The 68,725-nt window shown below is 37.2% G+C and overlaps 10 protein-coding genes and 1 pseudogene across 14 annotated transcripts; 9 read left to right on the top strand and 2 right to left on the bottom strand.

Moving 5' to 3' along the window:
* The first annotated feature begins 5,504 nt into the window (after positions 1 to 5,504).
* LOC137725516 (protein E6-like) lies at positions 5,505 to 6,814 on the top strand. The gene has a single exon (XM_068464230.1). The coding sequence runs from the start codon at positions 5,576 to 5,578 to the stop codon at positions 6,596 to 6,598; it is 1,023 nt and encodes a 340-aa protein (XP_068320331.1). The 5' UTR covers positions 5,505 to 5,575; the 3' UTR covers positions 6,599 to 6,814.
* A 5,240-nt stretch (positions 6,815 to 12,054) lies between these two features.
* Positions 12,055 to 13,810, top strand: LOC137726993 (uncharacterized). The gene is made up of 3 exons (XM_068465946.1): positions 12,055 to 12,393; positions 13,082 to 13,240; positions 13,332 to 13,810. Exons 1-3 carry the CDS (start codon positions 12,382 to 12,384, stop codon positions 13,602 to 13,604), a joined length of 444 nt encoding a protein of 147 aa, XP_068322047.1. The 5' UTR covers positions 12,055 to 12,381; the 3' UTR covers positions 13,605 to 13,810.
* Positions 13,811 to 14,325: 515 nt separating this feature from the next.
* LOC137725870 (protein NUCLEAR FUSION DEFECTIVE 6, mitochondrial-like) lies at positions 14,326 to 16,972 on the top strand. Of its 5 annotated transcripts, none has more exons than XR_011067549.1 (4): positions 14,326 to 14,527; positions 14,631 to 14,752; positions 15,885 to 15,956; positions 16,701 to 16,972. XR_011067549.1 is itself a non-coding variant. In XM_068464695.1 (4 exons), the coding sequence occupies exons 1-3, from the start codon at positions 14,370 to 14,372 to the stop codon at positions 15,347 to 15,349; spliced, it is 288 nt and encodes a 95-aa protein (XP_068320796.1). In that variant the 5' UTR covers positions 14,326 to 14,369; the 3' UTR covers positions 15,350 to 15,393; positions 15,516 to 15,725. The 5 variants fall into 5 exon arrangements, 3 of the variants coding, with proteins under 3 accessions (XP_068320796.1, XP_068320797.1, XP_068320795.1); XR_011067550.1 differs by lacking the exon at positions 16,701 to 16,972 and adding an exon at positions 16,448 to 16,526; XM_068464695.1 differs by lacking the exons at positions 15,885 to 15,956; positions 16,701 to 16,972 and adding exons at positions 15,342 to 15,393; positions 15,516 to 15,725.
* A 1,304-nt stretch (positions 16,973 to 18,276) lies between these two features.
* Positions 18,277 to 21,565, top strand: LOC137725611 (protein DEHYDRATION-INDUCED 19-like). Its single transcript, XM_068464359.1, has 5 exons — positions 18,277 to 18,628; positions 18,741 to 18,880; positions 19,886 to 19,963; positions 20,064 to 20,350; positions 21,116 to 21,565. The coding sequence occupies exons 1-5, from the start codon at positions 18,544 to 18,546 to the stop codon at positions 21,222 to 21,224; spliced, it is 699 nt and encodes a 232-aa protein (XP_068320460.1). The 5' UTR covers positions 18,277 to 18,543; the 3' UTR covers positions 21,225 to 21,565.
* Positions 21,566 to 21,864: 299 nt separating this feature from the next.
* Positions 21,865 to 24,505, top strand: LOC137722393 (pentatricopeptide repeat-containing protein At3g57430, chloroplastic-like; annotated as a pseudogene).
* Positions 24,506 to 24,691: 186 nt separating this feature from the next.
* Positions 24,692 to 28,106, bottom strand: LOC137725813 (MACPF domain-containing protein NSL1-like). Its single transcript, XM_068464608.1, has 7 exons — positions 27,621 to 28,106; positions 27,097 to 27,335; positions 26,607 to 26,802; positions 26,375 to 26,455; positions 26,083 to 26,266; positions 25,840 to 26,006; positions 24,692 to 25,544 (listed from the first exon to the last, which is right to left on the bottom strand). The coding sequence occupies exons 1-7, from the start codon at positions 27,873 to 27,875 to the stop codon at positions 24,855 to 24,857; spliced, it is 1,812 nt and encodes a 603-aa protein (XP_068320709.1). The 5' UTR covers positions 27,876 to 28,106; the 3' UTR covers positions 24,692 to 24,854.
* Positions 28,107 to 38,786: 10,680 nt separating this feature from the next.
* Positions 38,787 to 39,923, top strand: LOC137726206 (ethylene-responsive transcription factor 11-like). Its single transcript, XM_068465094.1, has one exon. The coding sequence runs from the start codon at positions 38,892 to 38,894 to the stop codon at positions 39,648 to 39,650; it is 759 nt and encodes a 252-aa protein (XP_068321195.1). The 5' UTR covers positions 38,787 to 38,891; the 3' UTR covers positions 39,651 to 39,923.
* Positions 39,924 to 45,198: 5,275 nt separating this feature from the next.
* Positions 45,199 to 47,668, top strand: LOC137725950 (protein yippee-like At5g53940). Its single transcript, XM_068464796.1, has 5 exons — positions 45,199 to 45,429; positions 46,442 to 46,485; positions 46,799 to 46,907; positions 47,218 to 47,273; positions 47,347 to 47,668. Exons 1-5 carry the CDS (start codon positions 45,334 to 45,336, stop codon positions 47,423 to 47,425), a joined length of 384 nt encoding a protein of 127 aa, XP_068320897.1. The 5' UTR covers positions 45,199 to 45,333; the 3' UTR covers positions 47,426 to 47,668.
* A 9,472-nt stretch (positions 47,669 to 57,140) lies between these two features.
* LOC137726181 (ethylene-responsive transcription factor 12-like) lies at positions 57,141 to 58,032 on the bottom strand. Its single transcript, XM_068465063.1, has one exon. The coding sequence runs from the start codon at positions 57,897 to 57,899 to the stop codon at positions 57,363 to 57,365; it is 537 nt and encodes a 178-aa protein (XP_068321164.1). The 5' UTR covers positions 57,900 to 58,032; the 3' UTR covers positions 57,141 to 57,362.
* Positions 58,033 to 61,814: 3,782 nt separating this feature from the next.
* Positions 61,815 to 68,139, top strand: LOC137722356 (uncharacterized). Its single transcript, XM_068461344.1, has 5 exons — positions 61,815 to 62,202; positions 62,714 to 62,945; positions 63,114 to 63,334; positions 63,416 to 64,983; positions 65,093 to 68,139. Exons 1-4 carry the CDS (start codon positions 61,815 to 61,817, stop codon positions 63,697 to 63,699), a joined length of 1,125 nt encoding a protein of 374 aa, XP_068317445.1. The 3' UTR covers positions 63,700 to 64,983; positions 65,093 to 68,139.
* Positions 63,838 to 65,122, top strand: LOC137722333 (protein FRIGIDA-ESSENTIAL 1-like). The gene is made up of 2 exons (XM_068461309.1): positions 63,838 to 64,983; positions 65,093 to 65,122. Exons 1-2 carry the CDS (start codon positions 63,838 to 63,840, stop codon positions 65,120 to 65,122), a joined length of 1,176 nt encoding a protein of 391 aa, XP_068317410.1.
* Positions 68,140 to 68,725: the final 586 nt, after the last annotated feature.

Raw genomic sequence — 68,725 nt, 5'->3', positions numbered from 1 at the left:
CCTGTAAGATTAATTTAAACAAGGGACGTGTAAGCTTGTAGCTCACGTGGTTAATAGCATTTACTTTTGCGCCATCGTATTGTGATTAAGGAGGGTGTAGTCAAACTAAGATTTTAAAGGATTTTAAAAATGATTGATTTGATAGGATTTAAGAGGATTAAAAACTCTTACAAAATTCATATGAATTTTTAAAGAATTTGAATGGATTGTGGTGGAAGGATTTGAAATCCTAGAGGGTGAGGTTGGATTCTTTTTCGTCTTCGTTATATATACTTTTGGCTCTCAAATCCCACAAAATCCACAACTTATTGAAATCATCCAAAATCTTAATTTTTTTTAATACACTTGGATTTGGATGGATTTTAAAATCCTTTAAAATCTTTTAATTGACTACACCTAGATTTTAAAGGATTCTAAAATCTTTTAATTAACTACACCTAGATTTGAATGAATTTCAAAATCCTTTAAAATCTTTTAATTGACTACACTAGGATTTTAAAATTGACTACACCCTAAGTATGAGATAGTAGAAGGATAAGCACCAGAACAATGGAGGTCACCACATGGGAGCAAAAATTGAATGCCCTAACCCACAACCTAAGCAACCCAACAACTGCGCCATCTCTCCACTCCCAGCTCTTCATCGCCACCCAAAATCTCCTTCTACTTCAACCGTGGCTACCTTCCCATCCACCTCCAATTTGCCCTCTCTCTCTCTTTCTCAAACCTGAGAAGGGCTCCCCCAGATCTCCTGGAGGTCCAAGTGCCCTTACCACCAGCCCCCGCCATTGGTTCTTGCAAAGGGTGGAGAGGAAGCTCAGTGGCGAGGACCGGAGGATACAGAGGTTTAGGAAGAGGATGAGGAGAAAACGATTTGGCAGTGCCAGTGGTGTGAATCCTGTGCTTCGTATTTTGGCTCCCAATATGTTGCTGTTTTCTCTTTTGCTTTGGAAACCTTATCGGCAAGATAATACTAGGAAAACAAAATTTGTAGGCTAAATTTTGAAAATTAAAGAATAAGAAAATTGATGATTGATTTATTACTTAAATATTAATAAATGTGCTCATTCCTATTGGTGTCACATCATTTAATTTACAAATTTAATCTCTGTAACATTACCCTATTTGAAAAGTCATGGAAATTTAATATTAGGAACTTTGGTGCCACATTACACCTTCACTCAAGACACATAATGATCACTGCATTTCGAGCCCACCGACTTGCGCCTGTGTAGGATCCGAAGAGTTTTTTCTTGTGACTGAGAGCGGACAAGTGAAATGGCCCGAAAGTCCCCACTCAAGAATCTGTCATATAAGTGGTTTTTGTTAAGGGAATTGTTATTAACACTTTAAAAATCTCATTCTATACTTCAAATTTTCTATATTAGGAAAGAAAAATGCACTTGTGAGGAGGGTAAAATGAGAATTTTGGAGTGCCAATAACACTTTCCTTTGTTAATCTTATCTTAATAATATATCTGGGTTTCTGGAAAATCTGTGTTTTAAAAATGTTTCTGGGATGCATAAAAGAATGTATTTGAACTAGCTTAGCTTTCAGCTGAAATTAGTAGTCTTTACAGATATATATTGTTTATTTTGAGTGATTAGCTCTTCCCACTTACCTTACAAAACTCAACTCTGCAAGAAAAATTAAATGAAAGGGACAACAAGAAAACAGTCAAAGAAAAAAACAATGACCGGTGCTATCCGTTATAAAAGAGATGTGTAGATAGTACCATTCAAAAAAACAGTAAGTAGGAATGGAAAACCTTACTAATTACCGGTTGTATATCTGTTGCCTTTATCTCTCTTTTTACATAATGTTAATAAAAATGAAAAAGATAAACAACACAACATACAACTGATTGCAAGACACATTCTATCTAAAAATACACGTTGAGACAAGAGACATAAGAAATGAGAGTGATAAACACAAAAAATATACAACTGATTGCCAAACAAATTAATGTCGACAAGGCACACTTTGAAAGACGAAAACTATGCTCCCGCTAATCGCGCAACAGATTTCATTTAATTCAAGAAAAAGAAAAAGGAAAGTGAACTCAATATAAAAGAAAAAGAAAAGGAATTTGGGTGCTTTTTCAAACACAACCGTTGACAAAAGCATCTTCCATTGTTTAATTATATTCCTCTGAGTCCAAGGAATGCTGGTAGTTGAGGAAGAAGGATAACCCTAATTTTCTTTCCATTAAAAAGCGATCCCGAGCAAACAAGGTTTTTTATTTTATGAGAGTACATTAAAAAGCGATCCCGAGTAAACAAGGTTTTCAAACAAGGTTTTTTATTTTATGAGGGTACATTAAAAAGTGATCCCGAACAAACAAGGTTTTTTATTTTATGAGAATAAGAAAGAAACGTCTATCGTACGCAGAACTCTAGTTTCGCTTTCATTGAGAAAGGAAGAGGGAGGAAGAGAGAGAGATGGCTGAGTGGGCCGCATTTGCATCAATCAGTTGATTCAATCTGTAACTGCTATAACCAAACATTGAATTGAAGACCTAACTCTCGGATGGCTACTCACATTAGTTGGCACAGACCACTTACCACATGCAAAACTTCAATACCAAATACCAACGCCATTGTAGGTCACTAGCTACTAAGACTCTTCAATATTTATGAAAATCTTGATGTGAAATTTGGGTCATTTTCTTTCTTGCTTGTGTGGATAAGTTGAGAGCGGCTATCTTGTGATTTGGCTCGGCCAAATACCAAGGCCAATTAGGTTTAGGTTTTCAATCGGTGTTAGGAAAAGGAGAAAAGGAATGAGCACAAGTTATTTTCCATAAGAATTGAGAAACAGGTTTTCTTTGTAATCCCAATCGGTTTAGGATTAGGAAATAAGTTAGTTTTCGTTAATCTGAAAGGATTTAGAAATTCTATACTTGTAAGGCATGTAACCATCGATCTATGTACTATACATAGGCTTGTTAGGGGCTGCTTATTCACACGAACAACATAGAAAATATAAGGGTAGATAGCCAAGAGTTCTTTATCCAAAGCAAGGTTTTGGGTTTTCAATAAGTTCTTGTAACTAAGTTGTTATTCTTCATAGTGCAAGTGATTTCTTAAGAGAGAACACGAGGAGTAGGCAAAGTTTGCCGAACCTAACTAAATTCTTTATGTTTTGTGGGGCATGTTTACTTTATTGTTCATATATTTGTATAGCATCATCTTATAAGTTTGTATAACGTCAGAGACAATCGATAAACAAGATCAACTAAGAAGGATTAAAATCTATTAGATATACACTTATGTGCCTTTCCCGCTCCTAATGTAATATGAGTCTATCCCCATTGCAAATGTCTGTCTCCGTCAACCAATTACTTAAGGTAATCTAAGTATGCAGGCAATTACATAAAACCAACTTGCATAATGTGAAATCATCTATAAGTTAATTAAAGACAATGTTGTGTGAGATTTTTTCACCACTTGAGGTTGCTTTTTCAAAGGTTTTATTTACTGTTTTTTTTCTGTCTTTATTTTCTGGTAGGAAGGTGCTAAATAGGCTTTTGCTTTTACAAAATCAACACCAATGATAGCATGTACCTCTTCTTTTTCTTCCTTCCTTTCTTTTGGCTTTTGTGAAATGGTCTAGGGTTTTTGGTGGTGCGTATACAGATACAATCAACACGAAGCTTCCTTTAACCGTCCACCCTTTTCCTTTGAAATTAGAGAGTTTTAACGAAAAGTCCACAGTAGCGTTCATTTTAACGAAAAATAACATTTTTACATTAAAAAGTCAATCCTAGTACTATTCACTTTACCCTTTATTTTGTCCTTATCATTAAAACTTAATATTTTCAAATACTTTTCATTAATTTTCTTTTGAAATTATGACCTTAAAAAATAAATAAAATGTGACAGATGGAATTGAAGAAGATATAATGAACCACAAAAACTTCACCATCATCTTTATTTTTTTCACTTTTTGTCTGGTGACAATTTAATAATTTAGTAGTTGGGATCTAAATATTAGCAGATGAGATTGTTGGTCACTATTTTTGGACCATATAAAAATGAGATTGTTATGAACTATCTCTATCTCTAATTTCATTTGAGTTTTGTATTTATGCAACTTAAATATTCCAACTAACACAAGAAAAATCCACTTAAAACAAAGTTAAATTACAAAAACCAATATGATAGTATCGCAAATCAATTATGCATTGTCACGTTAATTCAAGTCTAGCAAATAGACGATACAAACAGGATGACATGGAGCACCGTGATGCGACAATCTACTCTAATACATCAAGAAAGTTGAGGTTCCACCATAAAACTAATTGCTAATATAGGGAGTAACCCAACTTATATATAAGCTCATGCAAAGTCTCTCCTCCTATCAACGTGAGATTCATTCTCAACATTACACATGTATGTATGTACGTGATTGACTAAGGATAGTGTTAGTCACACACCCATTTTTACCTCTCACACACTTTTTTTATTTCTTGACGATTGATCTTCTTCAATTCATGCTCCAACGCCCGAAAATTAAAAATGATGTGTGAAAAGTAAAAATCGGCGTGTGGATAAAATCACCTTTAACTAAAGATACCGTTCCAGTTGCATCCACCGTCTAGGTTAGAACATGAATCATTAACTCCACAATCCAGCATAATTACACGGCCACGTCAATGATGTCTATGGTGTCGATCATGCTTCTCCTCTGGCACCATTTAGATTTTATTTCCAAATTATCCTTTGTCATATTTCCAATTTATTTTTCCCCTCAGCCTTCGCCTTGGGGAACATCATGAGCACCCTCAATTAAAGTTCACATTCCCTTATCAATTGTGTTAGATGGGTTCTTGTTGTCCTCATTCATCTTATATCATATTTTTGGTAATCAATGGTCATAACTCATAAGCATAATTCTATTAGCAAGTGCTTATTACACACCTTATAAACTTCGATGGAGCTGCTCTACGAGTACAATTCTTATATTAGCATTGATTTGGTAAATATTTTTGTGAGAAGTGTTTTACAAATAAAACGAAAACGTGGATTATCAAAATGACTAAACACTTATTGATTAACCTAAAATCATGTGTGTATTGTTGCAGTTGGATTAACCTAAACAATACCAATGGTTGGATTAACCTAAAAGCATGTGTGTGTGTGTGTGTGTTTTAAGGATAAAATACAAAACTTATTAACTGGAAAAGAAACAAAGTGCTCAATATTGTTGAAGTTGCATACCAAATTGGGGACCACAAACCATCACTCATCCTCCACCCCATTTGCACCTAATAAGTTGAAAAAATTGGTTGAGAAACAAGAAATAGTTCCTCTGTATCAGAGATTTTTTTAGTGTGCTGGAACACGGTTTAATATACTAAGTGTTATAATAGAAATGGTTGGATACTTGAAAAAAATTTTCAACCACTTAAATTACAACATTTGACGTATCAGATCGTGTTCTCGACACTGAAAATTTTTCTCTCTCTCTATATAAACAATGCATTGCCCCCTAGCTCTCCCTCCACTATAACACTCCCACTCTTCACACCTCACAATTCAGAGCAGCTGCCTCCCACAACAATTGCCACTTATGGCTCCTCCTCCTCCCAAATTCTTCTCTCTCCTCTTCCTCCTCTCTCTCCTCCTCTTCTCTCTCCAAGCTCAAGCCAGAGAGAGCCAATTCTTTAGCAAAGTTGCCAGTTCTAACAACAACAATGTGAAGGAATCAGAGCTCACAAAAACAGAGACTCCAAAAACAGAGTCTCCAGAAACAGAGCTCCTAAAAACAGAGTCCCCAGTTTTCAAGCAAGAGCAAGAGAAAGAGCCAACTTTCATTCCAGAGACTCAAAACGGATACGGCCTCTACGGCCACGAGTCCGGCCAGCTGCCTCCCTCCACCTCATCCAACGGTGGACCCTACACCACAACCAACGGTGCACCCTACAAATACACACCCAACAACAACAACAACCTGCCCTATACGGCCGAGGCAGAGAAGCAGCACAATACAAAGTACCCCGACAGATACAACAACCACTACAATCCCAACAAAAACAACTACTACTACAACGGGAACAACTTTGAGGCCAACCCTAATGGCCTCAGTGACACGAGGTTCGCTCAGAGCAGCTACACCACCACCACTGCCACCCCCAACAACTACCAGAGCAACAACAACAACTTTGAGGCCAATCACAATGGCCTGAGAGACACAAGGTTCGCTCAGAGCAGCTACACTAACACCCCCAGCAACTACCAGAACAACAACAACTTTGAGGCCAATCCTAATGGTCTGAGCGACACGAGGTTCGCTCAGAGCAGCTACACCGCCACCCCAAACAACTACCAGAACAACAACTACTACAATGTTGAGAAGCAGGGAATGAGTGACACTAGGTTTTTGGAGAACGGCAAGTACTACTACGACTCGAGAAGCGAGAGCAACTACAACCAGAACCAGTACGGAAACTCTAGGGTGGCGGACTCAAAAAATTGGTACAACAACAGGGGCAGTTACGGCAACGGAAATGCGAACCAGAACACCTATAACTCCATGGAAGAGTACCAGAATGAGGAGGAGTTCCAAGAGAGTGAAGATCAGTTCGTGCCATGAGACTTGTTTTGAGTAGTACCACTTTGCTGTGTTTTGATATATATATTTATGGTAATATGTTTTCATCGAAAAGAACATGATTGAAGATAGATTATTGTCTCTGTTTCTGCATAACAATGCTTCAGCGTTCATGCTTTGAAAAAGCTTAAGTTTGTGGACTATGAAAGAGTCAAGAAAATGTATATCAGCTTCTCCCTACAAGGTATTTTGTTTCAACGCCTTGATTTGCCAATTTGGTTGGTCTTTTATTGTAAAAGAGTTGGTTATGCAGGTGATTAAGTTATAACAATATTAGTATTAGAGTAATTAATAGTGGACTGCTAATCCGTCTCTTTGAAAGCTTAACGATGATTGAATTATTAGTTCATTCACCTAATCCCCTTGGCTAAGCTTGAGGCTTAGGATCCTAGCACGCTCATGATATGGTGAAAGAAAAAGGAGACTCAAGGTTGCTTTGAATATTTCAATGGAGTTAGTTGGTAAAAAGGGTAATTAGTTGGTAAAAAGAGTAATTAGTTGATAAAAAGAGCATAATAGCATTCAAAGTGCTTCAACCTTTTGACCAAAAACTTTATCTTTTTTCCCCTTCGGATATTTTATTTACTTTAAAAAGTTTTGTCGCAACGAAAATGTTGTTCTTTTAAGGTCGAAATATCATAGATTTAAATTGTAAAAATAACATATTTATCAAAGAAAAATAAAACTATGTACGATAAATGTTCTCCTCCCTCCCCCGACCCTTCTAAAGCTCGGTGCCAGGCTTTGGGTCGCCCTTTGGAAAAGTATCATACACGCCAGGAAAACCCTCACTCTTCATATACAAATGTAGACACAATTATAGCTTGTCACACAACCCATGTTATGTTGATAATGCGAAGCCCAGTCAGAATTTTTTCACAAAGACGGGGGAACAAAAACCAAACCCCGCAAAAGAAACTATGCCAACAAAGTCATGAAAAATGATAGCTAGGGAGGCTTGAAAAATTTCTAGAATAAGCTGCAGACGCAGAGGAAGAGACATGATCACACCAATGGAAGCCAGCATGATCAACTCCATAATTAGATAAGGAATCAACAACCTAAAGAAAGCATTTTAGTTAATAATTTTGAGTTTAATGTTCACATTTTTACGATGCCATTAGAGTCGGCTATTCAAATTTTGAACCGGTGTTATAAATATATATATTTTTTTTCTAAGTTTGAAACATACACAATCCATTAATCACAATATGCCACCAAAATTTGAGTAAACAGAGCAATCTGTTTTATCTAACTATCTTCCTCTCACGTCCAACCATCTTACTCAAATTTTGAGTAACAAAGGATGAGTCTTGGGGCAATGGAAATGTTGCTCTTTTGTGATCGAAAGGTCATGGGTCTGAGCCATGAAACCAGCCTCTTTCAAAGATAAGATTGCGTACAATAGACGTTCTATCTGACTTTCACAAGCGAAAAGCCTTATTGACCTGAGATCGTCCTATCACGTCCATCCATCCAACCAATGCATGCATATTAATAAGCAGTTACATCAGTTATGAACTAACTCACTTGATTGGGGGACCATTTATAGAGTATGCCGTTGATCTAGGAGATGAAATTATTTTGCAGTTTGGCCATCCAAATTGCGGAAAACTTGTTCAAGTTTTAAAGCTTCATCATCTACCTATTCAAGAGAGAAAAGCTAGACAAAATCAGGACACTTTAAAATCTCTACCAAAATTTTAATAGAATTATTATCAGCACTCTAAATAAATTATTATGTGTTAAAAACATAGCTAAAAAAAAACTGCATTTTAAAAACTGTTCAATAACTATTTCAGAATGTTAATAACATCTCCCGTGTTTCTAACAATCTTTCCCATCCATGCAAGAAATGCATGCAAGTGGCATTTATATATTATAAACTAACCCAATCAATGGGGGACCAAATAGGGGTAGCAGCTCTCTCTACTACCAAAAGCAATTTGACAAATTTGGTGATGTGCCTTTATTTATGGATATGGATGCCCACTTCACCAAATTGTACCACTATATGATTCAAATTATAGTATATAACTGCATTTCCAGTGCCACTGTACTCTGCAGTAATGACGAGGGAGAATGTGGGAAGGAAGGAGCATGTAATAGTAGGACTAATAATCACAGCCACCCACTACTCTCTCTCTCTCTCTCTCTCTCTCTCTCTCTCTCTCTCTCTCTCTCTCTCTCTCTCTCTCTCTCTCTCTCTCTCTCTCTCTCTCTCTCTCTCTCTCTCTCTCTCTCTCTCTCTCAAATTAATTATTATTTTTATCTCTCTTTTCACATAACCTTCACGTTAGGCAAGAAAATTAATTATTATGTTTATTTCTCTTTTCACATAATCTTCACGTTAAGCAAGAAAATAGACACAATAGTATACACATCATTCGACACATGGACGAGGCAACATATGCTCATTGGGGGCAATTGTCCTCACTCAAATCTTTTTGCCATGAAAAATACTTCAACTAAAACTGTAAATTACCTATTTATTCAAAAATGATGTCTCAATCCAAATACTTAACTGAAAATACCCTCTCACGTTCTATACTTTTATTACCTTCTTACCCTTCATAGCCGTGTAATTTTTTTCATTAGTTAATGGTTTATAATTTTACCGTTCTAAACACCAGTTACCCAAACTCATGTTGTTGGACAATAAATTAATAGCATTGGATCAAAAATTCAATTTATTTTCATCATTCGAAATTGCCCCTACGAAAAAAAATGTTTCTAACTCCGTCCATGCTTTGACGTGCAAGTTTCTCTCCAAGTGTAGGTCTTGGACTTCAATTTTAATTCCCTCCAATATTAAAGTGTGAAACAGACTTGGATTGGATCCAATTTGACTACCAAACCCTCTATGTTTGTGTGATATTTTGAAGGCTGAAAAACTTTTCTTATGGTCAATGTCTAAACCCAAGGATGGATTTGAGGTTAGAGGTTCACCATATGAAGATCAAGAAAAATAAGCCCATAATCTATTGGGTTGCTCACATGGCTCTCTCATAAAATACCTAATATGGGCCTAACTTTTTTGATTCACAAGCCCAAAGAAACACTAAACAATCCATTATGTAGCCCACTATGAACACTTTGACCTTTCAACAAGAAAATGAAACATTTCTATTTGACATATCCACTCTGCACAACTTCATCGTGTATGCAGTGTCCATCAACAGTTGAGAATTGCTCAATATATGATATACGGTTCGCAAATTTTGCACGCTTAATAAGCGAATGTGATCCATCATTTTCTTCGTTCATAAATAAAGTATACCCTACATCATAATAAATATTACAATCAATTATGTTTACGTTTATCATTCTAATTGTTAATCACAATGAATCACACATGCTTCAACGAATAAAATCAACTCACGTGTGCTTGCGACTTTGACGTTAGCACTAGTGATAAATTATGATGGAGAAGTGCCGTGTGGGTTGGGATGTATATGACATAGGAGGGAATTGGTGGTGTCGGCACCCAAATTCCTAGAGGGGAAGTCACTTGGTTGGCACTTGGGGTTTGGCTGGTACTGTTGCTAGCGACCAAACCAATACTTTTTTATGCGTGCCTCTGTTTGCCACGTTTGGGAAACTTGATTCTGACATTTTTGTCCCTATCTGACCTACCAATGTAATCATTCCTCATCACCATTGGCTTCATCATTCACTTCTGTTCCCTCGACTCTCAACTCTCATCTCAAGTTTCTCGTTAGCAGTTATCAGATTTGTTTGAAAGTGCTTTTAGAATTATTAGAATCAACGAAATAACTAAAAGTGTTTATGATAATATTTGGTTGTAGGCAACAAAAGCCATCATATTTGTTTGAAAATGCTTCCTCAAAAGCATTTAATTTAATAAATTGTCTAATGAATGATCATACTCACATAAAAAACGCTCAAATAAGCCTTTTACCGCTCGAAATTTATCTTTCCTCTCGAGGCTTTGAAATGTGCCCATGTCAACAAGTGATTTCTTGGTGTCTACTAATGAATCTCTCCTTCTAATGTACGTGCAGTGATTTTTTAATGAATAATAATGGACACGAAATACTTTGTATTTTTTTTTCTTATCAAACTAAAAGAAATGGATGCAACATAGAGGTTTTTCTGGAAGTCACCCATCTTAATACTAATCTAGTCCGAACTTACTTAATTTTGAAGTTCTTATGGAATGATCGCATTCACATCCGTTCAAAGTTTCATTTCCTCATGTTGTTGAAACAAGTAATCATCTTGAAGTGCAAGTAGGGCATGCCTCCTGAAATCCAAGGACATGAAATCATTGCAAAATATAGCAAAAAAGGGTAAGAAGTGAATGAGTTTAGCAACCCAGATACTGAATCCACTAAAAGACACAACCCGAATTACCATTCCCGGTAATTGGTCAACAGTAGTGGGGTTGTAGTTAAAAGAGACGGATGAAAGAATGCAGCTGCAGGCCTTAAATTTCGAGTCACTGCAGGTTACTGAAGAACACAGCTAAGCTGAGCTTGTCCTCATACAATTTACGGTGCCTGTTTTGATCTGCAGTTTTCACCTTTTACAAATGCATTGGATACAGATTGAACTCAATGTACTGTTTAAGTAGACGATTACAGGCTTTACGGCTTCATACATAACCACATTTCAAGTACAACCCTTGTCCCGCCACCAGCAAGACGGTAAGTGAGAAGTTTTAGGTTTAATTCACTTGTATGACAAGTTCGATACCTAATTATTATGGCTGACCTATCACTGTTCATGATCAGTCCTCCAACTATCCAACCTGTTAGAAAGTTCTTGGAAATGTCCCACAACTTTATGCAGATGCAGATGCAGATCCAAATTCCAATCATGCATTACACTAGGGTTCTGGGTTCAATTTCTTTGATCTTTTGCTGTCGCTCGTAAAAAACATGAAATTTTTTTTGTTTCTGTCAAATTATTTGTGCAGAAATGTGCACTTGATATTCGATTGATCACGATTAACTATCAGATTAAGGTTAACATGTCATGATCAATACTGTTGATTCCGACTTACGGATATATAATTTCCAACCAAAAAGAGCTGCAACATCACCTATCTCTTCTGTTGCTTAATCCATTTGTAGTTGGCTTTTGGAAAGGATAGCAGAGATTGTTCAACAGCTTCAACCTCCAAATGTAATTACCTTAATAATTAAATTTTCTCATGTCTAAATGGAGCCACCTAACCATTTGATTTGCACATGGTTTTGGAACGTTCAAATTCAATTCCTGCACGGCTGCACCAAAACCAGACCAACACATTTATGAACACAATATTTACTCAAAACATGGGATTATGTGGCAAAGATAAGATTTTAAATTATTGTATTTGGTTAGTTGTTAAAACTTATGCGTGAGCAGTCAAGTGACACTTGGTCTTCACTTGGTGGGATGAGGTCTAAGTTGCCGTCTACTGTGACTTGTTGTGAGTGTATTAACGGCTCGTTGTAAAAGTATCTTTGTAAATATCGTATAGTTTGTCAAAAAAAAAAACAAGATTATTAGTGGTTAAACCACGGTTGATATTTAGGACAGGTTGAGGTTGTGTGAATTTGCAGCTATATTTAAAGGGTTGAACTAGACATGGAGGTGGGACCGGAGCTCATTTAATCACCTGATGTATTTTTGAAGGAAGTACATGAAAACAAGCCTTGTTTTCTTCATAACGTTTTCTTTCATCAGTGTGGGGATTCTCCTGTGAATACATAGTCTTCTCCTTTCTTCTTCCTGCTCGGGCTGTTCTTTAAGCCATGGTTACAGAGGTAAGTAAACATTCTGCCTTAAGAACTTACAATTCTCCGGATGTCGAAGTGTGTATTTGTTTGTTAATGCTTTTATCAAGTTTGTTTCTTCTCTTTTAACCCGCAAGTTTGTTTCTTCTGTGCTTCTTGGTTCAGCGTATGAATAGGATTATAGGATGAGAACTTAACTCAGTTTGCGTATGCAGATGTGGGTTAGGCTAGTTGGTCAGGACAGTGCGCCTAAGTCCTTGTACCTAAGTTCGAATCTTAAGAAAGCAGAACTAGAAGCATGCATGCTTGTTCTGTATGAGTTAAATATCAGGAGGAGGAGGAGGAGGAAGTTAAATTAAAAGTATATTTTTAGGACTGCTTTACTTTTCCATTAATCTAATTCTAATCCTGCTTAGATATTGAGAAATTGGTTGAGCTGCAGACATAGATAGCAGGTAGACCTAAACAATGCAACTACTTTATTGGTCAAATCCCTATTGAATATTAATCAATCAACTAATAGGGTTTAATTTTACTAATAGGGATCCAATATTACTCTTGATGGTTCCCTCTCTTCCACCTAATCCCTGTATTTTCATGCACAATCCATCTTTTTGTTACAAACATGTTTAGGATTTGAGTCAAAAACATGCATTTTTTGTTGCATTTCTTTATGTAAACACGCGATCTGCTAAACGTTGAGTTGTTAAATCCCCAGGATCTTGAAATGCACCATGGATGGCCCCTGGGGCTTGAGATCATGAACATGAGACTTAGAGTGGTGGAGAGCTTACCAGCTGCAGTTGTAGAACACCGGTCCTCGCACGTTCGCTCCACCAGTTTCACCTCCTTTTCGTCCTCCAACCTTGACACCGAGGTAAATCCTACCTTTGTTTCAATTGCTTTGATTCCCACATTGCCAAATTGTTCCCTTCTCATGGAATGTGATTGTCTACTTTCCCAACTAGTCCTCAGCATCCTTCTTCCAAGACCACAGCATGTCACTAGGCCGACTAATTGGGATTCGAACGGGTGATAGAGGACGGTTGTACTTCCCCAATTCCATCCGCTTCGAAGAGCATGACAGGATTTCGATCAAGGGTTCGCAGTCTGAGGTCTCTAAGAGACGTCGAGTAGACATGTCTCGGCGTATCTGCATACCGCTGCTGCTTGGTGCTCTGGTAAAGATCAGCAGGAGCAAGAGCAAGCCTAAGAAGGCAATGTTTGATGCCAGAGGCTAAGTGCATTTTGTACACTTCCATACAAAGGGAAATAAACTTCACTTCCATTCCTTGGTATTGTGTCACATTTCTCTAGTCATTTGTGTACCGAGAACTGAGTTATTCATTGTGAATCCAGATTTTTATCACAGTTGATGTGTTGATTGAGAGCCCGAAATTGCTTGGACACTTTGTTTGGAATTGAATCAAACCATGCATTTTGTCAATTTTTGAAACGAGATTTTGCATTTCACACAATGTATTGCATTTCGCTTGTTGTGCTTGGTCACTTTGCTTCAAAATTTAAAAGTTATGAATCGGAAATATACTTAACTACTTGAGCTACAAGCTAAATACTGTCACTATTTGAAGTTCAAGATTTTATTTTTGACAAATTGATATTCTATTTTAAACTACTTTAGTTTATAGACATGAAGATTCGAACTTGAATGCAAAAGGACGAACACATTGCCTTAACGAACCATTTTTGTGAAGTTTTGATTTAACCGAACAAGATGGTTAAATTTTATAATTTTGAATATAAACACAAAGAAGTAGAAGAATTGTAAAGTAATTGTGTAGTTAAGAACGGGAATGGAGATTCCAAGCCGTTAGATCTTGACCGAAAAATCACCGCCATCTACTTCGTCCACCAATCATCGTATGCCACGCCCTCAATCATAGGAGTAGACATACACGCGAAACACACCAGAACGCTCCTCTAAAGTCCCAAAACCTTCTTCCTACTCATCCTAAAACCGCAAAACCATCAGCCATCCCACAACCATGTCCTCCTTCGCCGCCGCCAGGTCCGTCCTCCGCTCCTCTGCGGCGCGAACCACCGTGCCCTCGAGGCTTGCCTCCGCCGCCAGACCCAAGCCAGCCTCCTCAACATTTCGCATCCCCAAACCAACCCAAAGCCTCTCCGCTCCTCGCATTTTCAGGTAAATCGAACACTCATCAAACCCTAGATTTCATCACTTTCAATATTAATTATTTTTATCAATTTCAATTTTATTTTAAAATGTGTGCTTTGTTGCTTTGAAGGTCGCCCGTGGAGTTGAGCTGCTGCGTGGAGACGATGCTTCCGTACCACACAGCCACAGCCTCTGCATTGCTCACTTCGATGCTCTCCGTCTCTCAGCGCTCCTATGGTTGGACCTCCGAAGGTATTCCCTCTTTGTCTTTCGAGTTTTCGTTTCATGATTCGTGATGGGTGTTTGCTGAATTGATTATTTGTGGCATTGGATTTGGAAATTGCTTATCGGCTTAATTACTTGTTTCGTGTTCAATTTGTGTTCTTTGTGAGTACATTATAAGTTGTTCTGTTTCGAATGTTTTAGTCAATAGGCAATCTGATTTGTCATAAGCAAGGCTTTTAATTGAAGGGACAAAATTTTTGCATTGTAGTTTATCTGTGTATTGATCGATGATTGCTCGTTTATCTTCGGAAATTCGAGAACTGTGCTTTTAATTCCAGAGTATTTGCTATATTGTTCCTGAAGTGAAATTGGGGTTCTTTTAGTGATTCGTTACTTGTCATCTAGATTAGAATTCTAAGGAATGCAGGTCATTTAGCATTACTTCAAGTCTATCATTTAACTATTTTGATTTCAACTTTTTTTTTGCATAAGTTATTACGGTGCATTAAGAAGTGGGCATCTTTACTTGCTCAAAAGTTTTCACATTTTGGCTACAATGACGGCCTAATTGTTTTAAATTCTTCAATTTTCTTTCCTTTTTTCTTTGTCTGAGAAGGGGGGTGATGTTAGATGATCATGGATGGAAGTATTGCCAGGACTTGAAATCAGTGAGACAATCTTTTGCCTATTTTGCTCCAAAATTTCATCCTTTTCTTTTGGTCTATCCCATCTTTCTCTCTCTCTCCCCGTCTTGTGCAATGAAAGAATGCATATGCTTTTGCTTTTGTAGGGCAAGACAAGACTAGATGAGGATCAAGCATCAGATATGGAGTGACTTGGATTTATTTTTGTTGTCGACTTCTCTTAAGTAGACTAGATAAGAAGACTAATGGTCTACAACTATTTTTGTTGGCTTTTATATGTAAAATTGGGTTTTCCTCCAATATAACAGTTGTATCTCTTGCACAAATGTGCTATATAAAAAATTTGCATTCACTGACGATGAATAAATCACTGATGTTTTTATGCTGATACGAACCATGAAACCTTGAATGGCAATGAAAACTCTAGCTGAACTACTTTCTTTGTTGTTTGTTATTCATGTCAGTGTAGACGTATAAGGATAGAATAATAACACTGATTTGTTGTATTCACTCAGATTGCAATGATGATGTATGATGAATATCAGAGGGTTCGAGCAAAGTTTTATGTACTTGCGCTCTAAGACAAGGTGGTGAATAGAACTCTTAAATTTCTTGATGTAAAGGGAACCAAAAATTAAATATCGGTGCTTCCTAATGATTTTTTTTTTTTTTTTTTTGTTTAAAGTCTTTTATCTATTTGTACTGTGATGATGATGATGAAAAATGACGACAATGTGAGTGTTTCCTCATTAATTAGGTCAAGAATTGCACTTTTGTACATTTCGGTTTCACTTCACCTGATGGTTTCATTGATTTTTTTAACCATAACTGTATAAATCATATATCTACTCTTTACTTTTGGTGTCAAATTTCAAGGGTGATGGTTGTAATAGATTCTTCTACTTGCCGAAATCTGTTAATAGCATAATCATATCATGCTTCGACTTCGATTCTGATGCATATTGACAACTCTGGACCTAGAACATTAATTGTCTTCTTCCCACCGCCTTGGCCATCTGTTTCCAAATACTTCATAAGCTGCTTCACTTCTTTTGACTATGCCTGTTTCTTTGTTTAGGGCTGTGATGAATGATGATTTCTCATTAGCTGACTTCAAAATTTGGCTCAGAGACTTACCATGTTGCGCTTCTGTTTGCTTTGCTTATGAAGTTTAAGTTGTGAGCCTAATTGTTTACTTAGAAACGAATGTCTAAATTCCTACTTTTGTCCAATCGCGCACTACGTTTTCATCTGAACTGCAAATTATGTTAAAATGGCTGCAAATTTCTCAGTCTTCATAAAATTTACATTTTTCTTTTCTTTCGTTGTAGATGGATGATTGTTATCTGTTGGAATGCGGTGCATCGGTCGTAGTTTTCATGGATTTCAATGGACTTTGTAGGACTGGCTTGAGACTTGAGGCATGCTTCATCCTAGTTTAATCCACAGAGTTGTATTTGTTCTACAATCATTCACCAAGTAGGTGCCATAATGATGATTTTTTTTATTTTTATGATTCAATTTCCCTTCTTGACATCTCGATCATAACGAGGTTGAGGGCAAACATGTTGATGCAATTTCCAATCTCCGGTCTTGTTGATTTGTTTCGCGTTTTATTCAAGAGATAAGCCAATTTAACATTTCCTTTTTGGAGTTGCGGAGACCTCTAGGGTGGACCATGTGTAGAGCAGCCGGACCACGTAAGATGTCTGACTGCTCGCACAAATAGAGCCGCTTACGTTTTGGTGGTTCTATAAACTTACTAATCTAATTTGGTTTTAGAGTTGTCCTAGTCGACAACTCTATCGAAGTTTCTGTCCCTGAACTGTTTCAACCCCCTAAACAATCTTACCGTGAACGGTAAAGCAGGGTAGTTTGTATTAATTATATTTCACGTCACGCAGTGGTCGGACTTGGAGAAAGGTGACCAAGTCGTCGAACCTGCTTAGTCCTTGTAGGGTAAGAAGTTTGACTTTATGGAGCGCCCAAATTGCTAATTGACCAATATTTTCAAAGATAATCTCAAGGGCGGTAGAATGCAGTTTGACCGTTTATTGATTTGTTTAGAAGTGTTTTTAAAATGACTAAAATGATTAGAGGTCTGCTGTCCTTAAATTGGTGTTTTTAAATCACGAAAACCAGTTATAACGCTGTTAAGTTTGGGGTTAAAGTTAAGGACATATGTCAAAATGTTAGAAAAGAGACACTAATTTAGGGACTGCAGACCTTTGGCCAACTAAAAGCTCTTGTAGTGAAAATATTTTTAGAATCATTTTTTAAGGAAAATGCAAGTGAATTTAAAAAAAAAACATAAAATACTTTCTACAAGAAACATATAACTAGTATTTTTAATTATTTTAAAAACAGGTTCAAAATAAAGACTCCCAATTAACGGGCATACGAAGAAAACATAACCTTTTGCAAAATATACACGACGACGAGAATCCGACATCTTTTCGCATTTGCTTTACCGCCGACTCCGACGCTCAGTGCTGACCACAAAAATTCCCACAATTAATTACCCTTAATTAATATTTAAACCTGAAAAAAATGATTAAAGATGTAAACATGGTCAGCACTCAGCAGTCTCCGTCCAACGTCTGTAGAAATTTTTTATTATGACAAAAACACGAATAATGTATCATGTATTTTTATGTAACTAGTAAAAAAGTTTATTTTTTAAACTATTAACTTTTCAAAACATATATCTATAATAACATATAATAAATCATCACATATACGGATGACACTGAAAATTTCCTCTAATGTCTGATGCTTCCTCATGGAGTCATTCTTACGAAAAAGTCAAATTATCCACAACTTATTATTTATTTATTTATCTGCTTTCAGACTCTCAATATATCTAAATATTTTAGCTTTTATATAAATATATATATATATATAAGCCTTCTATATATATGTGCTTCCAGCTTTCTTCCTCCTCAAATCTCTCTCCGTCTCTCATTCTCTCTTGGTATTTTGGTGCAGAGATCAAACTTCAATAATATTTCACAGAAAGAGAAACCAAGTCAAGTAATTCACAAATCAAACATGTTCTAAAAATTTGTACTTTTTCTATCAGAAATTTGAAATTTAAAATCAATCAAAGAGCTTAGCTTTAGCACCTGATCGAATCGAATCGAACAGATTTGAGTCGAGTCGAATCCGTCTTCAATGGACTCCGAGTTCTGGACCTCCCGCCTCGCCGCCGCCAAACGCCAGTACACGATGCAGCACCACCACCAGAGCTCCCACTTCGGTCCGTACGCCCCTCTTCCTCCTCTGTTCTTGTTTTTCATTTCTGATCTCTATTTACTATTTCTTTTTCTTTTTTTTTTTGTTAATTCTGTGGAAAATTTTAAAAATTATAGATCGGTTAAGCATCGATGATTTCGAGGTAGAAGACGAGGTCCGACCCGACTTCCCGTGCCCGTATTGCTACGAGGACTTCGACATCGCGTCCTTGTGTTCCCACCTCGAGGACGAGCACTCCTGCGAATCTAAAGTCACCGTACGTTCTTACTTATTGTCTCTTTTTTTTTTTGTTCGATTTAGTTTTTGTCGCATCAAGTTTTATGATTTGGTTCCTCCGGAGGACATGGCTATGATCTTTGTCTTTTGTGTCGGCCAAATGTTATTACCCAATTTGGAATTCTGTGATTGACTTTTCGATTCATCAAACGTGGCATGTAACTACATAACTGCTAAAATATCGTACCGTTTTCCTTTTTGGGAAATAAAGAAGAAAGAGAGGGCTATGAGTTCACCAAATTATCGTTCTTTTTTACCTGAAATGTTTGAAAGGATTCATACCATGGTGAAATGAATTGAATTTTGTTTTTGTTTTCGGTTAATTGCACGAGGAGTAAATACAACCAAAAATTTCCGAAATCAGCTAAATCGGGTGCATCTTGTATGCAAGCATATGATTCATGTTTTAGATGAGGAACATGTGACATAAATGATTTTCGCACTCTCTTTTTGTCACTCTGCACCGCTATCCTTTTTTTCCTTCACTTTGCATTGATAAATCGAAGGAGAATCAGGGGATATAAATAAAGGGAGGAGTGGCGAATGAGAAAACAGCGGTGGTGGAAATCCCTTGATGAAATATTTGATAGACCCTTCCATAGACTGAAATTTGTGTGACGTATTTTGTATAAGAGGGCTAAAGTAGTTGATTGTTGCTTGCTTTTCTTCATAAGACTGAAACAAATGCATTTCCGGGTTTGTAAAACGCGTAGGGAAATAGGAAATCCATTCTAACTGTTGTTGATGCTCGAGCAATCTCAAATATTTTGCGGCAAGTAAAACATGGATTGTCTTTGTAATATAAGTTGCAAAATTTATCAACCGGACTGTATTGCATACTTGTAACTTTCGCCCCTTATTTCTTATCCCTGAAATTGATGGCAGATGAGACTAACTGGTTTTGTGGTTTTCATCTATATTTTATTTTTTACTTCAGTCGATATTTCATGCAAGAAAGACGTGTTTTTACTTTCTTCTTTTGCAGATTTGTCCCATTTGCTCCGTTAAAGTTTCACGGGATATGTTAAGTCATATCACACTGCAGCATGGACACTTGTTCAAGATATCCTTTAAACTGGAAAATTTAGTAACTTGGAATTCTTGATAACATATCTATGTACAAAAGCTTGATTGCCCTTTTAGTTTCCTTGACTGAATACCACTTGCAGAGACGTCGCAGATTGCGTAGAGTTGCTATTCCCAACACTCAGGCACTGTCTCTCCTTGGCCGGGATCTTCGTGAGGCTCATCTCCAGGTGCTTCTAGGGAGCGGTGGATATCGATCAGAAAATGCTAATGTGTCTAATGCAGCGGCAACCGATCCATTCTTGTCATCACTTATTTTGAATTTCCCCGCTTCAGGAGCAGATGAAATTTCAAAATCTGTGGTAACCACTACTGAGGACACTTCTGCAAAGAATGCGGTGCCATCACATATTTGGAAATCAAGGTACTGTTTCATGTTTATCACAAACTGGTTTTAATTGACATCATCTTTCAATAGCCATTTAATTGTTCGAATATGGTGCATGACATGGTTCTCGTCGTCACACTACTGTTTGAATGCTGATTATCACCTAGTTGCTACCTTCCAATGTATAGCGTAAGTTTATTATTTCATGTACGTGGTTATTTCTTTCTTCCTAAAACTCGTTCTGCATGATATGAGTGCATCAAAATTATAGGTAGATAAAATCACCAACCTTGGTTGTACAGTATTGCCAACTTTTGTTTGGGTGGGTAGGGTGTTCAAGCCTCTTCAAGGTGTAAATATTAGTGACCAAGGTAGTGCCAAGTCGACGCCTTGGTTTGAGTTTTGTGTGTTAATACAGGGATTCTCCTTCTGATGCAAGCAAATATTCTACTTTAAACGAATCTAAACTTTGGGGAGGGGGATTGAACTTGGGTGCATATGGGGTAGCACATTTGCTCTACAGTCTAGACAAAGCGACTACGCCCACGTATGCTGGGGTTCATGATTAGTGTAACCAAATCACTCAATTTATGTGCATTTCTTAGTTCACCTAAAGGTGTAAACAATGATAATGAATCAGGGGTTAATGTAATCAGAACTGTTGATGGTGAAGAGGATTATCCGATGATGCCCATCTTTCCGGATTATTGCATGTGCAAGGGCCTATAATGCTGTTCTTTGAATCTGAAATATCTCTCTCTTCTCTCTTTCTCCGTTTCTCTCTGTCTCTCTCTTTTGCAGTTTTGATCCTTCCTTGAGTTATGAAGAGCGGGAGAAAAGGATTCGACAAGCTACTGGAAGAGCTGGTTTCGTGCAAGATCTGTTCCTCTCAACACTGTTAGGTGACTGATTGGAGACAGTAAGTTTTATCTACGATAATAAAAATGATCAGTTATTCAAAATCTTGTTAGGGGGCACGTATCGGGCGGGTTTCTAATGGTTTTACCTTCTTAAACAACCGAATATGTGCCTCGAATGAGATTAGCTATGAGTTTTTGATCAGAATAACCTATCTTTATCTTTAGCACCTTTTCTTCGAGAATGTAATGCGTTCCGAAGTCACGTTCGTTGTTTTAGTTAATGGAGAAGATTAATTTATGATAGTTTTCGGCTTTGTACATATAAACGGGTGAATGTTAAGTTTTCAGCAGATCAATTCAATCCTAATGAACAATGAAGCTTTTCAATTCATTCTGTTGTTGAATTTAATATCATTGTTCCCGATATGTTCTTTTGGCCGGAAGATTTGTGAACAAAGCTACATAAGGGATGAAACAACGTTAGATGTGGATTATTAACCGGCTAATTTTTGTTGGTCAGATAGGTGACGTGGTCGATTAGATTATTGGTTGGGATAGAGAAATGGATAACACAAAAGGATGATGACTTTGGCATGCAAAATCCGATTAAAAATCATGAGTTATATCACATGATTCTTTATGAAAAAGTATTTAGAATTCACAAGATTTTTCTGTTGACATTTTGGAAAATATGGTAAATCATTTGGGAACAACCTCCAAACATCCCTTCATTTCAGCACTGAAGCAAAAACCCTAAACCCTAATTTCACCCCCACTTCTGTATCCTACTATAAGCTTTTGGGAACAACCTCCAAAGCTCCGAATCTGTTGCTGTGGGCAGGGAAATCCATGCCCACATGATCGGATTCGGAAATGTCGGTTGGCACGCCCGGAAACTGGTTGACGAAAGTCCTGAACCAGATTTGGTTTCTTGGTCTGCTTTGATATCTGGGTATGCCCAAAATGGGCTTGGAAAAGAGTCCCTTTCGGCGTTTTTTGAGATGCACTCGTTGGTAGTTTTAAGTGCAATGAGTTTACATTTCCGAGCGTTCTCAAGGTGTGCTCTATTACTAGAGATTTGGGACTCGGAAAGCAGGTTCACGCGGTTGCAAATACTTTGGTTGTAATGTATGCAAAGTGCGGGGAGTTTGGAGATTCTAGGAGGCTGTCTGATGCCATTCCAGAACGGAACGTTGTTTCGTGGAATGCATTGTTTTCGTGTTATGTGCAGAGTGATTTTCATGGAGAAGCAATGGATTTGTTTCAGGAAATGGTTCTAAGCGGAGTAAGACCTAACGAGTACAGTCTATCTAGTATAATAAACGCATGCACTGGGCTCGGGGATGGCAGCCGCGGAAGCAAAATTCATGGATATATGGTAAAGCTTGGGTACCAATCCGACCCATTCTCAGGAAATGCGCTTGTTGACATGTATGCAAAAGTCAAAAGTCTTGAAGATGCAGTAAGAGTTTTTGAGAAAATCGCACAGCCCGATATTGTTTCCTGGAATGCTGTTATTGCTGGCTGTGTTCTTCACAGGTACCATGATCGGGCTCTAAAATTTTTTAGGCAAATGAAAGGGTCAGGAATCCGTCCAAATATGTTCACATTGTCAAGTGCACTGAAAGCCTGTGCCGGCCTGGGGTCCAAGAAATTGGGTAAGCAGTTGCACTCTTTCTTGATAAAGATGGATACGGAATCAGATTCATTTGTCAATGTTGGACTGATAGATATGTATTGCAAGTGTGAGATGATGAGCAATGCAACGGTTCTTTTTGATATGGTGCCGAAGAAGGACATGATTGCATGGAATGCTGTGATCTCAGGACATTCACAGAATGGGGAAGATATATAAGCCGTATTCCTCCAAACCACGGCGAGCGTGCAGGCCATTGACGTTTGTGAAAATGTTCATTCACTTTCTGTCAAAATAGGTTTTGAGTCGGATATGTCTGTTATAAATAGCCTTCTTGATACATATGGAAAATGCGGCAGAGTAGAAGAAGCGGCAAGAATTTTTAAAGAATGCCCAATTGAGGATGTGGTGGCTTTGACATCGATGATCACAGCCTATTCGCAATATGAACAAGGAGAAGAAGCTCTAAAACTCTACTTGCAAATGCTGGAGAGGGAAAACAAACCCAATTCATTTGTATGCAGCTCTCTTCTGAATGCTTGTGCAAATTTGTCTGCATACGAGCAAGGGAAACAGATCCACGTTCACATTCTCAAGTTTGGATTCATGTCCGATGCTTTTGCAGGGAACTCTCTTGCTAACATGTATGCAAAATGTGGAAGCGTAGAAGATGCAGATCGTGCTTTCACTGAGGTACCTGAGAGAGGAATAGTTTCATGGTCTGCAATGATTGGAGGACTCACTCAACACGGGCATGGAAGAGAGGCCCTCAACTTATTCACTCAGATGCTCAAGGATGGTGTTTCCACCAATCATATTACTTTAGTAAGTGTCCTCTGTGCCTACAATCACGCAGGTTTGGTAATGGAAGCCAAAAAGTATTTTGAGTCCATGACAGAGATGTCTGGAGTTGTGCTTGCATGATTGATCTCCTTGGCAGAGCAGGGAAGATAAATGAGGCAACGGAGCTTGTCAACACACAATGCCATTTCAAGCGAACGCTTCTGTTTGGGGGGCACTTCTTGGTGCTGCGAGAATCCATAAAAATGTTCAGCTTGGCCAGCGCGCTGCTGAAATGCTCTTAGTTCTTGAGCCCGAGAAACCTGGTACTCACGTACTTCTTGCAAACATTTACGCATCAGCAGGCATGTGGGGTAATGTGGGGAAATGAGAAAACTTATGAAAGATGGCCAGGTAAAGAAGGAACCTGGGATGAGTTGGATTGAGGTCAGAGACCGGGTACATACATTTATAGTAGGAGATAGAAGCCATTCAAGAAGTGATGAAGTTTATGCGAAACTCGATGAACTTTTCGACCTAATGTACAAAGCCGGCTATGTTCCAAGGTGGAGATGGACCTCCATGACGTGGAACAAGGCGAAAAGCAGCGGCTTCTGTGCTACCACAGCGAGAAGCTTGCAGTGGCTTTCGCGTTGATTGCCACTCCGCCGGGAGCTCCCGTCAGGGTGAAGAAGAATCTTAGAGTATGTGTGGACTGCCATGCAGCGCTAAAGTTCGTCTGTAAGATTGTTTCGAGGGAGATTATTGTGAGGGACGTCAACAGATTCCATCATTTCAAAGATGGTTCATACTCTTGGGGGGATTATTGGTGATTTTTGTGGAATTATGTTACAATTTTGTATGCCTATTAAAGTGTAATTTTTAATAAATTAGTTGATATTATTTTTTATTTGAAAAAAAAAGTTTATTCTTAAAAACCTTAAAACTAAAGCATTCAACAAGAACGCCACTATGACAGTATCACAAATCAATCATGTAATGCAAGTGAGAAAGTTAAAAATGGCGCTAATATATTAACTTGTAGTACCGACAAAGTGGCATCACAGATATCGGTAAATTTATCTCATACGGTAACCATGATGGAGGAAAAATAGTTATTTAATTCTCACAAAAGAATCACATTGGCAAATCAGTTTGGATTTGAACCATACGGAATCAAGTTCCAAATCAATTTTAAGAATGGATAATTTACAAGGTATAACATTTACAACAAAAGTATGTGTTCCTTCCCCATTTTGGTTTCTTACAACATCGTAGAATCCTCTGACATTATTGTCAATAACGAATACTTCACTCTCACTGAGATTCGCCCACCCTCTACACACAGCTTGGCTCCGGTGACCACCCAATATCCTGGCGAGTCCTCGGGACCTCTTAACATTTCCTTGGTATCAACAAACGTCGCCATTTTTGGTGCCTTGCTTGGTAAAGGTGGCCCTCTGGGGTAAACTGCTGAATTCAAATCCACTTTTATTGGCGTCACAGGCGGATTCAATGCAGTACTGAACCTTGTGCTGATCAAGGTCGAGATGAATCCTGATTTTCGAGAAGAGCTTGAGGGTCCTTCCCACTCTGATCTACGGAGTTTTGCAGATGCCACTGTTGAAAATCCAAGCCTCAGGAACAAAACTTTCCTCATTCCGACAGACTTGGCTTCAAACCATGCCTTCGTCACAATTGAAGCGGAATCATCAATACAGGCCCCATTGTACTGTACTGGGGCAGTGCATACATGTGAAAATATGCTCCACTTGACAGGTTCAAAGTAGCGTCGTTCCTCTGGCTCATCAATTGGATCATAACTGTGATCGTCTGAGAGTTGGAGATTATTGGGAAGAGTAGAAAGGTGCTGGAGATGGATTGCCAGATGGTCACTTTTCTTACCTTCAAGATACAAACGCATTCCTGTCACTGGTCGATTTCCAGTATCAACCTGAAAATTGTAAAATTAGAAACCACAATCCAAAGGCGATAGCTTGAGTAATAGGATCAATGAAAATGTGAACAATTTTCCAGCACATTTCAACTCATTTCATGTTTTGCGAATCGAGGTAAAGAATAGTGCATCTTTCAACTCATCGACACAACAATTTTCCAGTTTTAAGGAATTTCTTAAAGAGTTCATCGCTTGATAAAACATATAAAATTAAAAGTCTTCAAAGAACAAGGAATTCCCAACATGCTATCAGCAGCTACTCTGTCAATATTTTACATCACAAGATATTTACCTTCATAGTGTTAACGTATAGCTTTGGGCCCATAAAGGTGAACTGAAGTGATGGGGATACTTGTTTTCTGTGCCTGAGACCGAGAGGCAGATCGCCATACACTGGAGCCCATTGACGTGGTAACTGAAATTCCAAAAATTGATGGAGTTCCTCTATTGGCGGTTTGTCTGCAAAGTTTATCATAGAAACATGAGTGTTTTCAAACTTTTTTATGGGAGAATAATTTAGCTACTGGGATCGTACATCTAAGGTAGAGATTCACTGCATGACTTAGAAATCCAATTCCTTGGACACCACCCAACAGAGAGGTTATGGGCACGAAGGACATCGATATGACATTAGGTGACTCTGATACGGTTGAAAGCCACTTGTTATGACTTTGACCACTATCAACACCTCCCCTTCGAACACAAACAGTAACTGTACCCTGCATTATTGAAAAATATAGATATCTTCATCCATCCAATGCAGGTTGATTGTTTCACATTCAATGAATTTGTGAAACAAGTGCTAAAATGGACACCAAAAGGCTTACATCATTCCTTTGTGTGATGATAGGTGACCTTATTAAGGGTGCATACGTTCTTCGAACATCCCAGTGCATAGAATCGTCATGCTGAAACAACGAACATAAAGTTAAAATTAAAATAAGTCACTTCATCAATTTCCACAACTTCCACTTTCATAATTTCGTACCAAGATAAAACAGAAGCGCATAAGATTCTAAGAAAAAGAGGCAAGGATATACAATTCAAAATTCGGCCTACCTTCGTTTTTCCTGATAAATCATTGGACTCCGATCCAGTTCCATCCTCAGAAAACCTCTCGTCCGCTAATTGCTTTAACAATTCCTGCACTTCTGTGGGATGAAGATTTGAATTGTGTAACTGCTTTATGTGAACTACATCCTTTCCACCCATCCTCACCCCAACAACAATATGAGTACCGTATTTGTCAATGAACCTGGAATTCAAATTCTTAAACATCAGCGCAGAGTGGCACAGAACTGTTGTACAAACCTTAGCTGGAAAATCTACATAAATAACTGTCCAGCAAAGGGAACGATATACATTCTGCTTTTACACGTCTATGGTATTTAATTTGTATATAGTTTCAAGTGCCTAACTCAACAAAACTTTTATGTGCATTCAACAATGGAAGAATATGTGAAAGAGCATTAACACGCAAAAATTCAGCAGAAGCCATCACTAAAGGTATTGGAGAATTGAGCTATCCGATAAAGAAATGAAATCTTACGCAGCAAGGGCAGCAGGGTCCCATGTAGAGGGCACTTCCTGTCTCACATGCTCGGCTAGCTTTACATGGGATCTCGCTAGCTCAATGTTATACAGAGTTATCAACCAACCATCAAAAGCAAGAGCTTTTACGGGAGCTGCATCCTTCTGCCAGCAGCCAGTGAATCCAAACATAGCATTAAACACACCGGACGGAATTTTGCCCGATAGAGACAGCTCCTTGTTGCAGTGCTCTGACATCTGGGAATACAAACAATGCAGAGATTGTTAGCAGAAAACAAAGCCTTTGGCTGTCTCGTTTTGTGCCTCCCATACCTCTTATTCTGCTTCTGGTTTCGTGTTGAACGAAATTCTACCGTTGCTATTATAAAAATTTAAAATTTAAATTCTAAAAAATCGATCTTCTCCAATTCTTCATCACCAACCAGTCACAAAACCAACCACAATCAAAACCCAGAAACCACTTCGCGCCAAAAAAACGAAAAGCAGACGAATTTCCTTTCCCAAGAAAGGAAAAAACAGTACCTGATTAAACGAAACGACGTCGGAGCGCAACCTGGTGCGTTCGCCTTTATCGCACCTGATGGAGGTGGAGACGTCGGGCACGACGGGCCCGCCAGGGACGACGAGGTCGCGGGTCCGGGTCGGGTCAAGGTCGACGAGCATGGGCTTGCACGCGGTGAGCCGGATGTCGTTGCAGAGATCGTACCCGGACCCAATCATCGCGACGGCCTTCTGGGCGGCGGATTGGGGGTCGGGGCGAGGCGCATTGAGAGCCATCGATTTGGGAGCAAACCCAATCGGACGGCGAAGAAGTGGGTGGATACAGGGATCGAGGTTTGGGGAGTGTTGAAGAGTTCTGATAGATTGAGGCGACGACCCATTGGAGTCTCCGGTTTTGAGGTTTCAACGATGTGAGAGAAAGAGACTCAGACAAAGTTGATTTCTTTGTTTAATTTAATTAAAAAATTAAACCAAATTAACAACTAATTAATCAAAAAAGTTTGGATATTTGCATTGATTGCTGAAAGCGATTCTCCGCCTTGGATGGGTTTTGCGGAGGAGGCCTGGATTTTGAATTGGGAGGACTCCGCCGGAAAGACGCAAGTGGGAACGCAGATACTTGGAAGGCGGCTGGGGTTGGCGGCTTCTTCCTCCTCATTTCGCGTGGCGCCACGCGTCGACGTCTCTGCTTTCGTGCATTGTTGTTTTACCTTTTTGTCCGTGGGTATTCCCTACGGCGTCGACCAAGAAAAATGAGTTGTTTGTATACTGAATTGGGCTGGACTTTCAAGTGATAACTGATCCTTTCCACTAGGTTTCCATTTTTACATGACAATATATAACTATCGAATTCGGGATTTCGAGTGTAAGAGTGAATACATAATTACGAACTTTTCATATATTGCTGACTAATTTATATTTGATGCTACAACTCATAGCCATCTTTAAGATATCGGGGGCCTTGGGTGCGAAATTTATAAAATGGCCCCGTCTGAAAATAGTTTGCCAAAAAAAGTAGGACAATGTATGGACGTTAGAAAACATTAACTTAAATTAAAAAAAAAACTTTATGACTCGTTGATTGTAAATTTATAAACATTAAATAATAAGTAAAAAGAGTTACAGACATAACCTTTACTAAATAATCAAAAGCAGTCTAATCTTAAACAACCAAACAATAATATATAGCATTATTATATAATAAAATTGAAAAAACAATCATTTTTTACGATATTGTTATTGGCACTTTAAATTTCTCCTTGTGCATTCTAGTATTTTAAAATGCTCATAGTAATAGACGTAATTTTCTTAATGTATAACATTACTATATATAAATTTTAGATGGCAGAATTATTTGAAGCCATTTTAAATTTGAAGTTCAGTGGGATTGCACCTTTCGCTCCATCCAAATGAGAAATTTTTAGTTGTGATGGAAATACAGATGGTACACCACTTGTTTTTATGTAAGTGGTGGAAAATTTTATTTTTTAAGTTATTAACTTGTTAACACACATATCTCACCATTTATATAGCGATACATGATGTATCATCCCATGCGACGATAACACTAAAAAATATCTCCATCCAAAGCCGCCTCTGTATAACTATTCTACTAGCCTTCCCTTCCTTTTTCCCTTGAAGAGATAAAGACTAAAAAATAAGTCCATTAGGGGTGACATTTTCAGATGGTTGTTAATTACCAATTTACTATTGCCATTTGCCAACTACACACTACTAAAGAAATAGTCAAAGTCAATGGTTTCCCTTATTTTCTTGAGGAATCAATGTATGGTCTTTATGTGCTATGCTATTTATTTTAGAGTAAATGGCAGCACCAACATACTGGTCAGTGGTCACGACAACTTTTTACCTGCTTTTCCATTCCCACTCTTGAGAAATGTTAAAAGATGACTCTCTTATAAGCGAGATTTTTTATTAGCTTTTTGTATTTATGTTTTTAACATAATATTTTATAATATTAATTTAAAATGAGAATTAATGTTAAATTATGAGGTGTTAAAAAGTCTCACTTTAAGAGTATTCTTAATGTTTAACACAATATTTTGTTAAGATTGCAACTTTGCTCACCCCATCATTTTTTATTCTCGGTTTATGAAACCCTTGTTTATTTCATTAAACAGGATTTGGCTAAGGATTGCCCAATTTTAATTTCAGGGTTTCTCTGAATTTGGAAGTCTCACTTGGTAGGTTTCCATACCAAGGCTCAATCCAAAGAAGTTCGTAGCGTCTGCCAATTTCGCCATATCCCCTCTTTAAGTGGGGTGATGCTCGCCCTGATTGATTGTTATTATATTACTTTGATTTAGTTAGTTTAAGATATGAATCTCAAAATTCAAACCAGTATGACGACAATCAAATGAGAAGTGAGCATCACCCTCACTGTCACTGTAGAGGGTAAACAAAAATGCTAACTCGTCATTAACTCGTTGATTATAACTAATCCCACCATTATCTCACACCTTTTTGTTGTTAAACATGTTTTGAACGAGTTTAGCATTTGACCAAGCAAAGAAAATCAAGGGGGGGGAAGAAACTATAAAGTCCAAACTAGGCTAGGCTCCAAAGGCACGTAATTAACACATTGAAAAATCCATGGAGCCATTTAGTCAAGACGCCCACATACTATACTTACTCACTTTCACGCTCACATTTCACACTAGACAAACCCTTTCCACTTAAAATTATCTGTCTGCTTTTTTGTGCGACATTCATCTCTTTGCCCTCAAAACCAAAAACCAACCTCCTCTAGCAACCACCACCACCACATGTCATCATCCACTTAAACCAATAATGAGAGGAATTGTGACACCGTTACGTGATTATCAGATTATTTTAATCTTCGCGTTAAATACGCATGTGCGACGAGTTTATGTGTATATTATTAAAAAATTAGTGGTTATACTGTTATTGATTCAAAAGTACTTACAATGCTCAAGCAATACAATTTGAAAAAACAAGCGATTATTTAACGCGACTGCAGTAAATATCACAATGAAATTAAAACACAAAGCTAACATGATATCAAGAGATTCACACATGCACAACAGATGTATCAAAACGAGTAATTTAGCTACCAAATTACACATGCCCGTGCCACCAACATAGTGGCCAGAAATCGGCATAAGACGAAGTATTTATGTCAAATGTACACATATAAAGAACACTCATAGTAAGTTTGCTTATTATACACATAGTTATGTATTTTTCAAAAATATTTTCATTTTTCATATACGTCTTAATAATTCGTTAAGTTGCACAGTTTTCCAAAATTCCAACATATGATATACGTATTACACATACATACACACCTTTCACTTTTAATACATGTTATTTAGGCATATTATTCAATAATACACATAAAGTTGAAATATTCTATATTTTTTTTATACATATTATTGAAAAACAAAAACAAATAAATATTTAAAAATGAAAAATAACTTAATTTTTAAATATCTTTTTAACAAAGTTGCTGAATAATACATGTACCGTTTCATATGCACGCACTGTTTCATATTTCACTGGATATAGCACTACATATCAGACTAGGAATATGTTGTCCTGAAGATAAAAGATGCATAGCCGTAACTTCAATTTGACTGCTTCCTATCAAAAAATATTTTTGTAAAATGCTTTGATAATTAAATAATTAGAAGTATTTTTTTATTAAGATCCCGTAGATCTATGTCTTTAAATGTTCATAATATTTAATATAAGTGGAATCCTTCCCAATCACCTCGCTTTGTGTCACGGTCATCAAACAAAAACTAATGACATATTAACGTGCTTAATTCGCCTGCGAATAGCTAGAGATGACAATTAAATAATGTAGGTGCAATTTGTCAACAAAATGAAAGACGCCACGTATTAGACAATGTGTTTCACAAATCATGATGTTTAATCACCTTCAATTATACGAGATATGCTTTATCTTTCTTAATAATATATTATATATGTTAAGGAGATTTTCAAAAGTTTAACTCTATACGGAATTTCTAACCCTTCATATTGTTTGAATAATATTTTTTAATATTAGCACGAAAATTTATGTTAAAATATAAGGTGATAGATAGTTCGAGTCCTACTTTGAGAAAGTTTCGAAAAAAATCCAACCAATAAAACTTGATAAACTTGTTGGGGTCCCCTTCTCTGGCAGCAAAATATATTGTTTGATGGTTTTATTTGGGAAGGTGGACTGTCTGCCCTCCCATTTCCATATTCTCCTTATATTCTTCTATCTGTGTGGTCACGGTTAAGCCACATCAACATTTTATATTCTTTATACTTTTTGTTTTATTATTTCTATAAAAAATTAATATAAAATATTGACGTGACTTAACCGTAACCACACTTTACAAAAAAAATAAAAAAAATATGAAAATAGGAAAGCAAACAATCCACCCCCTTTATTTGGATATTATTGGCGGCCTAGATCATGAGGTGTACATTATGCAGTGGTTTGGTTGAGTATATCTTCTGGTGGTTGTTCTCTAGGAAACATAAAATCTAAGTTTTATGTCAACTTTTAGGATTGTGTTTTTTTTTATCTTAACTTTTTGTTGGCGGTGGAGGATAAGGTGGTTGATTCTTACTTGTTTCCTAAGTCCAACCATACACAAAAAGAGTATTTCTTTTTGCCATTTGAAAAGAAGGATAAGAAATTAAAAAGAAATAAGAAAGACTTGAGGAAATTAAACAAGAAAGTGTACTGTGTATGAGTTTGATGGATTTTGCTTCACTTTTAAATTTAGATGTGCTCATTATAGACTTATATTGTGTCAATTAAAGTCATTCTGTATTATCGACATCGTTATTATCATTGGTACCGCCATCATCACTGCGGACGCCACTGCCGCCACCACATCACTTCTCTTACCACCATCTTGTCATACTCATCACCACTATACCACAATCTCCTACAATCTTTTTGCCACCATTGGCATGACCACCATGATCACCACCTACAGTACCATTATTGGATTTTTGCTAACCCAACGAGGTTTTGATGAGGCACTTACAATGGGCTGGTCATACCATTATGTGCATGTTAATGATCATCTTGAAGATGTGAAACATTGACACCCTACATTAACTCACTTCTTCTCCTTAAGACTATTGGATTACGTGGTAAGGTTATTGTGAGATTTTTGTTTTGATATGTGCCTCTACTATGAGACTGGCATTAACAATTATTGTGCCTGCCAAAAACTAATGACAACCACCGTCACCTCTTAACATGAAAATATGATACGACTACTTCTTAAGTACACACTCAACGGAGAGTGTTGTGAATAAAATTATTAATCAGGAATGCGATTGTAAACTTAAAGTAGAATCTCAATAGGATTTGAAGACAAAACCCTCATAAGTTCGTATTAATTGCAAGGCAAGAACACCCATTATGAATAATATAACTAAAGATACAAGGCCAAAAATCGAGATTTGAGGACACAATTATCATACACAAGAGCTTTTTTTCTCTCTATCATCTCATCTCTCTCACTCACATTTACGATTGGTTTCACAACAAATTTTTTTGATCTTTTATAAATTATAGTTTTCATTTAGTTGTCCAAATAAGATAGCATCTTTAATTAAGAAGAAAATAAAATAAAACGTAGAGGTTGTTTTCTCAATTTCTTGGTCCACAAAAAAATTTGTGGCTGTGGCCACTCATGGAGCCGCCATCATTTTCTTCATCGTCATCATGTTTCAAGTTATAAGCTAGAGAAGGCTGTGATACACATCAAATGAAAGAGACAACGTGATTGGTCCAAATATGACACCTCACCCCCCCCCCCCCTCTCTCTCTCTCTCCCCTCACTCTCCCAGAGAGACATTGTATCTGGATAAATCCGTGTTTGCCCAATCTTGTTCATTACCGTTTTCTGTTTATGCTCGGACTTATTCAATTCTAATATTAGAAATAAAAACAAAATATAAAGGAGAAGAAAATATATGCATAAATATGTTATCTTTTGTCATTTAGGATTAATGTTTAATAATACTTCTCTTTATTTGTACGACGACATTCCGTTCTAAATGACAGAATAATGTTAAGCAACAAAATGTGTTAATATAACCAAAAGGCAGTTTTTCCCCTTCCATGAACCTCACAAGTTCTAATCAATTTCTACAAGCATTCACAATAAATGCATAATCTAAACGAATCATGCATGAATACTACGTGCTACTTGACAAGATAGCAACCACCATACCCTAACTATATATACTTATATATAATTAATAAAGACCGTGATTCAAATGAATGTTTCCATATACACGAAACTCAACAAATAATACATTGCATGACTTTGTTCCCTTCAATCATATTTTTGGAGATCAATCATCAACTTTGTTTTGATTACTTATTCAATTCGACCTTGGTACCTAACCTAACCCAGAGACCGTATGTTAGTTTGAACAGAGAGGAAGGCATACAGAGGATGCTTGGCGGCAGCCGGCAAGGAGCGATGGTAGCCACCGACGAGGTGTGGTGGTTGTTAGGGCTGTCTTCGTGTTGGTAGGATGTTGACTCTGTCGTGTTCTCTTATCCCATGGTATTAGTGGTGGATCCAGGAAATAATGTTAGGGGTCAGTAAGAATAACGCGTGCAGTGCGCAAATTTTTTTTTACCAAAAATAACTTGCATATCACAATTTCATCGAGTCTTGGTAGACAAGTCATTTGGAAATGCATACTGCACACCTGTTAATGCCTCATTTGCGAGGGTAACTAACATATTCCAATAATGCTCTCATAGGAATGCTTAACAAAGAAACACACTTATCTTGAACACACTAACAATGTTTGATATCATTGCATTCCATTAATACGTTTGTCCAAGAATGATGATACTTTGTTATTCACTGAAATCACCATTTCATTCACTCTTCTTTAAGACATTTTATCAAACAATTTTGGAGGGCATGTATGAAGCCAACTCTAATATTCAAAAGGGCACCACCCAAGGTATCCATGGACATTCACCAAAGTTCGGAGGGGCAGTACCCAAGGTATGTTCATCGAAGTTCGGAGGGTCAGCTAACCCCCCTGCCCCTCAATGCATCCGCCACTGCATAGTATACATTTTTTATTAAAAAAAAATACAAAATAATAACGCTTAACACTGTTAACTCTTTGTTAAAAGGTAAAACACGTGTCAAGTAGATAAATAAGAGACATATGGTATACATTTTTTATTAAAAAAAAATACAAAATAATAACGCTTAACACTATTAACTCTTTGTTAAAAGGTAAAACACGTGTCAAGTAGATAAATAAGAGACATAAATTTGGGGACCACATATCCTAAACCAAAGTCATTAAGTACCTTTCCATCTTTCTTTTTTTTTTTTTTTTTTCTTAAATGTAAGATGAGTGATGTACAACTTTTTTCGAAATGCTAATAACAATCCTATGTATCATTTTGAAAAGGATAATTATGAAAAGGATAGAGATGAGGAGAAGGAAAGATATGAACTGATAGATGAATCTCATGATGCATACTTAGTAGAAAAGATCATTCTGAAAATTTAAAAATAGAAGAATGATAGGGATTGATAAACATCATATTTAAAACTTATCACGTGGAGCCACTCAGTACTGACACACCCCGACCCAGGAAGGTCGAAGCATGCTAGCCGTCATCGTGAGATGACATAACCATAAGGGTAAGTGATGTGAAAAGTGAATAAATTTAAAACTAATTAGAACTAATTACACTAAACAGTGAAAGAGTGCGCAGTCGTGAGAATAACCCACTACAATTATTCATAACATAAAAGACAGTATGGCTACAATAGAGTAGTCAAAGTAGCAAAAATACACTTATTACACAACACTGGATAAGTTCATACGTCTAAAAAGCGGATAATGTTAGAACGGCCAAAGATCCATCGAATGCCACGAAGAGTGTAGCTATCTAGGTTATGGAGGGGCGAAAAACAAAGTTGAGTGGATCAACAAAGCAACACTTGTAAGAAAACCTTTATTTTCAAACATACTAACCCCTTGTCGTAAACAATAATACAACAGCAATATAACCAGAAATATGCCAAGTCACGATATATCAATGCCACAGTAATGTAATCATGTGATAATCAAGTATAACTAAGTGCTCATCCCTCTAAGCTGACACACAAGTTCATACAAATAATTTCTGACACGAATAAGACTGGGTGTAATCAATACGCTCTAGTACTACAATCACATTAAGGCTGGTGCAGAAGCACATCACATACGAGTCGCAATTGCCTAATGCAAACTGTACGACATGACTGACACCAAACTTGGATCCAAGACGAGCGAACGGTGTGATGTGAACATACACATGAAGGATTGGCCCTAGCCCTAGGGCGAGTACTAACACCGGTGCAGCAAGATGAGCATGTACATATATGTTTGAATGTCATGACAGTAATATCCCAACCATAAAGCAGCATTTATCACAATTTATATCACAATAACGAATACTTGGCAATATAAGCGTAAAAGTGAAGTAACTACGCATTTAGGGAAACTATAAATATGTATAGGTATAAAATAAACTACCCACTCACAAATACGTCGCCGGGTGGTAGCCCCCGAGTCTAGCTTGGCCCCGTACGTCCTCGGGATACGTTTCCCCGTCACTCAGTGAGTATAATATATAATATGTCAGTCAAGCAATGCCATTTTAGTTACTATGGAAAATACAATAATAATATCAAATCAATATGCACGTAGTGCCATATCACATCATTCCCTTACGTGTTCATTATATCCTTCATAAATAGTAACTCACCACGTGACTCCTATTGGCCATTTTGCCCTAATGTCTCCGTGTGCAGTTTACATTTATACCTCGGATTAATTCAACACTAAAGTTCTCATACTCCATGAACAATTCCAAATATCCACATATCACTATATTAATAATTCCGAAAGCATTTCCACAAATTCAATATGCTTGACTTGAAATAGAGAGATGTTTGAAAATAAATATAATTTGCAACACATTACATAAACCACTCATCCTTTTATTTTACAAATGATTTATTTGACAAGACAGGTGCTAGATGAGCTGAATTTGGGTTAGATAAGGGATTTAAGAGTTTTCCTTATTTTTGTACTCTCTGTAAAACTTTTGTATTAGTTACTTGTATAAGAGAAGTTCTTATTTTACGCTTTTAGTTTTATTTTACTTTTATTCCCGCTCCGGGCGTGGGGTCCGATCGACTCTGAGTCCGGGGTGTGACAGTACTATAATATAGTGATATTCCTCTTCACTTGAAAATGAGAAGTCTTAGGTTCGAATCTCATGGATGACAGATTCAATACCAAATTAGGCTAGCTATTGTGTGGTTTAGCCGAACTTTCCCTCATCTTAATGTAAAAATATCGATATACTAAAAAAAAAAAAATTTATCACATAAGGAGTTTTGAGTAGATTGTAGATGTCACTTAACAAATTTTAATAGCAAGTCGAGCCTACACAAGTTTTTTCTAAAAAAAAATTAGAGAATGTTAATTGAAATAGACAAAAAAAAAAAGCTCCGATTTATGAGCTTTGCTTAAAACAGCATGCTGACGAAGGAGGGGATATAAAGACGGTAAATATTTTATGCGCGTGTGGCTCACGATAACAGAGCGAGTGTGGAGAGGAGGAGCCGTCGGACAAAAACAATACTGCTCTCAGAAACCACTCCCATATGTTGTAAGAAACGCTGGGCGGGGCTGGTTGCGTGAGGGTCCTCCGCATCCAATCAACGCGCGTAGTAAAAGGACACGTGTTGGATCCGGAATGGGAGAGAGGTAGCGCCCGTTTGGTCCAAGCGCGCGATCGGTTCAAAGGGAGGGTAAAAGCGTGGGGGCCAAGTAAGGAAAGTTAAGGCAACAAATTAAAAATTACATTAAGAATTAAAAAATGAAAATAAAAGTTAACGCGGCATGATATGAGTTCATGCCGACAACTTGTTGAATCGGTTTATGTTGCCCAAATGTGTTGACGAGGTGGAAAGGGGTTGTGTTCTTATGTATATTTGTATCAAACTATGGATTATTAGTTGATTCGTTTAGGAAATTGATATTAAAGTAATAATATATTATTCATATAATTGATCCTAAACTAAAATAAATTACCCATATTATTTAGTAAAATTAGTCTAATAATGTTAATTGTGTTTGAATGTGTTCATCACACACATTAATCCTTCATTTGTTGAGTTTATGATTCGTTTAACGTTCGCGTTTGAAATTTTTAATCGTAAAAAGTTTTTTGTATGCATTAATTTGGAAACGATAACATGCAATCTCAAAAGAAAATGTGCTTACAAAGATCTCAATAAAAACCTTTTTGGAACTTTCAACCGTGAATAGTTTTTTAACACTTCTACTTTTTATCCTTCTTCAATAAATTCAAAGTTAAAAACAAACACAAGTGTTTAAAGAGAAAATAAATGTGTGAATGAAACATCTTCTCTTACCACTTTTAAATTTTGGAGAATGACTTATATAGCACGAGTATATCATCGTATTGGCATTTAATTAATAACAAAATAAAAAAATTTGAAAACATTATTTCAAATGTCATTGTTTCATTGACACATAACGTTACATAACAATATAGGGCTCGTTTGAAACCGCTCTTAAAATAGATAAAAACGCATTTTGTTAAAATGTTTTTTAAACAGTTTTTAGTAAAAATACAGCACATAACTAGTACTTATTTCAAAAAACACTTAAATGTTTTTAAAACTTAAAAAAAAATCTCTAAAATTACTTTTAATTATTGTAAAAGGACTTTCAAACGTGACTATAATCGTGTTATATAAAATATTCTTTAATATTGACTCAAGAATAAACGGCGAATCGAAACGATGCACGGAGTGGAGCGTGGGAGATGGGAGGAAAGGATCACCGCACGCAATCAAAGAGTGCATTCGCAGCCGTCAGATGATGATAAAAATGATGGGTGTGCTCTCTCGACAACCCACACATGCCACGTAATACGGAAACAAACATTGCACAATTACTAAATTGCCACCTTTGGAGAGCCGCCCCTAATCCCATCTCAGTCAAATCCCTTGTTGACTGTGCGCCTCTCTCTCTCTCTCTCTCTCTCCTCTCTCTTTCTCTCTCTTCAATTGCTCGCTCATCATTTCTATATAAAACCCACAGCCTGCCTCATACTCCTCCATCGCCATCTCCACACCCCTTTCTCTCACATATTTTCTGCAGCCAAACACTCTTTTCCACCCAAACACTACGAACAGAAAACGCCACCGTTTAGTTATGGCGCCGAGAGAGAAGACGGCCGCCGCAGCCGTTAGGATGAACGGTAACGGAAACGTGAAGGAGGTGCATTTTAGAGGCGTGAGGAAAAGGCCGTGGGGGAGGTACGCCGCCGAGATCAGAGATCCCGGCAAGAAGAGCCGGGTCTGGCTCGGAACCTTCGACACGGCGGAGGAAGCCGCCCGGGCCTACGATGCCGCCGCCATAGAGTTCCGCGGTGCCAAGGCCAAGACCAACTTCCCTCAGCCTTCGGAAAATGTTAACCTGAATGTTACAAAAAATAATAATAATAAAATTAGTAGCGGAAGCAACCATCAGAGCCCGAGTCAGAGCAGCACGGTGGAGTCCTCCAGCCGTGAGCCGCCGGCCCTGATGGTCGATTCCTCGCCGTTGGATCTAAATCTCGCTCACGGTGTCAGCTCCGGCGGATTCGGCTCCGCGCCGATGAGGTTCCCCTTCCAGCACCACCAGGTTCCAGGATTCGGAGTTGTCATCGGAGTTCCGTCTTCCGCCCCGGCGGCAGCGAATCAGGTGCTCCATTTTGACTCGGTTTTCAGAGCCAGCGTGATGAAGAACCGCCAGTTTCATCCACGCATGAGATTCGATCACCCCAACTTCCACGAGCCCGATTTCCACGCTGCCGGTGCGGCCCAGAGCGACTCGGACTCGTCCTCGGTGGTCGATCTGAACCAGAACGATCTTCCTCGCGGCGGCGGAGGGTTCGATCTCAACCTTCCTCCACCACCGGAGCTCGCTTGATTTTGGTTTTCGAGAAGCGCGCGGCGATGGCCCGATTTAATAGGGAATCTTCAATTTCAGTTTCCTTTTATTAATTTTCTAATTTGCTAATTTCTAAGATAGAAAAAGAAAAAAAAAATACATGAAAAGAGCAACCAATTAAAGAAGCTCCATGTAAATACGTAGTTGATCGGATCAATATCTTTTTTTTTTCCAGCGGCGAAACTCCACCGTGTTTCAATCTGTTGTTGTGACTTTTTTTTTTTCGATATCAATTTTCAGTTGCAATTTCTCGTCTGAGCAATAATGAATTTCCATCATCTATTATATTTTAGTTTAATTTCCGTAATTGTTTCTGTTACCCTACAAATATGATATTCTGATCGGGCGATATAACACTCTTTATCGCATTTATAATCAGTTTTGTATTCTATTTAATAACGACGGGATTTAATGATCGTCAAACGCTACAAGCCGTTGCGCAATAGGAAGTTTCGTTAATTTTATCATGTATATTTTCAAGATTTGTGAAGATTTTTTTTTTTTTTTTTTTTTTGGTAATTTAATTTCAGTGAGCTATTAATACAAAAATAGCACGAAATTTGATGATTCATGTGGTTAACGATAAGCGTTGCCCATCATAATTGGTGTCCTAACTCGCTGCCGCGTGGCTACGTCTTTGTCCCAAGCGTCGGCGGCCTTTACTTGACTCGAACGAGTGAAAACCGCGCGCTTTGAGCTTTCTATAATTACGCTTTTGTCCCCCTCTTTCTAAATTTAGATAAATGTTGGGATTAAAGGGCAAAACAAATTAAGAATTATAGGCGCGTGGGTCCAGTGGTTAGAGGGCGCGTAAGGGTAGCAGCCGGTTTTGGAGGGTGTTTCAGACCGAAAGTTTGTTCCACGTTGACTGGGTAGCTCTCGAGATTCGTGTTAGGATGGCACGTGGTATACGGCCGTCCGATCTTAAGTACCTATTTATTGTTTTATTTTTTATCTTTTGGGGAAATTAATTAAATGGTTTTGAACTTTTGCTTAGCAACGCGAAACAGGTGGGAGGAAGCAGACAGAGTCGGGTCCCACGTGGTGGCGGGCGCTGCGAGCGAAAGTGGGAAAGCGCGGCTGCCGCTTTTAGTGGAGCCCACCGTCCTTTCGCTGAAGAATATTTTGATAAGATAATGGCACAAAATAATATTTGGACAACACTTCACCTTCGATTCGAAATTCCGGAAAACATGCTCATGTCGAGTGAACGACGTCAGCTTTCGAGCCGAATAATAGATGATGCAGTCAACTTTGAGAGATTTTTAATGTTGAAAAGATGGCCCGGTAAATTAAGTGTTATCGTATAATTGGTTGAAATTTTTATTTTTAAATTTTTAAATAATTGTATTATTAAATTTTATGTGTAAGATTGTGCACCGACATAATGTAATATCTCTGGTTCAATGCATAGATTTAGAGATATGTGCAATTCATTGTTGGAGCATGCGTGCATTTAAATCAATCAGTACGTTGATACCGCAATTTATTTTTAATTCAATGGATTAAAATTTACGATAATTTAAGGCAACAACGGAGAAGCGACGAGAATTAAGATAATATTATATAAAAAATATAATACGAGAAAGAAATGGAGTACGGCGCAGAGTGGTGACGTGTCGGGAAGCGACAGACAGTTAAGCGGGTCGGCATGTTTTAGTTCAAAGCTGTTGCCGCGTGTGGGACCCGCGGTCTTGTCCGGCCAACAGAAGGAGAGTGACTGGGACGTCTCGCGACGGGCCACGTTTCGCGTCCGTGTTGAAAAGAAAGCACAAAAAAGAAATAATAATAAAAGCAACCGTCAGGCAATTAGATAAATGAATAGAATATACATTAAACAAAAAAAAAAAGAATAGAATATAGGTGTGGGCGGCTGCTGATGCGTTTTTCCTGGTTGCCTCCTGAGGTGACACCTCCCCCCTCAACAAAGGTGGGCAAACGGGTATAGAAACAAGGGTGGGCAAACGGGTCTAGAAATCGCGCGTAGAAACGGGTAATCAAAGATTCAAGATGGGTACGGACCGATTCCAATTTTTTAACAAGAGAAACAGAGCAGATTGATGAAATTTTAGGAGCGGGCCGGTTCCAGATGTATAGAAAAACAGGGTCCTGGACCAGTCCGTTTGTAATTGCAAAACCAAATACTTCCAATCGAAATGCTCAGACATGGAGAAAACACCCCCTCTAGGTAAAACCCACGTCTTCAAATTTTCTATTTTCTGTTTGTTTCTTGGGAAAATGGGTTGGATTAGAGTTTCTAATGGTAAAGTTTTGTTCTTTTTCTTTTGGGTGGATTCGAATTGCAGAGTATGGTGAAGAAGCACTCAAGCTTATTAAGGAAAACAATGATCGTCGCGGACGAGGACGACACTTCCGATGTTGAATTGGACCACATATTCTGGCACGATATGTTGGATTTGTGCTTCGTTCGTGGTAAAGATTCTAGAGGACGCCAAGACGATGATATCGTCTTCTTCGTCAAAAAATTGTTACCTTTTTATTTATTTGTTTCTGTTTTCGCTTAAATTTTATTAATTTTATAGCTTCATTTGTTATATTATTACATTTTTTTAGGTGTAGAGCTCTTATGGGTATGGATTCAATGACGGCAAGGAAGGTGTTTCTCTATACTTCGTAGTCCAGACTCCTCTACTCTATCACAACCGTTCATGGATGCTCTATCACCCAATCCAACTCGAATGAGTCTAGATCTCATAACTTAGACAAATTGAAAAAACCCCAGCAAATCTTAAAGATCTCTAGTAGGTCTCGATCTCGTTGGCAACATGGAGGATCTGAGCTTGAAGGCGAGAGTAGAACAATCGAGATTCAAGAGAGCTAAAGAAGAAGAGAAAAAAAGAAGAAGAAGAAAAAAGAGATGACCCGTGGACCCAACCCTAACTGGCCCGTTTCAAATGGGCTAAGTTATGCCTAGTTCCTGTATTAGAACTTGTTGTACCCGCACCAGCCCCACCCGTGCCCAGCCCTACCCCTCACTCCCTTCTCTTATCACTTCTCAATATGAATTTTCTGAAACAAAGTTTTTATGTATCAGAAACATGGTTACATCATATTATTATTCTACTCAAATTACAGCAACGACGAGATAAAGGCACATTTAGTTAATTAGTTGCCGGATTTTTACTTCACTGGTGGTGAATTCCCTTTTCTCTCTTATCTTCTCTATTTGCGTACAAGATCTAATAAGCTTTTTTAGCCATTCAAGGTTCTTGAATGGTTGAAAAATGCTCGAGAGATTGACCCCAAAAAATACTATGTTGAATTTTGATATTATACTTTGGACGGGAAATTGGCAATTTCATTTCGTCGTATTCAAGTCACCCAACTTGCCGCCACTTTTTTTCGTAATAACGCTTGCTTTTTTTATTTTTCGTTTCTGAAAACTCCGACTTTCCTACCCAGTCGGCCAACTTGGGAAGAGTTTTAATATTTGGCCAACATTATAGTCTGCAACCAGTCAGCCAATGATTGATGTTCATCAGACGGTCAAAATTTGTTGGGTACAAAAGCCGATGTAGTATCATCTTGTAATACACTAGTGGTTGTGACGAAGAATTTCGGATAAGGTTAAAGTTGTCGGACCCAGTAAAAAATTTTGCGTCACATGTACGTGCGCTTTGGAGTTTGGAGAATAAAAAAAAGACTCTCTCGCACTCTTACATGAGTGATGATCCTTGCCGGATCTACTTTGTGAGAATCTCGAGATTCTTAAATCACATCCGTTCATCGTACATCGTGCGTTGAAAATACATTGTAATTTTTTTATTTAAAATTGAATATAAACAGTACATGAAGAAAATTGTTCGCACGATGTACAATGAACGGATATGATTGGATAAACAGTACATATGCGTTTTGGGGCCCAACATGTGAAACCGCAGTCCCCTTTTCTCCATTTCCCACCAAAGTTATCAATTATTTACGTCAACCACAAGCTGATGACCCAGTGGTCAAGGACGGATTGCGAGACTTACTTCAAATTAAAAACTGGAGGTCTTAGGTTCGAAACTCGCTGCTGGTGTGGAAGCCAGACTTATGGCCATGGGAATGCTAAAATGCCTCTGTGAGTCTTTTCAGCCCCCGGAAGGGGTGAATACCGTGGTTTGCCATCAATTGTCCCTTAAAAAAAAAAAAAATCAATTATTTACGTCAACGCCCTAGACCTTAGCTGATTAGCTGGATCTCGAATTGAAGGCTGCCGCATGCATTTCCCACGACGCGTTATTGACATTGTCAATGTCATTCGTATTTGGCTTTAGCCTTGTTGAATGGTTATCGATTTGGATAACTGTTTGTGGGAGTTTAGGGTTGAGACTTCGTTGTCAAGCATTTGTTTTGTTTACCAACTAATGTGTCTGCTCAAAGTCCTTTTAGGTACGTCAATCAACTACATGAACGCATATCATATTCCCTTGTTAAATTTCTTTTCATATCTGAGTGCATGTGCAATGGCACGTACTTTGATGTCGAGGAAATGTTCTTCGTCAACAAACTTACAAGGAGTTGGGACACTTGTCCCAATTATTTCAATTGATAACGACTTTTATAATGATATCAGAGTTAGGTTAGCCTATATGTAGAATTCAACGATTATACGTGCTTTATATCATTCGGTTTAAATTATAATGAGCTGTGCTCCTTCATCTATTATTATAATATTATATTTTAAGAATTTGATAGCCAACCACATTTCGTGAAAAAAAAAAAATACTGATATCTCAATGATATATGACGATTCTCAACTACTTACAAATTGCACAAAATTATTTACAAAAAAAGAAAAGAAAAACACCACCGTATTTAATGTTGTTAGGAGGTTGTAATCAAATCCCTATCATTATTTATGGTATCCAATTGTTGGTATCCAATTGTTGAGCAATAGCTGTAATAATAGTACCATGGATGATGGAACCCACATTGGAAGGAATAGGTTAGCGTCGTGTTATTTACACATATTTTTTTACTTTTACATTCTTTTGTTAATTTTTATCATTTTATTTATTCGATCTAACGCTCAAAAGTTGAGATAAGTGTATGAAAAGTAAAAATAATGTATGAATAACACTATCTGATAGAATTTGCTTTATTATTTAAAAAAACTAATGAAAAATGTTTGAAAATTTTGAGTTTTAACGATAAGGACAAAATAAAGGATAAAGTGAATAGTATCAGCATTGATTTTTTAGTGTAAAAATATGATTTTTCATTAAATTAAATAGTACCATAAATTTTTCGTTAAAGTTCTTTTTTTATAATTTGTTACAATTTCATTTTAATTATGAAAAAAAAATGTTTTTGAGAAGAGGTGGACCAAAGAACGACACGTCACCTGACTGCATGTGTACCGACTAACGAACGCGCCACCACGTGTCTGAAATAGAAGGATGGGAAAGAAAAAGATTGGATGCACCGGGACTTTCCGGTGGCGGTGGCAGAGGAGTCAAAGTGGCGCAGCAACAGAGCACACCCAGTTTGCGAAATTCGAATTGGGAATTTGATTTGTGTGAGTAAATTAAGAGAGCGAGTTCAAAATTGGGGGCTGAAATGGTAGAATTATTGGTAGCGAAAAATTGGGGTTGAAGACAGACACTGTTAGATTGATAAGTTTAGGGTTTATGTTGGAATTAGGTCAAAATTTCAAATGGGGAGAATTTTTCTGATTGAATTGGATGGCAGAACTTACAGATGCAGATTCTGTGACACCGCTCTTGCCCTCGCCGACGATGTCCTCTCTCGGGTACTCTCTCTCTATTCTTTCCCCTAAAGTTCGCATCTTTTTATACATGATGAGGTTTTTTTTTAATGATATAAGCATGATTACCGGTAAAATAGGATTAATTTGTGATGGAATGGAGAAAAAGGTTGAGAATTTGTTTCCTTTTGAGGGAATTTGAAATGGGTTTGTATTGATTTTAGAAAAAGGGTTTTAGAAATTGGGGTTTTCAGGTCCTGCATGGACTAGATTATATGTAGGCATTGTTTTTTTGGATTGGGATTGGGATTAGGGCGTTCGATAGAGGATATGTGGTATTTCTTGGTGAAGAAGCTTTGTGAAGCGAGAATGGACACATGTAAAAGGGCTAGATTGCGTGTGGTAGGGGTGGGGAAAAAAACCGAAGAACCGATAAACCGCACAGAACCAATTAAAGGAACAGCAACAGCTGCAGAGTCAAGATCTAAGAGTGTTGCTTTCGCCTTTGAGCGCTGTCAATGGTGTTGGCCCCAGTGCATGACATCGCAGGCAACTACCGAATTAATAAACAGAGTCTGGAGTAAGTATCATTTCGTTTTTGTGAGATTTGAGATTGACTTGCAAATAATAATAATTTTAGTGATTTGAGATTGATTTTGAGATTTGCATATTACAGATTGTAAAAGCTTAAAAACTCCAGGTCAATTGGGAGGAGAAAACCACTTAGTGCCATGGTAACGACTGGAATGTATACACACATAGATTCGTGGAGAAACTAAACATTTTGCGACTAGACTGCGGCCGAGCGATTAAGTTTTGTTGTTGTGAAGAGTGACAAGTGATACATTAGACATTGGATCTTAGTAATGTTTTCCTTTTCGAAGAATATATAGAACTGTGTTCAATTTTTATTCTGTCACTTATATGTCATGGAGCTTATTCTCATTATTTTGAGATGTTTATTTTCGTTGTCGCTTTTTCATTTATGTGGCAGAGAGCCAATGTAACATGCTTTAGTGTTTAGCAATTTGACTATAGTTTGTTGTAATTTGATTAGTCTTTCAACTGCCGTCAAGGAAGGGCATATCTGTTCAGCAATGTGTAAGTTCTTTGCTTTTAGTTGCCTCTCGTATTTGTCATGTCGTTTTCTGCCGGACATATTGCCAGACAATGAACAAATATCCTTATAGTGAACTAATTAATTCTTGAATTGCCATATTGTCAATTTTTCATAGAAATCAGTCTCCTCTATAAATTGTAGGCCTTTTGGTCACAATAATATAAATTTGATGCTGTCGTATCTGTTCTAATAAAAATAACAATGTTATATTATCTTCAAGTGCCATGGGTAAATGTGGATTGGCCTTACCTGCATCCTCATTGTTCTCATCTGACCTTTGAAAGTCTTATCCAGGGTGAACATAACGCTCGGTCCTGAGGAAGATAGGCTAATGTACTCTGGTTTGCATACTGTGGAAGATATTTTTTGTTGCTGCTGCGGACATATTCTTGGCTGGAAATATGTATGCTTTCTTCATCTCTCTGCTTGAATGTTTTCCAATTTGTGTTAGCACAAGTAGGTAGGAGCAGGACTAGGGAATCACGTTTAGGTAACCTATATTGTTTTAAACCAAGTACTCGAAGTGCACTCTATGTCTGTGCAATCATTTACATCTAGACGTGGACCGCTCTACTTTTGAATTAGTTAGATTATTTGTGGCAAAGTCTAAATATAGCATTTGATCAATGTTATTAAAGTGCTATTGGTGGACTGAACACCTTTATTTTGAACACAAAACAATCTTATGCAATACTGATGGTGAATTTTATTAGGTAATTGCACACGAAAAACACCAAAAATACAAGGAAGGAAAGTTTGTGCTCGAAAGGTACTTGCTGTTTTTTACTTTTTGTCTCTATTTACGGTTTCTATTGAACTAAATGTGCCCGTTTCAATAACAGATGGACGATAGTGGAGGATGTAGCTGAGGAATTCAACTTGGACGCTCGTCTTGGTTCAAGTGATGGAGAAAATCCCTAGCAAAGTTCAACACTTATACAAATAATAAGAGCTGGATGCTACATAGTTATTAGCACTACAGACAATATCAAGAGTACTGAATTCTGTATTACACTTTCAGGTGAGTTTTTTTTTTTTTTTTTTCCAACTAAATGTCTTAATTACCAACCCTATCCATCAAGTCAATCCATCGATCGATGTTTTAAATTTGTCTCTCGCGGCTGTTTTTGAGAATTGTGATTATGAACAACTAGTTCGAGTGTATACACGGTTTATGTCATGAGAACCTAAATACCCTACAAGCGAGAACCTTTTGTAGCATCAGGATTGAAGACGCAATTTTCCGAAAACCTTTGGAGCACATGAAAAGTTAGAGCTCTCCTACTAGAAGCTTTGCTTTGTCAATATTTGGGAAGAAACATGGGATGGTACTCATGGTAGGACCAAAATACTCTTACGTATTTTGTGTGTGCGCGATCCAACGGACATGTGGTCTGGTCATTTGCTCGCAAGAATTTCTCTTGCGTTGGCCTTTGGCTAGCTATTTTAAAAAATGAAAACTAATGAAAAGGGAACAGTATCGGAAGTTTTTCGTTAAAGTTCTCTTTTAAAAAACCATTGTGCCCCAATGATCCCTTCATATTCATTAAAAGGATGAGAAAAAACCAATGTGCCCCAATGATCCCTTCATATTCATTAGAAGGATAGGTATCATTTTTCTGGGGCCCATTTTGGTTTCTTCTCCTTTGGACCAATCTCACTGGAGTTGCAAGGGTTGGTGCCGAGGGGAAAAATCAATCGTACGCAGTCTTATTCTTGTTTTGCGAAGTAGTTTATTAGATATAATTATTTAATTACAGATGTTGGTGGACAGCGTTCCTTACTCTGGATGGAGGAACATCCCGGTTTCTTATTGGAGACATGAGCATGCTTAAATAAATGACAAATATTTATATGGACTCTTAATTTTAGGTCTTCTGCCGTCCAACAGAATAAAAAATTAACTTAGCTTATACAATAATTGTTCAGTAAATTAATAGGGCGCTAACCACTCGCTTGAATCTATGTCCCAATGTTTTGCATCAGTGAACACATTTTTTTAGGTCATTGTTCAATGTTCGTCGCGTGAAATTTTTACTCAAGTTGAGAAACGTTTCGATGTTTAATAATGTTTCTTTAACAAACACATGAACATTGAGTGAAATTTCGTGAATAATTAAGGATCTATTGAATTAACGGTTTTGATCATAAAATTATATTTAGAACTTGGATTTCTGATTAGTGAGAAGTTAGTGTGATTAGTGGGAAGAGAACCCCACTTGCAGAGAATAACTCACATGAAAACAAATTTATTGACGTTTAGATTCAATAATATATTATCATGTGCATAAAAAATATTATATAATAATAAATTATTGAACCAAAAAATGTCACGTAACAGTGAATTTATTACGTAATTCATTCTACGTTAGTAATTCTCAAAAGTATGTAGCTTTGTAGAGTGTCATTTAAACCCTTATTTTTTATTTTTCACATATCTTGTTTATTTTTAGGGAGTTTTAACGAAAAACTCACGATACTGTTTACTTTAACGAAAAACCACATTTTTACACTAAAAAGTCAATCCTGGTACTATTCACTTTACCTTTTTTTTTTTGTCTTTATCATTAAAACTCAAAGTTTTCAAGCCATTTTCATTAGTTTTTCTTTATTTTTATGCTTTGATTTTCTTTTAAATTTATTTGGTCTGCGTAAACGTGTGAAAATTATAAAGGTAGGTGTGTGCCCTTATCCTTTTGAACTATGATTCTCTCTCCCTCCTCCTTCCATCTTCTCTTCTCATAATCTTTATTTTGTCTTTCTGTTTCTATAAAAAATTAATATAAAATAGTAATGTGATCTAACCGTGATCGTTTAAATAAGAGGGAAGAGAAAGAAATAGAAAAAAAAAAAAAAGAGAAAAAAATCTTACTCCTATCCATTATCCTACATGAGTATTGTCTGACCGAGTCTTGGAGCCATGGAGACGGGGACCACAGAATAATCGGGTAAAAGAAAGAAAGAAATAATAAATATGTCACCGTCCGGGGATTGTTGTGGTGTTATTAATTGGAACCGCACGGCGACGCGCCACTCTGCAACTCTCTGCCCCCACGTGATGCACACCACTGTCGGACGGACTCTCAGTGCCCTTCCCTTTTCGAACAACTTTCATAGCATGCGAGTGCATCGTCAATGTAGTGTTTTGTTGTTTTGTGTCCATGTTACAATCTGATATGTAAATGTTATTGCGTACGATATTGTATTTTTGCACGTGAAATTATATTAGCAATGTATTTACGTTATACAAGTATTTTATTTCGCTATGTAGTTTTCAGTTTTCATCGTTCTAAAACTTATAAAAAATATTACCCTTAGTTGATCTAAATTACGAGGAAATAAATTTTTTGCCACGCTTTCTGGAACTCTAATTTAATCTCAGTTTGTTCCTTGTAAGTCAAAAGTCGTCACTTTACTAACTGAAACTTAAAGTTAGCTTCATTTTGCTCCCTGAAAATCGTTATGATCTTATTTTGCCCCATGAAACTAAGTCGTATCTATAAAACTCAAAATTCGCTCTATATTGCCTTTAGATATGTTAATCTCTTATTTGGGTTTATTTTGGTGCACTAGGCTAGTCATTTCTTCATTTTTTTTCCTTCATATCTTCAATTTCTTTTATACTTAATATTCTTTGCTTATTGAATGTTAATGCATAACGGAGATTTATAATTAACTTCATTACACATGTAGTATAGTGTTATTGGGTGTTGGATCCTACATATGTTTTAGGAGACAATCCATAAGTTTCAAAGGGAAGAAAGAGTCCACAAATCAAAGTGGAACGAATTTTGAATTTTAACTTTCAAGAAGTAAAGTGGTGACTTTTGAGTTGCAGGTAATAAAGTGAAATTAAAATGAAATTCTAGGGATCGCAACTACAAATAAGCCAAAAGAAAATTGAAACTTAAATGCAATAAATGTAGTATACGGCTCTGACCAATTTTTCTAAATCTTAATACGTTTCGTCATTCTAATCTAAGCTTCTCTTTGTTTCCAATTAGTTTTTTTTTTCTTTCACCTTATATTTTGTTTCAATTTTCTTGAGTTGTCAATCGTTGGTCTATTTATGTATTTGCTTGCTCAATAGTTTTATTCTCGACAATTTTGAAATGGATTCGAAGCTTGTTTAAGAAAGGAAGTTGAAAACGACATGCCAAAGACAACAATCTTTCACTCATCCCTATCAAAACGGTAAAAACCTTCTTAATGCATCATTATCATGTATGATAAAGGCTTATTAGTGTTTATCGTCATAATAGAGAAAATTTTCATTATGATCGGAATACAAGTATTACATTACGTGTTTTTATATAAGTGATGAGAAATTTTATTTTTTCAATTATTAACTTTTTAACACACATATCCCATCATTTATATAGTAATACGTGGTGTACCACCTCGTGTGTCGGTCACACCAAAAAATCTCTCATATGGTAATGTATTTTCATGTTATTTCATATAGTGGGCACACGTGTCACATAAAATATAGCTTCGTCGTGTCCCAATGCTTGCCTTTGTAGTTGCTATATCTTAATCATGGACAAGGATTGTCTGCCCTTCCACTTCCGGTACCCTCCCGTGCCCTCTTGTTTTGTGTGATCACTGTTAAGCCACGTCAACATTTTATATTGTTTTTTTTTTATAGAGATAATAAGACAAAAAAGAATAGTAATATAAAATGTTGATGTGGCTTAACTGTAACCACACAAACAGAACGGCACGGAAGGGCACCGGAAGTGGGAGGGCAGACAATCCTTGTCCCTTAATCATACGTACCAAAGTGACTCACTAAAAATATATAATTCTCAATGAGCATCCTCTTCAGATTCTCTTTGTGAGAATTCTAAGAATCCTTATTTTATATCTGTTCATTGTATATTGTGTAACTAATTTTCGTTATGTACTGTTTGCATTTAATTTTAAATAAAAATATTTAAAATAATTTATGACCGCACGATGTACGATGAACGATGAACGGACATAATATGAGGATCTCCATAATCCTTACAAAGAGGATCCGGAGAAGATCCCCATTCTATAATTCAGTAGATACGTCTGTGATTTGTATAAAAATATAAATTTATATATAACCAGGCAAATATTTCATATAAGAGATTTTTTTTCATATAATATTATATAACTTGTGACTATATTTTAGCTGTAAAATACATGACAGCAAGTAAAATTATAAATCTTCGACAAAAAAGAAAAGAAAAATTGTAAATCAAAACATTAAATCATAAAAAGTATGTTTTATACTAAATTATAGTATGACAACATAATAAACAGAAAACTAAAAGCATAACTCAACTTTTGTTGTTGTTGTTGTTGTTTTTTTTATTTTTTTTTAATTTATCGATTTATTAAGAATGTGGTGTAGGTTGCGCAACGTAATAAAAAGCAAAACCAAACGTTGGAGAGACGGCCGTGACACCTCTGGTTCCGACAAGATTCGCCTGGTCCGGGGACCCGCCACAGTTTGAACGCCAGCCACTGCGCGCGCAGAGAAGCAGACACGAACGTGGGGGCAGTGGATTCCCGCCTTAATAAAATGGGAAAAAGAGAGAGAAAATAAAAAAACTAATAAAAAACTTTAAAAACTTTAAATTTTAACAAAAATTACAAAATTAAAAGTAAATTAAATAATATTAAAATTAACTTTTTACTGTAAAAATATTTTTATTTTTATTAAAATAAATAGTAACAAAAAATTTTCGTCAACGTCACCTAAAGAAAACTGAAGAGGGGAAGTGGGGAGGCACAGAAAGGCATGTGGGGACCAACTGGGGAGGGTCAAATCGGCCAGTCTATGAATTGACGGCCGGGGGTAGGTGTACCCACGCGGCAGAGGGTGGCAGCGGATGCAGCGTACAGATTCTGCAGAAATTGCAGGAGGAAGCAGCTGATGTACATGTTTGCTGAGTGGTGATGATGGCGAGTGGTGACGTTTGGAATTGCGTGAAATATCTCCTCCGTAAAAGCAATTCAAGTCTGCTGCTCTACCTGCACCTGCAGCTCCTTTGCGTGTTGTATTTAGTCTTCTTCCTCCTTTCCCCCTCTTATTTTATTCGTTGTCTTCTTCTCTGTAACCCTAACCCTAAATCCGACTTGTATATTCCATGCAACTGAAGCTTTTATCCACTAAGGAATTGAAAAAAAAAATACGGACATAAGCTGCAAAGATAAAACGTTCCAACTATTAATCATGGACAACATTAACGTTATAGAGATTAAATTTATAGATAAAATTTAAAAAATTAAAAGACATAAAAATTGGTGATTTGTTCATTATTCAAACGTTGATAAACGTGTTATTCATATTTATGACACATTATTTAGTTTACAAATTTTGTTTTTAAATTTAATCGTCTTAGCATTATCTTTGAAATTTATAGTCTTGTTACAAAAATAAACGAAGAAAAAAAAAAAACTAAATAATCGCTTTTTAACATAACAGAGAATTCTTGATTGTTAAGGAGAGGAGAGGGAGAGGGGGGGGGGGGGGTCCGCAATGAATGAAGAGTATGAAAATTATATTTGAGTGCAAAGGCAATATCGGGTAGTGTCACTAATTTTTGGAGCCGATGACATCAATACTTAACATGGACAAATTATTGGCAAATATTACACGCTGAGTGGCTTGATATTATCACGTTTGATGGATTTCACCCACTTATTACTCTTTGGGTAGCAATAAGACATGGTTGAAATGGTAATTCAAATTAGAGAAATGCTAATGAGACTCTCTCAAATTAGAATTCTTCATGAATTCTTTATTATCTCATAATATAATTTAACGATAATTAAAAAAGACCAAGGAGATAACCATCACAGAGTGACCCAATTGTTGAGAACGAATTCCAGGCTTATATTCCACACGACACGTTCTGAATTCGATTCCTGACGCTGGTGAATTGTACGATGATGCTTAAGATGAAACTAAACTACTTTTGTAAGTCTTCTAGGCTCTGAGAAGGATGACTAATGTGAGGAAACCACTAACTGATTCTTAAAAAAAAAAAAAAAAAAAAAAAAAAAAAAAGACCAAGGTGGTAGCTAGTTTGCTTGTGCTACACATGAAAACGACATTACGTTTTGAACATTTGAGTCAAGGGACACACCATCATAGGCTACCTGTATCGATTTATAAAATTATATAATATTTTGTGACCAAAGCCGCCGCCCTAAAAGGAGGCTGTGAAAAAGGAAAACATTGACCAACAATATAATCCTGATGCTAATACTTAATCAATGGCCGTCTCATCCACTTTCTTTACCTAATCAAACCATCTTTCCTTCTTTTTTTTTTCCCTTCCCTTTCCAATTATTACATATTAAATCCTAATTTAATTGATTAACAATTGCGTAATTTAGCTTTTAACTAGATTTTGCAATCTTTTGTTTACTTTTGTAACTTAAGTGACATTCTCCTGTTGTTGTGTAGGAAGAATTTGTTTGAAAGTACTTTTAAAATAATTTAAAATATTTTTAGTAAAAATAATTTTGAATTTAAAAGCACTTTACTAATAATTTGTTCTAAAAAATATTATATCAGAAGCGTTATTAGCCATTTTAATTTGGGAGTTTTAACGAAAAGCTTACTGTACTGTTCACTTTAAGAAAAAATCATATTTTTACCCTAAAAAGTCAATTCCGGTACTATTTATTTTACCCTTTATTTTGTTCTTATCATTAAAATTCAAAATTTTCAAGTTATTTTTATTAATTTTTCTTTTTAATTTTACTTCTAATCGAACTTTGAATTAGCAACTGCACATCTGGTTGATTCACAAAATACCCAAAGCAGTGTCTGATCGACTAATCAAATCATTTGGTGCCCGGTGTGAGCCCACAGACTTGGATTCATACTAATTTATTGGTTTTAATATTGTTTTGTCTAATCTAAGACACGTCCTAAAAGCAATTGTGTTTCTGGTTGACAACTACAAACGATTTTGTATTACAACTTCATTTTCACAAGTATTCAGAAAAATTGGTATTGCACCACTACTTATTTTTAAAATTAAAACAAACAATAAGTTACCAAAATAAATAAATAAACAATATGACATATATAAAGAACATCCAAAAGTTACAATTAGAGTGAAAAGTGTAATTTGGAAGTTTTATATGATGTGTCACCAATAACAAATAAACATGTTGATTGTGTTTTAAGTAATAATCCAATCATCAACAATCATATTATGTAGTTTACAAATTTAGTCTAAATAACTGGTCTCTTTAGCATTACTATTTTCTTATATTTGAAGTTTTGAACACATCAGTTTGGTAAAAATGTGGTAGTTAAAATTACTTTGCGTGTATAAATGACCACTGACAGTTAATTAAAAGAGACTCTTATAACATGAAAATTTAGTAATTGAATAACTTGTAGTCACAGCCTGTATAATGTATCAATCATCCTACAAGATGCATTTATAACAAACAAGCCGCAAAAAATGACAGTATACCACAAATTCTAAAGAGAGTTGAACTTAAAACCTTCTCAAATTACGAGAAGATCGAGTGTCGCTAGACCACCTCAACAACATTGCGATTATATTGCACTTTGCGGGTTCATTTTTCCGACTTAAAAGTCTTAAATACAAACCCTAATCAACCAAAATAACTAGTGGTGTCATTGCACATAAGTTACATATCTGTCTTTCGCGATTGGTGCGAGAATTGTGATCAAGAATTATTTTACAGAATACATCTGGAAAAAGAAGAAAAATCCAAAGGTTGTCACTCACTAGGCTTGAAATTGACATAAAAATAATGCATGTGATTTTTTATCGTTATCGTTTTAATCAAGGTTCTGTGTACAAGTAAATAATATTATTTTCAAATATTGGTTGGGTTGAGAGAGAGAGAGAGAGAGCAGATGATTCCCAGAGGATGGAAAAAGAGAGAAGAAGAGAAAGTGACCCAAAGCCGGCAACATCACACCACATGAAGAACGCGGCCCTTTTATTGTGTACGTATGTATGTTCTTGCTTATACATAACAAGGAAAGGCTACGTCTTCACACTTAGTGCCATGAAATTAACAAACAAGACAAACCAACTTTTTCCAAAAATCCAAAGTTTGTCATACCAATTAGGCCCTACAATAATTTCTATAAATCACAATCACAATCTCTAATTATCGTCTACGTTTATGGATCTTAGCAAGTATGTAGTCACGATCTACGGATCTTGTAGTGAATTTGTAAAAACTAGCTGGAACTATTAGCTGTGTGTTATGTTTGGTTCTCGTACAACATATACAAAATTTAGAAAATTTGTAACCAGATGAACAATAACAGTACCCATCAATATTCCATTGGTTGCACTGCACGGAGTCAGAATTTTAACCTAAAAATTGCGCAAAAGTCACATTTGAAATGCTCTCTTAATCCTACAAAAATTACTATGTCATGTGATGAGCAACTGTCAATTGTCGTTTACGATTGATGTAGTGTCGTCCTCATCATTTATTCCTTAAACCTAAAACTCAAGCCTCTATGCCTTTCTCCCTCTCTCCCTATTTCTCAAAAGCTCACAAGAAAACGGATTACTTGAACTCCATAAGAGCCACCAATTTCAAATCAAACGTAATAAAAGAAATTAAACTAAAAGGTCGGATTGGGGCCCGAGCTTGCGGAAAACCCTTGAAAATCATAAATATAACACTAAACTTTTCTGCGTGCAAAAAATGTTAGATGGGTCTGAGACCATCGCGGTCCTTTCATGGCTCTGCCTCTGTTGCACATATACAGGAATATGAGAAGATGAAAAATCAAACATTGAAGCTCAATTGCAAAAACTATAAACCCCTTAACGATGGGGTTTCTCTCGCCTCCCTTTTTCCCTTCCCTCCCTCCCTAGAATGTTTTTTTTTCCTTCTTTCTTCCCTCCACAAAGATTAAAAAAATAGAAGATGAAATTTCGAACGTTCAAATAGTAGGAGAGATAAAGAAAGAGATGAAAGAATCCTAGTTCATTGCTTAATGAGCAAGTCTATGTGTGGCAAAGCAACCCACACTCAATCATCTGTTACTTATCATTTCACTTAACTGTGGTTAATTCTTTCAAAATTAAAAAAATTAACATTTAATGTAAAAATTAACATAATTAAGTAAAAGAACATATGACAGATGATTAGGTGTGTATGAATATACAGCGTAATTATGGTGGTGAGCAATAATGCTCTTGAAATTATTTGAATATAAAGAGATAATTAAACTAATTGAATTTTGAAAAAAAAGAAAAAAAAAGTGATATTTATAGTTAACAAAATTAAGTAAAATGACATTTGACAATGATTAAGTGTAAAATAAGGCTACAACATCGTTCTTGCGGTGAAGCAAAAATGCTCTTGAAATTATTAACAGATGGAGAGATAATTAAACAAGTTTAATTAATGATTAAGGTACCGCAATCGTCATGTCGGGACAGACATGGACACTCTCAACTACCACGCGCCTCAGAACTGCAAGTGGTTCTATTTTTCGCTTCAGATTTCATGGGGATGCTAAGATTATCGGAAACAGACGATCCCACTCGCACTGCACTGGAAAAACCAGAAGACATTTCTAACTGATAAATTACAAAATATTAAAGAAAAAAAAACATAAATATTGAAATATATATACAAAGAAAAAGCCTCTCTCTAATAATTTAATTTTAACAACATTATTTTTTCCTCTCTCAAATATTAATATCCTCATACATCCGAAACGTAACAGTGAAGATTTTCTTTAGATAATTAGTGAAAATACTAAAATAAAAAGAAAAATTATGGCGAGAGATAATTAGAACCAGCGATGAGAGGGAAAAACACAGAACGACAGCGGGACGATTAATGCTACTCTTCACAGCCACAAGGGAGGAGGCTCATTGAGATCAATCGGCAAGCCACGCCGGACCAGTCCCAGAAAAGACGCCGTACTGCCGAAACCCGAACCTTCCGCGACCGTGGCATTACCGCCGCCGCCGACATTTCCCGCCACACCAACTGGAGTTTGCTGAGGTTCCCTCCTCGCCATCAACGGCAGCGTATCATTCGTGGAAGTGCCGCTGCCCATGTCGTTGAGGACTCCGGTGTGGAGGAATTCGACGAGGCGGCCGGAGTGAGTGGCCCAGTGGGCGGCGGAGGGAGCGTTGAGGTCGAGGGATATGCCGCTGGGGATCGGCGCAGGGAAGTTGGTCTTGGCCTTGGCGCCGCGGAGCGTCCTGGCGGCGCCGTCGTAGGCGAGGGCGGCTTCCTCCGGCGTGTCGAATGTGCCGAGCCAGACCCTCGTCTTCTTCCACGGGTCCCGGATTTCTGCGGCGTACCGGCCCCATGGACGCTTCCTCACGCCCCTGTAGTGGCCCTCGCGGGAGGAAGACGGAGCAGCTGCAGTCGCCATGGAAAGATCTAGAGAGAGAGAAAGCAAAGCTTTTGAGTGAGAGAAAGTGAGAGAGAGGGGGTTTTTGACGGAAGTTGAAAACAAGAATGGCTGTCGAAAGTGAAAAACTGGGGGTCCCACTCAGCCATCCGTAATCGTCGGCTGGACGGCACGGCTCTATTCTACTTATACATATACTGATTGTTTTGATTGGATGACGCGGTTTTTTCTACTTGTTAATTATTTGGGCCGTTGGATTGATATCAAGATTGGAGATGTGCGCTCAGGTGCGGTCGGACGGTTATGGTGAGGGCGCGAGAGGGGTTTGCACACGTGAGGATACTGCTGTGGGCCCTAACGGGAATGGAAAGAAAAGAGCCGCCGCCTGAGTAGACGTGTGGGTTTGTGTGGGGGTGGTGATGTAAGCCCTACCGATATCTGTACGGCGGTGTGGTCAGGCTCAGCCGCGCCCGCCATTTATTTCGTATTTTGGGATTTTATTTTTAGATTCTTGGATTGATTATTTAAACAGTAATTCATGGGAAGTGGGGCCGGGGTAGTAATTTTTTATTATGACCGGAATACGAATGGTACACCATGTGTTTTTATACAAGTGATTGAAAATTTTATTTTTTAGTTATTAACTTTTTAGCACATATATCTTATCATTTATATAATGACACGTAATTTACCACCTTGTGTTCCGATCACATTGAAAAATCTATCGTACAGTGAATTGGATTGAAGGGTGTTTGGTGAGGAGGGGACACGTGGCGGGCAGAGGTGGTGTTTGAGTAGCAGGAGACAGAGGGCCGGTTGGGTTGACCCATTGAATTGAATTTGTGGTGGGTTTTTGGGTTACTTGAATTATGAGATGGGCTGCTGCTGGGTGTGGGTAGGGCTTGCGTCGATGGCGTGTTTGACTGGGACTGGGTTGGGGTGTGGGTGTGAGTCGTGTGACCACTGATCCACTGACTGCTGACCCCGCGTACAGACATCTGATGGAGGTAATCGTAAAGGACTGAAGGACTGAAGGCTCTCATCCTTCGTAAGCAACTCACGGGAACCTGACTGCTTTTTCTTCTGTTAGTTTTGTGAATATTGTTTTGGATCTCTGAATTTTGAAGGCTTAGATACGTATGGTGGTAGGGATTGTGTTCTTAGACACGTTTTATCTCTTTCTCTCTCACCTCACGTTGGTATTGTTACGTGTAACTCATTTTATTATTACGCTACGTACATAATATTAAGAATTTGAAGTGAGAACGTTGATATATACTCTGTTACTTGTAACTCAATCCATTATACGCTACGTGTATGGTACTAAGAATTTAAAGTGAGGTACACGTAACGGAGAGTATATACCAACGTGAGGAGAGAGAGCGGGGGAGAGAGAAATACAATGTATCTCGTTGCAGGCAAGTTTTTTGTGCTCGGCAATGCCCAAAACCTTAATATGTGACATTCAAATGCCAAACAATTTCTTAGAAATCTTGTTAAGTAACACTATTTTAGTATTCTAAACTCCATATGGGAGTAAGTTGTGGAAGCACGGAAGCATTTTGATTTCTACATCGACATCCTTACCTGCAGTCGGATTTTGCCTAAAAGATCAACCAAGGGCAGTCAGAAACATAGGTAGTCCCGGTATCAGTGAAACTGAATCAAAACCAAATATGTACTTCAGGATTAGTATACATACATTTCTTTTCATGTTAACATATGCAAAAAGCCCCAAAAGCGTGCAGATTATGAAGTGTCTAATTCTTCCTTGAAGCTTGCTCCGTGCAAAAGCCTGCCTCCTAGAGCAGCTGGGACCTTTCCGGACAGGGAATTGTCATTGACATTACTGCAACATAACAACTTACATAAGAGTCTTTTTCCTGCACATTTTGGTTTCATACAACTACAAGTTGCGTTATAATACGTCTTACAGTCTTCGCAACGAGGTCAATTCTTCACGCGATTTAGGAATTGAACAACGAGTCCCTGCCAAGGAAGGAGCATGAGTTTTTTTTAAACATGAAATTGAACTGTTGATACACTGTCCTGGAAAAGAGAATATATGAGCTACACTTAGGGTTAGTTTGGTATTGTTGTGCTTTGAAAAAAAAACTGCTTCTGCTGTGCTGTGAGAATAAACTCATTTTTACTGTTTCACGTTTTCAGTTTTTTTTCACCCAAAACTGTGAAAATAAGCTATTTTTAAGTGTTTACCAAACACCTTTTTTATATCAGTTTTTTTTTTTTTATACCCACTTTATATAAAAGTACCTAAGTACCAAACCAGTATTTACAATACTTCTATAAGCTTGTTTAACTTAATTTCCAAGCGAGGAAGGAATGGACCCTTGTATGTTATTTCTGCTCAAATTTCTGAAGAACAAAACATGCGTTAAAAAGGCTGTAAAACACTCGGACTTGCTTGCTGTCGCATTTATGCAGTGAGTACCATTTCATCGAAGTTTAGCACGTCAAGTTGAATAAAAAACGAACATGCCATACAGAAGCTAACGAACTTCGATTTTGTTATTCAAAGCAAGTGTTAGAGAGGAACTCATATGCTTCGAAGATCACGTAATTTGGATAAGTCATTCGGCAAGAATCCCTTCATCCCTTGGCTATCCAGAGCCCTGTGCATGCAGAGTTAAAACACTCATTACAGTCCGTCGATGACCGACTTGTTGCTTGTTCTATCAAACTGGCAGTCAGCTCCGCTCCATGGATGTTGTTCGGGGAGCACATTGATCACCATTCCACCCCAACCGAACAGGAAGCTCCATTGTTTTCTTCAATGACAGTAATGCCTCAACTGGTAATTTTTTATTGTGAAGTAGAAAAGGAAGATAAATTAGTTACAGTTTCAGTAAAATTTTGGTAATAATTGGATAAAAGTCACACATTATGTGTTTTTAAAAAGTCACCCTAAAAATTAGATAACATTTTGATAAATTAGTCACCCTAAAAATTATGTAGTCATTTATATGCAAAAATAAATCGACGATTTAAATAATAATTAGATTAAAGTCACACATTATATGTGTATTAAAAAAAAAGGTTTAAAATAACCACAGCAAGCGCCCTAGTGGTAAGGGTGCAGAATATGGCTCCCCAATAAATATAAAACTTTGGGAGGTCCCGGGTTAAATGCTTTGAGATGATCAGTCTGCTTGATTGTGATCATGGACAAAATGAAATTCCTCATAGCCTCTCTGGGTCTGGAAGGGATGGATAATCATGGTTTGTCATTAATTATCCCCCTTTACATGTAAAAAAAAAAAAAGAATTAAAAAGAATTTTTAAGTGAATAGAAATTAAAATAAAAAAGGGAAAAAGTAGGAAGTATGAGAGAGAGTGTACGAGTAAAACTATGTGTATGCGGGTGAGGTAAGAAAAAAATTAACAAATTTTTTTTAATATGTAGTTTAAATAATAAATTCTTTTTGTTTGACGCAGATTATAGATCTATACTAATATACAATGCCAATAGCCATTTAAGGTCACAAGCTTCACAAAAAGTAATGGGACATAAATGCCCCCAAACAAAAATATATTATTACGTAGAATATCCATAAATTTATTCTAACATGGTCTAATATTATTCATTTAGTTCCCAAATATTTGACTTTATTTTTCTTGGATGGAGTTGTCTATCTGCTTTTGGAATATCGATTACAAAAAATGATTCTTGTCGGATTTTTTTTCTTGAGGATTTTAAGGATTATGTGATTGTTCATGGTACATCGTATAATTAGTTATTGTTAAATATTACTTATATTTAATTTTAAATTTTAAAATAATTTCTAACCGCACGATATACGATATACGATAAACGATAACGATCACGAAACTTAGATTCTCACAAGAAGTATCCGGCAAGGATTCTTTTCCATTGATTACATGGCACATCTACGGTTTTTTCTAGTCCAAATAATTATGACATCAGCACTACCCGGACCCAAATTGCCTTGTGTTCCTTGGCCGACGGAGATCAGGGAAGCTCTCAGTCTCAGCGTCCCCGCAAACCTCCACACCAGGTCTCACCGTACCAACGTGTACAGCCGCGCACTGAGAATGCCTCACAGCGGCGATGACCAATCTCTGGAACCGGCCGAATGCTCCGACTCGGATATCGAGGAAGAAGAAGAAGACCCCGAGTTGTTAGAAGAAGAAGTGGAAGAAGAAGAGGAGGAAGAGCAGGAGGCGGAGGCGGAAGAAGAAGAGATGGCGGCGGAGGAGAATATGGAAGACGAAGCAGAAGGAAGGGTTGAAGTGGATATGGATATTTCAGATTCACCAATTCGAGCCCATGATCATCAGAACGGTTATTTAACTCTTCTATTAACCGAGTTTAATTTTAATTTCTTATAATTTGTTTGATTTTTTTTTTTTTGAAATTTCGGTGTTTTTTTGCTTCTTTTGACTTCGAATTTAGATTGATTGTGTAAAATATGGCTTGATTGTAGCAATTCATGTTTCAATGCTGTGCCTTTTTATCTTAATTGGAAAATTTTAGGTGAAATTAAGTAATGCAATTGGGTTATGACGAATTGTTGTAAACTTGGAACTGTAGTTTGAAGAGTTTGGGAAAAGGTTTCGGTTTGCTCGTTTGAACTTATAGGTAAAGCATTCTACTTGATTCGAAATCCATCCGTTATTCGATTCAATCATATATCCCTTAGCTAGAAGATGAATGTGTTCCAGTTTTATAGAAAAATTTAGATCAAGGATAACTGGATTGTTATCGAATACGTATCAACATTCTATCTCTCACCAACATTTTGGTATAAAAGATGATTATGTGGTTGTTAACAAGGATGCTGGAATCCTTTCAGGCCAGAGAACCTCTGTAGACCTACGCGATGATGGCAACAGTCATCTGTGTAATAGTGAGATTATGGATGCTAAAGCCGCCAGCTCATGTAGAGTTGGCGGGGAAGAGATGGCTGATGCCATCCCGATGAGGGATAATTTAGGTAAGGAGGTTAGAGGTGTTGTGAATCCAGAGGATGGGATGAAACAAGTGGACATGCGGCAGAGGAATGATAGAAAGCAAATGGATTCAAGGTGAGGTGATGTGTTGGCCCCTTATACGTTTAAAATCTTTTCATTGTAGAACCAAAGCCAATGCATTTTCAATATTTAGAGTGTTGGATTAACGTGCGTACCTGGTGGCTAATTATTTACCTTTTGAACCAAACCTTCACCCATCCCACTAACTGTCAGGTTTTTCAGGTCGGGTGCTTTTGAGATATGGACCACAATTACGTCTCCTGCGGTTGAGACTAGTGATCGAAACAAGCACCCAGCTATTATATGTGATTTCCATGCGAAGGGTTGGTGCATTAGAGGTAGTTCTTGTAAATTCGTCCATGTAAAAGATAATCCCATTAGTTCCCAACCACAACCTGAGGGAGATATTGCTAATTCTACTAGAGAAGTCCAGCTTGATGAAGGTACGTTGTATCTTCTTGGGTATGGATGTCAAAAAAGTGCTCTCCTATGACGTTCTTATTAACACCCTTCTATTGTAACAGGCCTAAGAGACATTACTGAGAGATCAAGGTCACCTGGTTTTCGTGAACCGCTGGCCTCTTCAAGTGGAAGTGATTTTGCATTTTCTTCACATCTCACATCTGAAAAGATCCGATTTTTGGAACACATAGGAAGGCAGCACCAGTTTCATGAAAAGCGCAAGTTTCCAACAGTTATAGAGGAGGAATCAAATGTGGGCGAGTCCACTGTTGCAAAGAAATTGCATTCATCCAAAGATGATCCAGGCTTTCTCTCTTCGCTTAAGGATATAGAAAGAGATGATTAGACACGAAATTGGCTTTCTGATAAAGATAAATCTATATTTATGAGCGGTTTGCATCCTGAACCTGGATTTTTTTCAAATGGATCTATTTCATCATCAGGCAAGTACTTTATAAGGAAGACCTCTTCACATACGAGCGGTATGGGGGAACCAGATGGAATTTGGAGCCAGCATGTGCACCGTGTTCATAGTTCCCCACTCGTGAACCTTGCTTTAAATTCAAGCTCAAGAAATCTTTCAACTACTGGCTTGTTTCCAACTAGCCGTATTTCATCTTGGACTGGATTTTCGTTGCCTTCTAGTTCTTCCAATCTCGATGCAAGTCCTCATGATACTCTTAAGCTTTTTGATCGAAGTAGGGATTACCGGTCTTGTACTAGATTACCTCCCTTGCTGAAAAGCTCTTCTCCCTTCTCTAGTTCTGAGTTGAAAAATTTTCCTGTGACCAGCGTGTCATTGTGCTCAGCTGAAATTAAAACAAAAATTTCTTCAAATGACTGGGAGCCATCTGTGCCTTTCTGGCCATCTTTTATTCTTCCTCATGCATTTCTATCATCTTCAGGAAGGCAGTATGACCCTCTTCGGGACAGCATTGAGTTACCAAAGTTAGCAAACATCTCCGGTGAAACTTCTTTCTATCCTGAAGGGGCAACCGCTGTGAATAAATTGCATCAGCAAATACATGGTGAATCTGCTAGTGGGACCACACGGACAGCTTGTGAGGGTGATACAAACTCTATGTCTTCACATAATACATATCATGAGAAGGTATTAGATAATAGCTGCTATATACGTGACCATAATTCACCTGGCACTGAAGCAGAGACATTGGGGACTTCTGCTGTATGCCAAAAAGGAACCATGACTGGAGAAGAAAATCCCTTGGGCCCGTCTCATCTCAAAGGTAGTACAAAACAAAACAAAGCCAGTACGGCGTATGGTGATTCTGGACATGAAAGTGACTGTTCTAGACACCAAGAAGACATAAAAGTAGATAGATTTAGAGATAAGAATGAAGTGGATGGTGAACATTTGACAGACGGGAATGTACAGCAAGAATCAAAAGCTGTGAGGAATTTCCGTGCAGCTCTTGTAGATTTAGTAAAAGATATGTTAAAACCAAAATGGCGTGATGGTAGTCTCAGCAAGGATGCACATAACATGATAGTCAAGAGAGCAGTAGAGAAGATTATCAGTGCTTTTCAGCCCCATCAAATCCCACCAACCATAGAAACAGTTATGCAATACTTGTCTGTATGCCGTCCAAAAATCTCAAAGCTTGTTGAGGTTAGCCTTTTCTTTTTCTTTAATTTCTGGTGATAGTGTGATGAAGCAGATCTTGGGTTTTGAGTATACAATTGTTCATGGAATCTGACAGCCACTTGTTTCATTGCAGGGATATGTTGTAAAATATGGAAAATCTTGAGATGTTAGGCCAAGTGATTTTTCTTTTGCAAATTTTCCTACACAGTTGACTAATCAGAGGTCATGGACGGTTGGTTTAGTATCCCCTGTTTTATATAATCAAAACTGAGTTTTTGTAGAAAGTTTTTAGTTTTCTTACAAGATTTATTCTTTCATAAATTATTTATGTTACTGCCAATTCATAGATTGTGAGGTAAATGGTGTCATAACTAGGACTTATCTTAGTCTGTGTTATAAGAAAATGGTTATCATTCATTTCATTTTTATGCAAGGAATATTGCATTAGGCTTGAATTAACTCAGCTTGAGGGTCTTTGCAAATTTTACCAAGTGTGTAAATGCTGGTTCTTAGTCTTTCTAAGGTCAGTCTTCAATTCTTAGGTGCTGTGGAGTGACAAGGTTAAATGAAACATTTTGGTTTGGGAAATTGGGAATTAATGATACCCATTTTGGACCCTGTGAAATTGAACTTATAGTATGTACATTAGTCTTCCATGAGTTAGGATGGATATGTAATTGATCAATTTTTGGGTATCTTGATTCTTGAGTTTACGTGTACCTTTATACTGCCTACAAAGCACTTGGAGAGTGGCAGTTTTACTTTAGGATAGTGAAGTGAATGGTTCAGAAATTGTAAATACTTAAAAGATGTTCAATTTAAATTTATGAAATTCGAGTGGACATATAATTGCTAGCAGTGTAATTTGAAGTTTTACTCTTCCTCCTCCGTCCTCATTTTTTTTGTTATCATGATCTGTAATTGTTCAGATTCTTCTGGGTTGTGTTTCATTATGTGAAGACAAATGTGGATTGAGGTACTCTTATTTTTCTATGGCTTGCTGTTATTTCATACTTTGGTAATTTACTCTCATGTTTGATGTGAAATGTTTTTGACAGTTCCATTCCCGTGGAGTCCTAAAACAGTTTATTGTCATGGAGTCCTAAAACTCAGATTTTCTTTCGGAAAATAACTTACATATGGGATTGTTGGTGAGGTCTGATAGCTGCAACTACAAAAGCTGTAAAATTAATCATGCTGTAATAATTTTCCATTTTCCCATCTCTAGAATAAGTTACGTTTGACCAGATGTATGGTTTCTCAACCCGAGTCAAAATTTGTTATCATAAAGGCCTAACAAGTTTCAAAAAGTAGCTTAGTTTTGGTATGATCAAGATTAGGATTAAGTAAAAGAAAAGGCAAACACAGGGCTTGGGAAATGATCTGTAGTGTTAATGTTAGTGTTAGGTCCAGGCAGCCTTACACTATGAACGACTTCAGTACGTTAGAAACGATACTGAGATGCCATGAATCCTGTTGGATATCAGATAACTTCATCTGATCCTGGTAGGTTGAATTATACTTTTTGTAGTTCTCTATACAATGCACTGTGCTGTATGATGAAGCGTTAATATAGATTATAAAGAAGTCGGGACTGTTTATCGGTTTATGGCATTGACTGCTGCAAAACAGATTTGTATTAGTGACTTTAAGTGACCTGAGACTGTTGAGAATCTATCATCGAGTTGTTTATTGATCAGAGCTTCAGAAAAGAAATTCATATCTGAAATTTATTGATTATTGCTAACTGAAACAAACTCAGGTTATATTGAAGCCTCACTTCGAAATCTAAGTTTTCTTCTCTACTATTTGAATGGACTTCTGATTAGCTGAATTAGAAAGAATTGAAAAGAAAAGGAGCTTCATTTCAACATGACTTCCCATTTTGTTCTGATACTCTATGTGCTCCCTCGATTGGCTTAGCAACTTGGCATTCCTTGCAAGGGAAGAAAAGTGAGTTGAATATTTTCTTGCCAAACGATGATCTTGGCGCAGGCTTCTCCTTTTTCTCTTGGTTTCTGGATTCTGGAATTGGCTTAGCATATACTTCTGTGCCACTGGTGGTTTCAGTTGATCTCTTATTTCTGGCATCAGTTGATCTCTTATTTCTGGTAAGTGTTGCTCGTACTGGACCATTGATGCGAAGCTGGTCAGTCTTGAGACGTTGCGTTGATTCAAACGCAGTTGCTTTTGGTACGATCTGACCATTCGAGATCAACAGGTCTGCTGGGTAATGCTTGATTGGGTCAGTGACAATGGACTCTGTGTGACTGAACTCAAACTCTGTGTCTTGTTTGTGAATTTGATTAGCATTGTTAGTAGGAGGAAGGCACTTGGATTGCTGATCCTGAACACAGATAAGGCCCGCGAATGATAAGGAATCGAGTGAATTGCTATCAGCTGCAGCATCCACAGCGATCTTGTTTTGCAGGCGGGCTGCCATTGCTTCGATGATGATGCTTTCATGGTTCCAAGCTTTCCAGGTTCTATATATACACTTCTGGATAAGGGGAGCAGGTGTGGATTTGAAGTTTTGAACTATTTCTTTTTTGTCTTGTTTGTTTATTTTTCACTTCTGCTGCTTTTGCCGTATTGTGTCAGCCATGATATACTCTTCTCCTTCTATTATTTTGGATGGTTAGGCAGCTTGGAAACAACGAGATATGATAAGAATATTTCGAATATTCAATATAGTTTTTATGATTCATTAATTGCGTAAAATTTGAAACTAGCCTTTGATCTATTGGTATCTGTCTATCACTTGGTTTGAGAAGGTTTCAAGTTCAACTTACATAGATGGCAATGATGATTTATACTTGTGATGAGTTACGATACCTAGTTGCGACTTGCGGCAAGTTTTGTTGGGGTATTTTCAAAGTTCGACTCACATAGATGTCGAGAATGATGTATATATGTTAGTGATGAGTTTGATACATGGTTGTCGGCAGGCAACTTGTAGCCTTGTTGGTGTGTTTTTTGGTATGGACGTGGATGATACCAAAGAATTAACTGGTGTTAAAATGGTAAAGTAATAACAAGGTTTGGATTGAGTTTGTAGAAATTATAATTTTTGTGGAATGGTTGTGGGTGCGGCCGGACGCCGACTCCCACGAAATCTGTTCATCTACAAAACCTTAAAAATAAAGATAGCTTCGAGATTCCAAGGAACTTTTGTCTGGTGCTTTTGATCTCAACATTAATTACAAAACTTCGCTTTAAGAAGCTGATGTTATCGAGGATGGCATTAGCAATGTTAATAAATAGAAATACCAAGGGACTAACCACCATGGCTGTCCAATAGTTAGGGATGAATTTCAGACTCGTATTTCACAAGGCACGTTCCGGGTTCAACCAGCGGGAGGTTGAAATGTCTCTGTGAGTTTTCTTAGCCTTAAAAATAGTGGATTGTCATGGCCAAGGTATATCGCCAATATTGGAAATATTGGTAGTCCAAAAACACGGAAATTTCGATGGAAATATCGGGATATTACTGGTATCAATAAAAATTGAATAAAAACCACGAAAATTGTAAGAAAAACTTGGAAATTTTTATTGAAACTTTGCAGGATGTTTATTTAGTCAATTATCTATTAGTTTATCACAAAAAATTGGAAGGAAATGCATTGCATGATGGATTTAACTGATTTAAGTTGATTATATAGCGAGTTGGCAAACATTGCGAGTGTAGAAAATATGTAGTAATTAATGAAAGAAGTTTAAACACACCATAATCATTTATATATAATGAATTAGTACAATATTTTAC

Source organism: Pyrus communis, chromosome 2 (assembly GCF_963583255.1).
Source record: "Pyrus communis chromosome 2, drPyrComm1.1, whole genome shotgun sequence".
NCBI classification, from domain to species: domain Eukaryota; kingdom Viridiplantae; phylum Streptophyta; class Magnoliopsida; order Rosales; family Rosaceae; genus Pyrus; species Pyrus communis.
The sequence above is the reverse complement of the archived record's forward strand: the minus strand, read 5'-3'. Positions and strand labels throughout refer to the sequence as shown.

Coding starts and splice junctions, on each gene's coding strand:
- LOC137725516 (XM_068464230.1), top strand. CDS start 5,576: ATGGCTCCTCCTCCTCCCAAATTCTTCTCTCTCCTCTTCCTCCTCTCT.
- LOC137726993 (XM_068465946.1), top strand. Junction 13,241..13,331: donor CCTCCAACCTTGACACCGAG/GTAAATCCTACC, acceptor TTTCCCAACTAG/TCCTCAGCATCCTTCTTCCA.
- LOC137725870 (XM_068464694.1), top strand. CDS start 14,370: ATGTCCTCCTTCGCCGCCGCCAGGTCCGTCCTCCGCTCCTCTGCGGCG. Junction 14,528..14,630: donor TCCGCTCCTCGCATTTTCAG/GTAAATCGAACA, acceptor GTTGCTTTGAAG/GTCGCCCGTGGAGTTGAGCT. Junction 14,753..15,515: donor CTATGGTTGGACCTCCGAAG/GTATTCCCTCTT, acceptor TTGCTTTTGTAG/GGCAAGACAAGACTAGATGA.
- LOC137725611 (XM_068464359.1), top strand. CDS start 18,544: ATGGACTCCGAGTTCTGGACCTCCCGCCTCGCCGCCGCCAAACGCCAG. Junction 18,881..19,885: donor CCTGCGAATCTAAAGTCACC/GTACGTTCTTAC, acceptor CTTCTTTTGCAG/ATTTGTCCCATTTGCTCCGT. Junction 20,351..21,115: donor TCACATATTTGGAAATCAAG/GTACTGTTTCAT, acceptor TCTCTTTTGCAG/TTTTGATCCTTCCTTGAGTT.
- LOC137725813 (XM_068464608.1), bottom strand. CDS start 27,875: ATGGCTCTCAATGCGCCTCGCCCCGACCCCCAATCCGCCGCCCAGAAG. Junction 27,336..27,620: donor ACGTCGTTTCGTTTAATCAG/GTACTGTTTTTT, acceptor TTGTATTCCCAG/ATGTCAGAGCACTGCAACAA. Junction 26,456..26,606: donor ATTTATCAGGAAAAACGAAG/GTAGGCCGAATT, acceptor TCGTTGTTTCAG/CATGACGATTCTATGCACTG.
- LOC137726206 (XM_068465094.1), top strand. CDS start 38,892: ATGGCGCCGAGAGAGAAGACGGCCGCCGCAGCCGTTAGGATGAACGGT.
- LOC137725950 (XM_068464796.1), top strand. CDS start 45,334: ATGGGGAGAATTTTTCTGATTGAATTGGATGGCAGAACTTACAGATGC. Junction 45,430..46,441: donor CCGACGATGTCCTCTCTCGG/GTACTCTCTCTC, acceptor TAATTTGATTAG/TCTTTCAACTGCCGTCAAGG. Junction 47,274..47,346: donor GGAAAGTTTGTGCTCGAAAG/GTACTTGCTGTT, acceptor TTTCAATAACAG/ATGGACGATAGTGGAGGATG.
- LOC137726181 (XM_068465063.1), bottom strand. CDS start 57,899: ATGGCGACTGCAGCTGCTCCGTCTTCCTCCCGCGAGGGCCACTACAGG.
- LOC137722356 (XM_068461344.1), top strand. CDS start 61,815: ATGACATCAGCACTACCCGGACCCAAATTGCCTTGTGTTCCTTGGCCG. Junction 62,946..63,113: donor AGAAAGCAAATGGATTCAAG/GTGAGGTGATGT, acceptor CAGGTTTTTCAG/GTCGGGTGCTTTTGAGATAT. Junction 63,335..63,415: donor AGAAGTCCAGCTTGATGAAG/GTACGTTGTATC, acceptor CTATTGTAACAG/GCCTAAGAGACATTACTGAG.
- LOC137722333 (XM_068461309.1), top strand. CDS start 63,838: ATGGGGGAACCAGATGGAATTTGGAGCCAGCATGTGCACCGTGTTCAT. Junction 64,984..65,092: donor AAATCTCAAAGCTTGTTGAG/GTTAGCCTTTTC, acceptor GTTTCATTGCAG/GGATATGTTGTAAAATATGG.